The sequence below is a fragment of the Neomonachus schauinslandi genome, chromosome 9, assembly GCF_002201575.2.
Source record: "Neomonachus schauinslandi chromosome 9, ASM220157v2, whole genome shotgun sequence".
NCBI classification, from domain to species: Eukaryota; Metazoa; Chordata; class Mammalia; order Carnivora; family Phocidae; genus Neomonachus; species Neomonachus schauinslandi.
In genome coordinates, this window is record NC_058411.1 from 85665697 (window position 1) to 85737785 (window position 72089).

The window sequence follows — 72089 nt, forward strand, 5'->3', positions numbered from 1 at the left end:
GAAGAGCACTGGGGGAGAGATTTGGTCAAGAGGAGGCAGTAAAATCCGAAGTCTAATAAACCTGGGTGAGTAGGAGGAGAAGCAGAGACAGACGCCCCACGCTTGCTTGCCTGACTTTGGTTGAGAGGCAGGGAGGGAAGTAGGCAGGGCCAGATTCAGGGAGGTTCACTTTGCTGAGAGATTTGAGATATCTACTGAGGGCGAAGGGGTGAGAGGGCAGGAATCCCAGGGAGGGAGGGTTGAAGGCCAGGAGGCTGGGAACCCAGAGCTTGGCGAGCCCTGCCCAGAGGCTAAGCAGGCTGGGGTGTGGTGAGGCCCGGGAACAGGGGAGGCCACAGGGGCCGCCCAGGAATTTTGCAACAGATTCATGCTCGGGTGGAGGCTTGCGCAGATGGCTTCTGAGGCCCTTGTGGATCTGATACTTTCTGCACTGCTGGGAATGTTCTATATCTTTGCTGTCCAGTGTGGTAGCCACAAGCCACATAAAGCTATTGAGTGCTTGAAATGTGGCTCAAGTGACTTCAGAACTGAATTTTTAGTTTTATTGAAGTTTTTTAATGCTCAATTTTAACTGAGATATAGTTGACAAACAATACCCTGCACATATTTAAAAAGTACAGTTTAATAATATTTGGTATGTTGGGCGCCTGGGTGACTCAGTTGTTAAGCGTCTGCCTTTGGCTCAGGTCATGATCCCAGGGTCCTGGGATCGAGCCCCGCATCGGGCTCCCTGCTTGGCGGGAAGCCTGCTTCTCCCTCTTCCGCTCCCCCTGCTTGTGTTCCCTCTCTCACTGTGTCTCTCTCTGTCAAATAAATAAATAAAATCTTTAAAAATAATAATAATAATAATAATATTTGGTATGTGAATGATACCCATACCTGTGAAACAATCATCACACAGTTGAGACAATGAGCATATCTCTCAGCCCAGGTCCCCTCACATGCCTTTGTAATCCTTCCCTCTCGCCCTTTGCTGGTCTTTTGTTTTTGAATATTTTATTTATTTATTTGAGAGAAGAGAGAGAGAGCACAAGCAGGGGGAGGGGCAGAGGGAGAGGGAGAAGCAGACTCCCCACTGAGCAGGGAGCCCAATGCAGGACTCGATCCCAGGACCCTGAGATCGTGAGCTGAGCTGAAGGCAGATGTCTAACTGACTGAGCCACCCAGGCAGTGCCTTATGCTGTTCTGTCCATCCCCAGGCAACCGCTGACCTGCTTTCAGTCAGTATGGATTAGTTTGAATTTTATATAAGTGGAATTATCCAATATTTATTTTTTGTCAACTTTATTTGCTTGGCATAATTATTCAACGATTCTTCCATGTTGTGTGTATCGATAGTTCATTCCTTTTTATCACTCAGTAGTAGTCTGTTGTATGGATATACTACAGTTTTTTTAATCCATTCATCTGTAGATGGACATTTGCTTCTTTTCTCCAGTTTTGAGCAGGTGCAAATAAAGTTACTATGTACATCATTACACAGTCTGTGTGTGGACATAGGCTTTCATTTTTCTTAGGTATGTATCTAGGAATGGAATGGCTGGAGCATATCATAGGTGTAACTTGACAGTGTTATTTAATTTTAATTAATTGTAATTAAAATTTAAATGGCCAAATGTAGCTAGTGGCTACCACATTGGGCAACACAGTTCTAGAAGGTATTTATTACTCCCATGATTCTGTACTGGGGAGAGACTTTCACTGCTTCTCTAACTGAGGATTTATTCATTCATCATTCATGCAGCGAAGATCTATTGAGACCCACTTTGTGTCACTCATTGTGCTAGACACTAAGGATGGGATGGGGCAAGATGGGGTGGACCCTGTCCTTGAGGTGCTTACTGTCTAGTGGACTCTGTTTGGCTGGGTTATGGGCATATGAAGTCCACTGAGGAGGGAGAGGAAGAATCCAGCGTGATTATAAAGTAGAGTAGTTCAAGTCTGCTTAGGCTGTTGGGATGGCCCCAGGTGGGGTGTGGGTTAGGATGAAGGATGAAGCCTCTTCCTCTCCTACTGATGTAGCCTGTGAGAATCAGAAGCAAGTACAGGGATGATGGTGTGTTTGGAGAACAGCAGGGCAGTTGGTGAATTTGGTGTTTCAGGTAGTGGGGGACATTGCCTGCGCGGGGGGTGGAGGGAGGAAGGTGCTGTGCTAGGACTAATTGCGCCTGTCCTAGGGACATGGTGGGGGCCCTACAGGGAGTGATCAGCTCATGGGAACTCCCCACAATCTGAGCCTGCACTCTGTCCCTGCGACACCATATAGACACATCTCTGCTGATGTTGCCCGCTAGAGAAAAACTATTTTTAGGTCCTGATTTAGTGGGTGTGGGTGTATTAAGCCAAGAATCTTCCTAAGAATTTTTAGGTCCTTCTGCTCGTGACTCACACTTTCTCCTTGTGGAGGCTTTGGCCAGAAGCAGCCCCACGCCCAGGATTTTGGTGGAAGGAAGTGCAGTGCCGTGAGAGGCCATGATCTGTGCTGGCGTGGTTACAACTCACTCACTTGGGGAGCAGATCCTGCATCTCAACTGTGTATTGAAGTCGTGACTTTGAATTTGTTTGTAGGGCATCAGGAAAGCTTCTGGTAAGGCCAGGGAAGCTCAGGAAACCAAAACGGGAATAATGGCAGCTTCAGCTGCTGTTCAGTGAGCACCCAGCCTGAGCCAGACGCTCTGTGCTGTCATTACCCCACGGAGTTCTCACAACAGTCCTGAGACCAGCTAATGTTGTGACCCCCACTTTAACAAGGAAAAAAACAGAGCGCAAAGAGGTCAAGTAATTTACCCAAGTTCATACTGACGGAACCGGAATGTAAACTCGGGGTTACTTCCGCCCCGGTGAGAAGAGGCTGATGGGTATGAAATGGCCTGACATAAAATCTCAGATAACAGTTGCTTTTCATCCTTACATGAATCCCTGGTGTGAGAGTCTACCTGAATTATACTAAGTAGCTATGTCTAGGAGGGACACTTGCGATTTCTCACAGAGGGAGTAGGGAGCGGGGAAGGAGAGGACAATTTACTGAACAGCAAGCATCGTGCTAGACATTTTATGGACATCATAATAGTTCACCCCTAAGCAAGCCTGTGACATCTAGGGTGTTACCTTGTACAGCTGGGAGGTCTAGGTGCTTGCTGAGGTCACCCAGTGATTAAGCTCACCGAGCTGAATTTGAACCCCCACAGGCTGCCTCCAAACCTTTTCCCTGCCCTCACACCTCTCCTTAACTTCTCACCAACAAAGTACACAAGCGAGGAGGCAGTAAGAGCAGAGCCCCTTGGGGTCTCTAATTGCAAAAAATATTGGTCAGCCTCGGGCAGTTCTGGCAGAGATGAGGTCAGAGTCCAGGTAACCTGTCCATCCCGTGGCGCACTTACTGATGAAGCAGGCACGTTCCTGCTGTGGGCCTCGTCACAGTCGTCCCACCCCCCCAGCTGTGCACGCAGGCAGGTTCTTGCTGTGGCCGAGAGCAGCCACCGCGGGCCCTCGGAGAGCGTCACGAAACTGCATTAGCTCATTCAGAAGGTCGTCCCCGCTCCCACCCATCTCGCCAGAAAGGCGGAGAGCATGGATGCTGGAGCCAGCCTGCCTGGATTTGAATCCCAGCTCGGCCACTTATTGGCTGACCTTGGGCAAGTTTCTTAACCTCTCCTTGTCTCCGTTTCCTCAATCAGCCAAACCGGGGTGATAATAACTCATAGGGTTGTTCAGTAGGATTCCCGAATACCCGAAAAGCTTTTAGAGCCAGTGCCTGGCATATACAGTGCTAAGCATTCAATCAGGGCTTTATTATTGTTATTGATATTATTATTATTCAGACAGCCAGACTGAAGCCCTGCAAAACAGAGTACTTGTCCAATGAGACATGCCTAGCAAAGCTGAGACCAGGGTCCCTTCTTCTGTCTCTTACTCCAGTGGATTCGTGTATACTTGGTTATCTGCTTTAACAGTGAGAATAAAGATTGATTTAAACTCCCTCAGTACTTTCAAAGTAGTGTGAGCTGTTCCCCGATTTCAAGCCGAAAATAGTTCCTGTTCATCTTCTAAGAATAAAGCGTCTTTGTAAAAGGAACAAGCTGTCACCAGCAAGACTGGAATTGACAGGAGCTAGCTCGGGGCTCCCACGGGGCTCCCGGAGATGATCAGGTTCTGTAAGTGCTAGTAACTGCTAGCTGTTAACAGCAATTTAGTTGCAGTTAATTGTGTAATTGTCTGGGGTGTTTCGGAAGAGTGTCTCGCTTCTATTGTAATCTTAAAGAGACACAGAAAATAACCAGAAATTCTTGAATAGCTGTGCTGTAATTATACATATCCTAAGAATAAAGAAACCAATTCTCTGTTATTGGGAGATGGCCAATCTGGAACATTTTTTTCAGAGGAGCTGGTTTACGCTAGGGTTTCAGTTACATTATGGGAAAGAGATTACAGCATTGACAATGGGGGTTCTTAGGGCTCCTTAAAAAAATTTGCATGCAAAAATAGGTATTTAGTGGATGTGGAATTTCCAACTGTGGGAACATTCACACAGGCCTCCTGCGTCTCCAACACTGGAAATTCAAAGAGAAGACCTATGTCCCTCCCCAAGGGGCTTGTGGGTCATCAGACAGCGGTGGCTCCCACAGGGACCAAATCGGGGAGGTGGGGACAGACCTAATTCACATAGGGAGAGCAAGGAAGGCTTTCTGGAGGAGATGATGCCCGAGGAGAGTCTTTAAGGATGAGCTGCGTTTCGTGAGGTCAAGAACTTGGGGAAATGATCTTCCAGATAAAGAAGGGGCAAAGGAGCAGAAGCTAAGAAAATTTGCCTTGTTCTATGAGCTGCAAGACCGGCGCTGCTCAGTTAGTCAAGTAAAAAAAAAAATAATAGGCAGTGCATTTTTTTTTTTTTGAGATTTTATTTATTTACTTATGAGAAACAGAGAGGTAGAGGCAAGGAGCCCAATGTGGGACTCAATCCCAGGACCCTGGGATTATGACCCAAGTCGAAGGCAGACGTTCAACAGACTGAGCCACCCAGGCACCCAAGGCAGTGCATCTGTGAAGGGATAAACTTGTAGTAATAATGATGTGTTCTCTGCACTTTCACTGTCTAGCTCATTTAATCCTCATAAAAGTCACATGAGATAGGGACAGTTAATATTACTGTTTTGCAGACAGAGACACTGAGGCACAGAGAAGTTCAATAAGTTTTCCCCAAATCTCACTGTTAGGAAGGGAGGGCCAGGATGGAAATCTAAACAGCCTGCTCTGAGTCCATACCTCTGTGTGAGCTCACAGAGAAAGCATCTGTTTGGTTTGGAGCTATCTACTAACTAACCCAAGATATCTACTAGATCTTACCCACTCCCAACCCAGATGAGATCAGCTTTAACCCAAAATTCCATGGCTTGTGGGAAGTTCACTGACTTCCTGGAAATTTCTGTGAATTATTGGAGGCTTGTGTTTTTGTTGTTTCCCATGGTTCACATTCTCAGTGTAGAATTTCTGAGCTGTTTCTTGGTCTTAATCCTGTCTCGGTGATAGTCCAGTGGTGGGCACAACCCCTTCTCCTTGATTTAACCACCTTTCCCTCTCCCCAAGCAATGTAAGCATTGACTTAAGATTTGGGGGCTGGCTGTGACCAGCGGGTCCCAATGTATGTTGACTGTAATGTGAAACAGCCCCTCCCCTCACAAACAAGACCAAGTGCGGACACAGAAGTGCACTGTCCTGGGAGCAAAGCAGTGGCAGGCTATCGAGGGAAGGCCAGAAGGAGCCCAGCCCCTATGGTTTGGGTCGCAACCCTTCCCAGTCACGGCTGTGAAGGCTGAGGAATGAAGAGAGGAGAGGCTAGTGAGAACAACATGCTGAGACCTGATTTAGTACCATTCTGGTGCCTCAAAAAACAAGAACTCAATTAAGAAATAGAGTAAACTTCTGGCTTTTTTTGCCAAGCATGCGTATAAATTATACAAAGTTGAGTGTTCCTGAACTATTATACTTCCATTATTTTTATACATCTATTATCTAAAACTTGGTTGTGATTTTGACTACATTAGTCTACACTGGATCCCTTTTGTATCACTTGTTTACTAGTTATAACTATATTTAAGAGTTGTCTGTGACCTTCTATTCCTGCATTATGACTCTACCTACGTGACTTTCATCAAGGTACTTAACTTCTCCTGGTCTCAGTTTCTTCATTTGTAAAATGATTATAATATTCATCAAAATTCCATCATGAGAATTACCTAATGAAGTGCACAGTACAGTGTCTGAAATGCTGTAAAGCCTCAAAAAAATGTTAGCAAATATTTCCCCCATTAACCAAAAGTTGACTGTAGTTTAGTATGGCTGACGCATGGAGGGTAGGGTAGTGGTTGTAGAAAGGATGGAACTATCGGTGGAGAAGTGAGCTGTCACCAGATCACAAGGATTTTGTAGGTCCTTACCAAGAGGATGGATTTTATCCTACTGGCCACAGTTTCTCAAGCCATCCCTAATGGGAGTTTGATCTTCTATTTGTAGGAGTGAGGGTATGACCCAAGATGCTCTCCAAAAACATAATATTGTTTCATTTCCTGTTTAATTTGAAAAATCCATAGGAATTTCGTGTTCTAGTCTATAACATGTTCAGTAGGAGGGAGGTGAAGACGTCAAAGATCAATTCTTGGTTGAATGATTATAAAATGAATGGCATCTGAAAGTAGTCTCAATATACCTCTCAATATACCTTATAAAAAAAATTCTAACCAATTGAGCCAACTTTTTTTTTTTTTTTTTTTTTTTAAAGATTTTATTTATTTTTATTTGAGAGAGAATGAAAGACAGAGAGCACGAGAGGGAAGAGGGCAGAGGGAGAAGCAGACCCCCCTGCCGAGCAGGGAGCCCGATGTGGGACTCGATCCCGGGACTCCAGGATCATGACCTGAGCCGAAGGCAGTCGCTTAACCAACTGAGCCACCCAGGCGCCCTTGAGCCAACTTTTTAAGATGTCCCAATTTCAATATCATGGTATCTTAGGGAATGCTTCTCAAACCATATAAATATATATATATACTTATATATATATATATATGTAAGTATATATACAGAATCAATGGTTAAAACACTGTGAATTATATAATGCTTTGTCTTAGAGCTTTAAAAAAAATGCTGGACTTTGGAAAACATTCTTACACAAAAAAGCAAAGAGAGGATGGAATGGGCTTGTGTTCAGATAATGCTGAAAACTCCAGCCAAACTGTAAAGTGATTAAGAGCCTGTTGGAACTAGGATTTGTCCATAGCCTTCCCAGGTGACTATGATTTAATGAATGGAAGTCCAGGAAACTCTAATCTTCACCTCACTTTTTCAAGCCCTGACTAGAATCATTGTCTAAGGGAAATACCCCTGTAATAATTCATGCTGTCAGCAGGATTCCTCTGGGAAGGAAGTAGAGGAAAGATAACAGAGGGTGGGGTCAGATCTGCAATCCTAGGAAAGTCAAGGGAACAGAGGTGGTCTGTCTTGACTTGCATTCATGGGGTCTCTGAAAATTTCCATTAGAGAAAAAATCCGGGGCGCCTGGGTGGCTCAGTTGGTTAAGCATCTGCCTTTGGCTCAGGTCATGACCCCAGGGTCCTGGGACTGAGCCCCACATCGGGCTCCCTGCTCAGTGGGGAGTCTGCTTCTCCCTCTGCTTCTGCCTGCAGCTCCCCCTGTGCTCTCTCTGTGTCAAATAAATAAATAAATAAATAAAATCTTCTAAAAAAAAATCCTACTTTCTTACCAAGAAATAGCTTGATATATTTTGTAGAAAAACCAACCCCCACACACTTTTTCCATGGCATTTTTTAACTGTTAAAGAGAACAGAAGTGTTAAAAAACAAACCAACCAACCCCACAAACCAACATGCAGAAACTGGCAAGTAAAACATTGACAATAGGAATCTGAAAGTCAAACCAGAATGAATTTTTGAAAAGTTCAGGAAAGGAGACATGGAAGCTATTTGGTAAATTACAAAGTATCATCTTTATATTTATTGGGTAATACCCATACGCCAGACTATAGTTCATGTTCTGTAAAAGTCACAGGAGAGCCTTAACCCAGAATGCTGCTTGAAAATGATGAGATCTTTAGTAATATCTCACTGAGGCTGGATTTTTAAACCTCCTAATTAATCTTAAACAGATGATTTATGTAGAGATCACATTTAGTCATAAAGCTTCATACTTCCTGCTTATGCTTAGGCTATTTCATAGCTTACAGCAATTATAATAGATCATAGCTGGAATTGAATTATAACCAGGTAACCCTCTCGGGTCCCCTCCCTCCTTGGGAACTTTGTACTATCACTTTGCTATCACTCAATAAACCTTCCTTTGCTGCCCACCAAAACAAAACAAAACAAAAAAGAATTATAACCAAACATTATTCTAATAAATAAAACCGAAAGTTTGGCATAAATAAGAGTTTGTAAGGCTATTACCCCAACTTAGAATTTATTTTAGCATCTGATGTGGACCAAAAAAATGACACAACATTTTAGATAGATCTAGCTAGGTAAGTAATCAAATAATATGTAACATCTCACTAGTATTAACTTATCTAAAACTATGTATCATTATTATTTTCAAAAATAGATGTATCTTTCCCTAAGTGACTGGAAAATTTTAAAGAATGTATTTTAAAAGCCCAATAACCAATTTTCATCTTTTCTTTTTCTAAAGATTTTATTTGAGAAAGAGCGACAGAGATAGCGAGAGCGAGCACAAGCGGGGAGGAGAGGGAAAAGCAGACCCCCTGCTGAGCAGGGAGGCCCAACGGGGGGCTCGATCACAGGGCCCTGAGATCATGACCTGAGCCCAAGGCAGACACTTCACCGACTGAGCCACCCAGGAACCCCCCAATTTTCATCTTATTTAACAGATAAAAGGTTATTTTTCACTTGTGAGCTCCTAGTTGGCACAAACTACCTGAGATACTTGACATATATACATTTTAATTTCCCTTTTGTCATAACTTAAAATTTAAAAATCAAGTAAATAAACCTTTATATTGAAAAGTATTTTGGGGCGCCTGGGTGGCTCAGTTGGTTAAGTGACTGCCTTCGGCTCAGGTCATGATCCTGGAGTCCCGGGATCGAGTCCCGCATCAGGCTCCCTGCTCAGCGGGGAGTCTGCTTCTCCCTCTGACCCTCCCCCCTCTCATGCTCTCTCTCTCATTCTCTCTCTCAAATAAATAAATAAAAAATCTTTAAAAAAAAAAGTATTTTGATTCATTTTTTTAGAGAGAGAGAGCATGCACATATGCAGGGTGGGGGCAGATGGAAAGGAGAGAATCCCAAGCAGACTTCCTGCTGAGCATGGAGCCCGATGCAGGGCTCCATCTCACAACGCTGAGCTCATGACCTGAGCTGATACCAAGAGTTGGACTCTTAACCGACTGAGCCACCCAGGCGCCCCTTGAAAAGTGTTGTTAAATGATCCTGGTGTTCGGGGTAGAAAACTGCTTTGCTAGTGTACGTTAGGTCATATGGCACATTTGAAATCTTGCCACTCTCTTCCTCTTTCTGCCCCAAACTCCGAGGAGGATATAGAAAATAAAAAAGACAAAGGGAGGGAGAGAACCTTTGGTGGCTCAGGTAACCTTCAGATTGGCCCGTCGCAAACTTCCAACAGGATCTGGACAAGTTTGCTGCACCCATATATGCTGTTATAGCCTGAAAGGGTACAACAGTGTACACCAGGGGCAGGCAAACTCTTCCTATAAATGATCGGAGAGCAAATCTCTTTGTATGTGTCCCAACTCCTCTACTCTCTGCGACTGCGGCATGAAAGCAGCCAGACGATCCGCGGTCTAAGGAGTATGGCTGTGCTTGACGAACACTGTACACTGAAATGTAAAGTTCAACTTAATTTTCATAGCATATTCTTAGTCTTCTGATTTTTTTTAACCATTAAAAAAATATAAACACCATTTTGAGCTCCTTGGGCCACACAAATCAGGCTGTAGGCCAGACTTGGCCGGTGAAGCAGTGTGTGCTGACCAACCCCTCATCTACACTCCCGGAGGGTCAGCAGGTCATCACGCCCAGACTTCACGAAGGCCCTCACCAATCTTACTTGAGCGGGAGCCTCGCTCTTCCCTTTCTGCCACTGTTGCTGGGGCTGCAGGGATATTAAAAGTGACAGAAAAAGTTACAGATTCTTTTAATATCTTTTTTTTCCTTATCTGGAAGGTTTTTTTCAGGTTTATTTCTTAAACATCTAAGAGGGCATTACCATCTGAGTTGATAAAACTAATTAGGTTATAATCCACTTTCTCATGCTTTTTAAGATTATCATGTTTTAAGGCCTACTGCTATTATTTAATCAATAAAAAAAAAACCAGAGATTTAAGGGGGGTTGTATATTTTCATTTTTTAATAAACCACACAGCAAAACAATACTTTAATAAATGTATAGGAAATTACAATTTGAAAATTGCAAATATGGTACATATACATATACTATACTTTGATCTTAAATTACATGGGCAAACCCCAGCTTCAAAATCTTCCTAAAATCAATCATATGCAAAATACCTGGTTTCTGAAAGGGCAAATGGAAAAGTATATACAATTTCTTAAAGGGGATATGGCTTACTTAATAACATATTTTTTTAGAGAAGCAAAAGCTTTTCAAATACACAGTATCTTCCAGGTGCAAAGCTGACATACTACTGGCCATTTCAATTTTGCGTTGCAGTTACTTCAGGATATACTTAATTACATTATTTTGACACTGTCATAGATTTAATTGGGAAAGTCTCCATAAATGTTTTTCAGTCTTACCAAAAATCAGAAAATGTTCGTTGGTCCTCACAATATGATTAGAAGAACAGCGTGAACCCTCTGTAAGCGAGAAATCAGTGACAGGATGACCTGCATGCACATACACAATTCCATACTGAGGAACTCCCCCACGACAATTTCTTCTAATTTGCAGGTTCCTACCAACATCACAAAAAATATCCCTGATTGGTGAGCTGTAAGTCGGATGTCCTGTCTGGCAAGATGCACATGACAGATCTGTAGTTAGAAATAAAACTTCAATCCTTTGGAAGTCTGACTTGTCCCCCCTCAACACAGCATATATAGCAAGGTGTCACTACTCATTTGTGACTAATACCCAGCTGGCTCATGAGCTAAGCTTGGTTCCAAGACAAACTGAGCCAAATGAACTAATCTTATATCTATTAACACATTCTATAACTTTAAATTTACTATATGTAAGCTAGAGTCAACAGCAAAATTGCCTAAAACCTTATTCCAAAGGGGTTCAAATTCTGTAAGAACACACTATTCATCATGGTGAACCAATTTATATAAATTCATAAAAGGAAAATGTAGGGGGGCCTGGGGGACTCAGTCGGTTAAGCAACCGACTTGATCTCACTTCAGGTCTTGATCTCAGGGTCGTGGGTTTAAGCTCAGCGTGGAGCCTACTAAAAATAATAAAAAAGAAAAAGAAAAGAAATTTAGCTAATTGTGCTTGTTTCAGAAGTGAATGACTATCTTTTCTAAAGTAATGAGTAGTTGTTTGAGAAACAAAACCCAGAGTCTTACTAGAAATGATCTTCACTCATGGTTGTACAGTGTAGTCTATTGCTATCATACTTATTCTGTAAAGTTCAGTGTGCAGAGAAATTTGGATCAGGACAAGCAGCTGTTAAAAAAAAAAACGTTCTTCCTCACCTAGAAATACATTTATAAGTGGTGCTTTGTTTCTGAAAGATGGTTTTCCTCACATTAAAATGAACGGAAAGCTCATGTATCTAATCTCGCCTGTGTCTATTCTGGGAAAATTCTACTAAAGACAAACACTGTCAGTGAAGACACTTGAGTTCAAGAGACAGAACCAGAACACTGAGACTTTCAAGAGCAGGAAACTTAATTTTAGAAAATGCAAATAAAGTACCAAAATCTGAAAAGAAAACAGTAAAATAAGAGATCCTGTGATTTGGCAAACAATACTGATGGGAGCTGCAAGCTGCGAAAACCTGGGCTCACGTTACACAAGGCACAGCTCTAATATAAAGTGTATGTGGGAATTCCATTTGCTTGTGGTTCTTCATTTCAAAGCCCTCTGAGAGATGCCTTATTCAACTGTATTCCTCACATTAGATTTCTAAGGCAGCATGATCGTTAATGAAAAATAGGTCTTTCTCTAAAATCAAAACCCTGCCCTCTGGTCAGAGTTGTGAAACACGGGTTTTATGTACACAAGTAACTCTGATTATTTGCAAATGTTAATTAAAATACATCACACTGAAGAAACTGCCTAGTTTTTATGCTGTGATCTGTTCTCCCAGTGCAAAATTAACCATGCTAGGTGTTTATCCACAATTCGCCACCGCTTGTCACAGGATGGTGAACTCTTCCTATGAGGGCTGGCTGAGGGGTGTAACTTGGGGTTGCAGCTCGGCAGGTGAGGGACAGACCCAAGGCTCCTTATCAGAGGCAGACCACTCCCTGGTCCCCTGGTCGTATCTGCTAAATTCACACACTCCTTTGTGGGTTTTGTCAAGTTACAAAAAGGGAAATCTATCAATTCTCAGTCTCACAGACCCAGTAAAGTACAAAATCTGTAATCCTTGCTACAAAAGACAAAGACAGGAAACTTCATGTGTACCTCACTTTCAATAGAACACAGTCATTAAGATTCACAGAAGTTTTCAGTGTTTCTGCATTTTACAAAAGGCTCCTTTTCAATCCTCGAATGGATTTTAGACTGTTTTATCAAGTAACTTTTCAAGAAATAGGTTGATATGAAAAGTAAGATATACCTATTTAAGATAAAGGGAAGTTTACAAGAAACAAGCTCCGTGGACATGGGAAACAACTACAAATATGGGAAAATCCCTTAGCATATAATGGATATTCTTTTCCTTTCTCTTGCTAGGCACCCCAAAGTCCATAAATGTCCAGATGTCCACTGAAATGCTTCTCATTTATTCTTATTTGCCTTCCATATTTATGAGAATTTTGGTTTAAACAGTTTATATACCACCCAAATTTTTGAAAAATTCAAATCATTATTTTAAATGGATCCACAGTAAGAATCCCCTAAAGTTAATTTTCAATTCAATTCAGTAAATACTTACTGGATTTTATTCAATACCATTAACCCTCATCAACCCTTTTTTGGGGGATACCATCAACTCATAATCATCTTTCAGGTAAATTCAGATTTTATCTTCAGTTTACTTACAGTGAAGTACTTGGTAGAAAGAGGAAATCTGTTTCCTATCCTTCTTTGATATTTATAAGCCATGTTTATGTAGGCTTTCAATTCATAACCTGTCTGTCCAGTACACTGTACTCTACTCTTGAGTCTCTGCGAACCCAAAGAACCATAGCCATTCTTGGTTAAGAAACTGTCCCTGTGAAAACGGACTCCTGAAGTGCATAAAGATAATCTCAAAACCAACAGTTGCAAAATGGAACATGAATAGTCACAGCTGCCTCTTTAACACAACTGTTACCAATTAGGTTGCATTCAGTTTGGAAAGTTTCATGGTTAGCCTCCCCACACCACAGACTGACTGAATGTCCATCCCTATTCCTGTGCTTTGAAAAACACAAACACTAGGTCAAAAACCCTCGACTTTCTTTCTTTCTTTCTTTTTTTCCAGAGCAATGTCTTCTCCCTATCTCTGGGCATTTCTGCTGTGGTATTATTGGAAAACCTCAAAATTATATCTTAGGGTTTCTGGAGTCCCTGGAGAATCCCTAACCCATATCATCAAACAGAAAATCTCTCTGGAGGAATGTGGTTAATCCACATGTGAAAGATGGGCATTATAAACTGACCCTTAGTCCTCCAGAGTTTTACCCAGAAAGGCCCCAAACTGACTAACTGGTAAGGAGGCCGGAAGCAAGGTACCAAGCAAACTTCTAGTTCTTGAAAGGACAGAGGACCACTGTTTACATTTTGCAGTCTCCTCCTATTCTTAAGTAAAGATAATTCCATGAACAATAAAAATGATTTCAGGAAGACTTAAATCTGACATTCCACACTCCATCCTTACTCCTATATTTTGTTTTACATTATCATATTGTAACTTGAGTTTAAGATGAACTTCTGCCATTCAGAATAGTATTGAAAATACTTCCTAAATAATCCTAATGACAGTGATCACAATATGTAAAGATTTGGTTCTGATTAAGATTACAAATAACCCAAAATGTTAACTCTGAGATGCAAAACCCCATAACATCTGGAAAAAACTGTTTATAAAGTATAACTATAATAATAACTAAGTTATTTGTGAAATAAAACATTTCTGAAATGTGGGAATACATGCTTATTCCACTCTCTGGATAATGGCTAGTACTCTCTGAAATCTGCTGAGAAATAATTTCTGTAAAAAGAGAGCTGGGTGTCAAATTTCAGAAGCCGGATGTCAAGATTACATAATAAAAAAAATTCAGTTTTCCAGCACTGGCTTGATAAAAAATGGTCTTTAAAAAGGATTTTTAAATGCAAATACTGAATTCTTGATGCTTCTTTTAAGACATGTACTTTGTCATAATTAATGCAGTGTGGTCTTGGATTGTCTTCTTTGAGGTATCCGTGGAGTCACATCTTACTCTCTGAATAGCGTTTTGGAAACACCTTCATCTGACAATCAGGGTGAAGTCTCATCTTACCATTAAACAGAAACTAGCGCTGTCCGGCTGGAGTGACTGTTCTGAGGGACCCTGCTTGATGTGGACACAGCTGGTAGGGAGTCCATTTCCTCAGGCAGATGTGCGCATTTACTGCCCTCAGCTCTGTGACTGCAGGATGAATAAGGCAGTAGTCCCCAAAACGTATCAAGTTAAGGACTGGAACTCTGACAATGTGCACAAGTTCTGTCCACTTCTTGCCTGTAACTCTGAAGCTGAACAGTGCATTTATACATGCCAAATGTGTTCAATAATACATGCTTTGCTTTGGACTGTACTTCCTCCCATTTAGATGAACTTCCAGGAACTGCAATGTCAAGAAAATACTATTACTATTCATTGTACACAGTTACAATGACACAGGGGAATAACAATATACAGTGAACCTATTCTTATTCGTTTGATTTCTCCCCCTTGAAGCTACTCTGTTAGAGAAGTACGCCAGTTTCCAAAGCCAGGATGGCTTCTCATTATTCCAATCCCTCCAGTCCACTCGCAGGTAGAGAAAGAATACTAGACATCAATTACAAATCTTTTGCCTGTTTTTTTTTTTTTTAATAAACCCATATACATATTATTTTGATAAATAAAAAGCATCAATCTGTGAAATGACTTTAGGAAATAAAAACAGGTCTAGCTTTTCTTACATAGGAAAAGCATGGTAAATATACTTCATGCCTTAATCTGAAGGCAAAAATCAATTTGCAATGTCTCATCTTAGGGGCGCCTGGGTGGCTCAGTCGGTTAAGCATCTGCCTTCGGCTCAGGTCATGATCCCGGGGTCCTGGGATTGAGTCCTGTGTTGAGCTCCCTGCTCAGCGGGGAGACTGCTTCTCCGTCTGTCCCTCCCTGTTGTGCTCGCTTGCTCTCTCTCTCAGAAAGATCTCAGAGATCGAAAATTATTGCTCTGCTGTTACTGATCTGCAACACACCTTTTGAAAAGCCTGACCCCTCCCTTAAAGCAAATCTTTCCAGCAGAAAAGTCTTCCTGCTTAATTATAAGCACAGATGTTTAATTCTAAAGAGAAAGTCCATCAACCCCAGCATTTGCTATCAGCAACATACTTAGCTGTATGTGTACGATGGCAGTAGGTTTTCCTGAAGTAAGAGACCAGATATTTAAATCTTCCACGGAATATACATCTTCTATTTTCATCAAGGCTTCTTTGATATAGTCTACATTCAAATGGCTTGGTACACCTATTAGTTCAGAATATATCATTTACAAGTAAAGCTTATTTTGGGGAAGAAAGTTATACATAACTGATAGAGCTTTTTTTTTTCCCCAAAGAAACCAAATGGCTTTATCAAATTCAGTTTAAATGGACACTTTAAAATATCTTAATACTTTAAGATAAACCATGCACACATAAAGCAAGATATGTATAAGAGGTTAATAATTTTTAAAATGTTCACTCTCGCTAAAAGAAATATCAAACCTGAATACTTCATTTAACAAATAAGCTAGGATACACAAAAAAAGGAAAAAAAAAAAGGGGGACCATCCAGTGATGACGAACCTGCTGTTGAGAACTTACATACTTAGACATAATATCAGTAAGTAGGCATGTTGAAAATATAACAAAGTATCAAGTTAAATGGGAATTAAGGAATTAATAAGCCACTAAACATAATTATATCAAGAATCAAAAGAGTTGTATTTTTGTCCCAGCTCTACAGTTTATTAGCAGCATTACCTTAAGTAAGCAAGTTATGTTACCCCTCTGAAGCTCAATTTCCTCATTGGTAAATGGGGATAATGTCCACCTTACCTACTTTTCTTAGCTATTATAAGGATCAAATGGGTAACAGAGGGAAGAGTACATCAATTCTTATATGCTACATACACATAAAGTCGTGTAACTATAGCCTAATGCGCATCAGTAAAGAGAAAGACATGACTCTTACTCTAGAGTGCCCCCCACCGTCAATCTGATTGAGGGAGGTAATAAACTCACAGTGGGGATATTATAGTGAGATCTTACCTTCTAGTATTATAACTATTGTGTCCCATATGATGCGAAATGTTGTAAAAGCCACAAGTAATGAAAATACATATGTACAGATGGGATCAGCAATCTTGTATTCTGGCTGAAAGGTGACAGAACAAAACTGTGTGATTAAATACAGACCAACATAAAACAGACTGTAAAGCAAAGCAAGCCATACTCTGCCCCTGTTCTTTAGCCTTCTATACCAGGACTGAAGAATACCTTTATTTTTGGATACTGCAATTGAGAAACATCTTCAGTCTTTCCTAGATTGTTAAAAAAAAAAAAAAAAAAAAAATTTTTTTTTTTTTTTGCCTTTCCTTGTAAGACCTAATTCCAGAAGTTTAATCATTTGTTCTATTGTTTTCCTCTGTGCCTTCCCTAAATCTTCCACCCAGAACCATAGAATATGAGAGCTGGAAGGAATTTTAGCAGCCACATATTTGGTCTAAGCCTCTCATATAAAAGAGGAGGGACTTGCTCAGAATCAAAGCATTAATGGCAGAGCCAAGACTAGAACCCAAATCTCTGGATTTCTAGTCCAGTGTACATTCTGGTACCTAGCAGTTCAGTGACATGGCTTAAAATTGAGTTCCCTAGTGAAGGCAGTCTAGAAGCCAGCTACAGACAAGTTAACTCTGTGAAATGACACTATCATGTTTACTGCTAGCAAAAGAGCTATACTGATGGCTCGATGAAGCCTACCTAAATGCAAAATGAGTAAGGCTGGCTTTGATATCCAGTATATTGATAAAAGACAATTACCTTAATATTTTTAATATTGAAATTAAATATATTTTAAAATAGAAAAACCAGCAATCCTATTACCTTGAATCTTATGATGTATGCAGCTATTAGTACACCAACACTCTGCACCAAGTCCCCCAAGGCATGTACAAATGCAGCTCTCACCGCCAGGCTGTCCTGCCCATGGTTGTGCCGACAGCCAGAACCTGTGGTAGGAGAATTTGAAGGCAGGGAGTGGGAATGGGAGTGGTGACCAGACTGGTTCAACAGAAACCCCATTCTGTCAAAATAAAAGAAAACATTATTATTCTTCCTAGTATTGTTGATAAAAATATTTGTTACAAATCAGACATTAATGAGGCAACATGGAACTCATTCATTTAATATATATATGAGCACCTATTATATATCAGGTACTGTTCTAGGTATTGGGGTCAAAACAGTGAATAAGACAGACATATCCCTATCCCCATGGAGCTTATGTTCTAGTACAGAAGGCAGAGAAGTAAACAAAGAAATACATAATATACTGCCAGGCAATGCAAATGGTTTGAAGAGAAGTAAAACACCACGAGAGGATGGAGAGTGCTGGGGCAGTGCAGTCTGTCAGAGAAGGTCTGAGAGTCCTTCTGGGCAGAAACCTGGATCAAGTCAGGAAGCAGCTTGTGGTGGTGAAAGGGTGTGCTAAGTAGCAGGAATACCAGGGCAAAGGCCCTTAGAAGAAAATGTGCTCTATGTGTTTCAAAAAAGCAGGACAGTTGTTGTGGCGAGACTAAAGTGAGCAAGAAGGGACGCCTGGGTGGCTCAGTTAAGTGTCTGCCTTCGGCTCAGGTCATGATCCCAGGGTCCTGGGATGGAGCCCCACGTAGGGCTCCTTGCTCATCAGGGAGCCTGCTTCTCCCTCTGCCTGCTATTCCCCCTGCTTGTGTTCGCTCTCTCTCTCTGACAAATAAATAAATAAATAAAATCTTTAAATAAATAAATAAATAGATTGAGCAAGAATGCTAAGGTATGAGTTAGAGAGGCACACAGGATCTTATTAAAAAGGCCATGGTAAGGACTTTGATTATATTTTAATTAGGAACAGAAGCCAGTAGGGCAGGGATTGGCAAACCATGGTCTGTAAACCATAGGTGGCCCACTGCCTGTTTTTGTAAATAAAGTTTTATTGGGACACAGCTGTACTCATCTGTTTACATACTAAATGTGGCTGCTTTTGTTGTCTAACCGCAGAGTTGAGCAGTTGTGACAGAAACTGCCAGGCTCTCAAAGCCTAAAATAGTTATTATCTGGACCTTTACAGAAAAGTTTTCTGACTACTGGTCCAAATAAGTATATAACCTAAAAATTTCATAGCTTTCAGGGAAAAAGTTTATAGTTTAAAAAAAATCTTGTTAATATAAAAGTTAAAAAAAAACTTTGTCCCATTTACGTTCCAAATTATTTGTCAAATTTCAGTATAACTGAGCAAATGAGAAATTTATAATTCCATCAGTGTTTTATTAACATAAGAAAAATTAATATGCCATATAATTTAAAAATACATAAAAATACCACTGCACATTACTGAATGCATGGTATAATAGACTCTAAGTTCACAGAACTTAAAAATATTAATGTGAAAATAATATAGAGCATATGATACCATAATGGTATGTACATGCCATTATAAAATTGTCCAAACCCATAGAATATACAACACCAAGAGAATTACATACGGATGTAAACTAGGGATGCTGTGTGGTAATGTGTTAATGCTGGTTCATCAACTGTAACAAACGTACCACTCTGATGGAAGATGTTCTTAATGGGGGAAGCTATGCATGTATGAAGGCAGCGGGTACATGGGAAATCTCTGCACCTTCCGCTCAATTTTGCTGTGAACCTGTAACTATTCTAAAAAATAAAGCTATTAAATTTTTTTTTTAAATAGAGCTTACATTACATTAACAGCAACTCCAACTGCTGCAGTGATGAGCATTATATCTCCATTTATTTCGTATTTCATATGGATAGTTCTTTGGACAGCTTCATATAGGAGGAATCCCATAAGTATATACACCAACAGCACACTAATCATAGCTGATAAAACCTCTGGAGGGAAAAATATAAACAACAAATATATCTGTAGCATGACTATTACACTTCATACAAATTAAATATTGTACAATATTTTATTTATATCTTTCCTCTGAAGAGATGAAAACACTGTATCATTTCTGTCATGTTATTTTCCTTATTTAAAAAGTGTTTAGTAGTTTGCTCTGGATTCTCCACCAATTCATTCTCACCACTCCCCACTTTCCCCTCATCTCTTTAAGGTCAAACTGTGTATATTTAACAGACCACATACATGGTAAAAAATGAAAAACTGAAAAAAATTATTTGTAACGTACATGATCACAGACTAATTTCCCAGTAGAAAAGTACACTTACAAATCAATAACAAAGTGAAGAATGTATAACAAAAATGGATAAAGGACACAAATACTAATACACAGAAAATTAACAGAAACAACCAATTTATCAAAATCAATCATAATACAAGAAATTCAAATAAGAATATAATTGTTTTTTATCCCTTACTAAATTGGTAAATATTAAAAAGTTTGATGATAGCCACAGTTAGCAAGGATATACTAGTGGAAGTATCAAGTGGAACTATCTTTTTGGAGAGCAGTTAGTAAAATGAAGCAAAATTTTAAATGCATGTATTCCTTCATTCTAGGAATCTATTCAATAGAACACATGATATACATGCAAAGATATACCTACAAGGTTTTTCACTGTAACTTCACTAGTATCAAAAAATATCTGGAGAGAGCTTAAATGTCCACCAATGAGGAACTTAATGGATAAAGTATGATATATACATATAGTGGAATATCATAAAGCCATTTATGTTAAAAAAAAGAAAAAAAAATCAGGCAAATTGATAATCACAAGAAAGACAAGAAAGTGTTACATCTGGGAAGTGGGACTAGGAGCTTGGGAAACTTAGTTTTCATTTTATTCTTTTTGGTAATGTTTGAAATGTTTTAAGTTTTACCACAAACACATTATTACTTTTAGGCTAAAGAAAAATAATAAGGCATGCAAGTATTCATGAATGCACTTTGACCCAGAAATTCTTCTTCTTGGAATGATATACACCTTCATGTTAACTGAGCTACACATATGCAAAATGAGGTGTTATGAAGTTATTCATCAAGCACTGTATATAATGGCAAACAACTGAAATCAATAAAAAAGTGATTAGTAAGGGCCCTATAACACGGAATACTATGCAGCTGTTAAAAAAGGATATAGCTTTTTATGTTCTGATAAGGAGTAATCTCCAAGATACAATGTAATGTGAAAAAAGCAAAGTGTGTATGGTATGTTACTATTTGTGAGAAGAAAAAAGAGAATACATAAATAATATCTGTACATGCAATCTCTGAAAGGACATACAAAATACTGATAAAAAAACTGGTTATGAAGAAAATGGGTGGCTGGGAGACAGGGACGACTGCACTATATATGCTTTTATATCATGTGAACTTTTACCATGTGAGTATACAGTAGAGATAATCTTGTATCTTTTCAAGATAACACAATAGGGCAATGAGAAGTACTTACATTTTTAAATAACTAACATTATAATATAAAACAACTACTGACACTCAAAATAATAAAAGCAAGAAAATACTTTTAAAGAAAACTTTTCCTTTAGAGAAACCAGACACTGATCTTGTTAAAGGTAAAACAATCTGGGAAACTGTTATCTGAGTCAAGTCACTGCTCAAAGGTTCCAGGCAGTTCAAATATATTGAACTTTGATACATTTTTATTCTGGTGCATAAATTACAACAGAGGAAAGTTATCTAGCAGTTATAAGCTGTTTCCTGAACACATCTCAGTAATGTAGCTAAACTCCAATAAAATCCTGTGCATTAGCAGAACAAATGTTGGGATAACACAACATACAAAACCATGGTTTTTGTATTCAAAACCATGGTACAAAAACAAAACAAAAAAAAACCATGGTACGCCTATTTCTGATATACTAATCATCACACTTCAAAAGACACATGCGGCTGAAGAAGACCGAGAAAGACACTCTGAAATACACAAAGCTGTGGAGAGACTACCACATCAAGTGCAGATTCTCAGCAGCTTGAGGACAGGACCAGTTCCATTCCACATCACATTTTCTGTGACATTCAGCCGAGTGGTTGTCATGTAGCAAATATTTATGGATGGATTTGCTGAATGAGGTTAGTTAGGTTGAGCAAGGGGAGATGATAAAAGGCTATACAATTAAGGGTAAGCTAAATGTGAATAATAGGTTATTTACTAAATCCCAAAAAACAATAAGTAGATTGGTTAGAAGAGAAGAATTAAGCCAAATACAAGACAGAAAATGCATAGAATTTCTCGTCTTAAATTATAACTGCTGATGGTAAAGTACACACTTATTAAAAAAATAACTAAATTATTTTTAAACTGTAAATTTCATGTACTAGCAGTGCTTCATTTTACTCACAAAGTAAGAGAACTTTCTCTTTAAAATTGGTATTTAACAGGGTTGCCTGGGCGGCTCAGTCATTAAGCGTCTGCCTTCCGCTCGGGTCATGATCCCAGGCTCCTGGGATTGAGCCCCACATCAGGCTCCCTGCTCCACGGGAAGCCTGCTTCTCCCTCTCCCACTCCCCCCTGCTTGTGTTCCCTCTCTCACTGTGTCTCTCTCTGTCAAATAAATAAATAAAATCTTAAAAAAATAAATAAAATTGGTATTTAACATATACCAATTCTGGGGCAACTGGCTGGCTCAGACAGTAGAGCATGCAACTCTTGATCTGGGGGTTGTGAGTTCGAGCCCTACGTTGGGGGTAAAATTTACTTAAAAAATACCAATTCTTCTCAAACTCTTCCCCTCCACACACCCCGCCCGAAAAAGAGAACTTTATCATGTAGTCAAGGTTGAAGCTACCAATTAGGCCATAGTTTTTAAGATGACTTAATCAAATTGTTAATATAAAATTATAAAGCAATACTCTTATAAAAATTCATAACTATACAAGTTAATGACAAAGTTGTGATTGCTTACGAAAATCTAAAACCAATAATTAAAAATTCTTTCAAAACCCCCTATAATTAGGTTGACAATACAGTTTTCCTGGGATAGTCCCAATTTATGTCTGCTGTCCTGGCATAATTATTAAAAATGCCCCACTTCACTCTCAAAAGTGTCCTGGTTTGGATGATAAGTGGTAAGTTACACTAGTAGGTACGCCAGATAAAATACTGGATGTCTAGTTAAATTTGCATTTCAGATAAATAATATTTTAGGATAAGTATATCCCATGCAATATTTCAGACATATTGGGAGTCCTGCAAGAGTGTGTGTGTGCATGCGCAGACCACACACTAAAGCTGGCAACTCCATATCCCAGTGATAATTTTCCCAAACACTTAAAATCACCTTTTTGTGAACTTTTATACAAGGCACAACCAATGAAATAAAATTTATTTTACTTCAAAATAAAGTTAAATGAAAGTCGAACTAAAGCATGAACAGAGATCCTTGGCAGGGAGGATCCCCACACTTAGAAGGCCCACTAGGCTCCTGCAGCCTACAGATGAACACTCACTTTTCCACACCAGTTTTCACCCACGTGAGTAGCATAAAAGGGATCCCAGCGTCTGCCCACAGTTAAGAGTAATGGAATTCAGCTGATTCCTAGAAACTGCTAAACGACATATTAGGATGCTGCTATCAAAGATATGCCTTTTCCAGCAATTAATGAAGAATGTGTCATGTCTCATTCCCTTGGTGAAAAGCAAAGACATTCAACTTTTATTTTTTATTCTAATCACCTGTCAAAATGTCTTGTAGACAGAATACTGATAAATGCAAAAAGAAAAAAAATTTAAGATTTTTAGGGCTGAGATTTATAACCGAGAAGTATAAAACACAGATAATACTATATAGCTAAAAATCCTAGTAGTAGTAATACGATCATTTATTTTGATAAAAGCTCTTTCACTGTGAATAAATTCAACTGGTGAAATGTCATGAATAGGACGAATTAGCATTTGCAATTTTTTTCATAGTTTTTTTTTTTTTTTTTTAAGAGAGGGAGGGATGGGGGGGTTCGGGGAGGGACAGAGGGAGAGAGAGAGGACCCACACCCAGTGCAGAGCCTGATGCGGGGCTCGATCTCACAGCCCTGAGATTGTGACCTGAGCTGAAATCAAGAGTCGGATGCTTAACCACCTGAGCACCCAGGTGCCTCTTTCATAGTATATTTTAACATGATGGAATGTAGATAAACATAGGCAAGATTTTTTCCTCCCAACATTTAAGAGAGAGGAAAGGTTTCCATCAACAACCAAATTATGACTTCTCCAGTCTTCTCATTCTTGCTCTGGGTTAGTCTCCAGTCACAATAAAGTTTTTCAACACAAAGGCGTACATGACATATGGATTTTTCATTTTTGAAAGGAGACCCAGAACTTTCACAATTGAAACCCCAGATTTCCATGAACATTACTACCCCAGGAACTTTAGGTAAACTTGACTATAAATGGAAATTTATCATAAATGAAAAACTCTTGAAAGAGATTTTTATGGAAATTCTAGAAAATCTATTATCATAGTAGTTCCAACATATTTTGCTACTTTACGCACAAATAATTAAATCATTCATTTGACTGAACTGTCACACTGGATGAGAGAACAAGATGAGTGAATATGTGTTTTTTATTATAACATCACTTAGGTCTTTTCATTCAGCTGAAATATAAACAAATGTTTATGGTCAATGATCTATTAAGGCCAAAATATACCCTGAATTTCACATACAGAGAATAAGCAGTTTTGGTTTGAATGGCTAACAAATGGTAAGAAAAAATATCAAATGGGAGAAAATACAGATGACTGTCAAGTTTTGATAGTACTATAAAATGTGAAAAATGTTTATTGCATATTTTAACACATCTATGAATTTCCAAAACTAGACGTTTTCAAGATTTATATGAAAAACACCGAGTCCTTCTCTGTCCTCCTGTTACTCTTCTTATAGTACCTTATTCTTTTGCTTCCTAGCATTTAATATAACTTATAATTATGTTGTATTTGTGTACATATTTACTGCCTATCTCTCCAACCTATACTATTACTCATTCAGTCAACAGGTAACTACTGAGCACCTATTCAGTGAATGAATAACAATTTGCTTCAATTATGTAAACCACACTCAACCCAAGCATATTTTTTATTTCATGAGTGCTGCCTAAATGTACTGGCCTATCATAACTGTTAACTTTGCTAATGCTCTGTTGCCAATAATGAGTGTATTTCCTTTAAATTCCATAACGCTAGTCTATTGCCCCAAAAAACTATAGCAAACATCTAAAGACAGGTTTCAGAGGTTTAAAAAAATGAACAGGGAAGGAGAGTGGAGACGGTATTCTCTCCTGTACTTCCTTTTATGTTATTTCTCTTTTTTACCTTCTTCAATAAAAGATAGGAAGGAAAGAGAAGGAAAATCAGTTAGGATTTCCAAATTTGTATTTGTATTTTTTTTTTTTTAAAGATTTTATTTATTTATTTGAGAGAGAGAGAATGAGAGAGAGAGACCACATGAGAGGGGGGAGGGTCAGAGGGAGAAGCAGACTCCCCGCTGAGCAGGGAGCCCGACGTGGGACTCGATCCCAGGACTCCAGGATCAAGACCCGAGCCGAAGGCAGTCGCTTAACCAACTGAGCCACCCAGGCGCCCTGTATTTGTATGTCAACTCAAACCACAGACAACCCTACTACACTCAGGCTAAAGACATCACAGAGCATTTTTCAGTGGCCTACTGTTGCCACTGGAATACCACGCTAAACTGCAAAGCAGTCTTTGGATCCTTTCAGTTCCTATTCTAAATAATCTGTTTCCTGCCTTCTCACCACTCCCTCTACCCCATACCCAAGGTGCCCAGCACTCTCAAACTGACTTTTGGCCCAACATGGACCACCTCACTCACGTCTTCCTTCTGCCTCAGCAAAAACTCCAATTTCTAGGAGGTACCTATTCTTTTCCACATGTTCAGGTGATATGAATTCTCCCTAAGATATGAATCATTAATCGGCATAGCCGTCGTCAGGGGTGGGAGGACGTTGTTAAAATGAATCACTAACCAGGGAGAAGAGATTTTGTTTTTTTGGCTGCATGTATAGGGAAAGAGATTTTTTAGCTGAATACTTTCTGCTCCTTTAGCATCAGGGAATGAAACAGCAAACGACAGAGAATTAGCACTGCGCAGTGGGTAACAAATCACAAATCTACTGTAGTAGAACCATCATCTAGCCACATCTGCCAAGGTCTTTGCCGAGTGGAACTACACTCTGCTACAAGCCTCCTGCACTGTCGCTTTGCCATTAACCTAGGCCGATGATTTGCATTGCCAAAATGTAAATCCTGCTTTTTTATTTCAAATACAAACAACTCTTACTAAGTCCTTTTACATGGTAAGATACAAGATAGAATCTCCATCTTAATCTTATCCTTGCAGCTTCTTCAGCCCAAGAACTCGAACAAAAGCCTTATAAATAAAAGTCAATTAAGCTCATAATCCACAGAGAAGGATAAAAGTAGAAAGCAAGGGGATAGCACTGTTCTCTTGAGAATAGCAGTTCCCCTTTGGGAAATAATGCTGTTCTTCCTAAGGATCTGTGGGATTTCTGCTACAGTGTGTTTCATTAAGTTCTAAGTTTTATTAACTTCCAGGATAAAAGGACATACCCAGAGTCAAATGAATCCAGGCATTTAAAAATATCTCATATATGGTTCCTAGCCTGCTCCCCCTTTTCCCACAAAAGAACTGCCACTGTAGCTCACTGTAAAGTAGTAAAGAAAAGAAAAGAAAAACCTGAATGACTTTACACAATCTGTGAGTTCACATGAAGGAAAGGAATGTACCACCAGAATGGAACAGATTTCTGGGACAGCTATTTGGTCCTCCCCTCAAATCTAAAAACACCTTTCTCTCACCCTCACTAAATGATTTTTGCTAAAATAAATTTAGTTACATTGCCAAAAATGTTACCAAAGGGGTACCTGGGTGGCTCAGTCGCTTAAGTGTCCGGCTCTGGATTTTGGCTCAGGTGCAGAGATCGAGCCCCATGTGGGGCTCCACACTCAGTGGGGAATCTGCTTGAGATTCCCTCTCCTTCTGCCCCTCCCCCCTTCTTTCTCTGGAATGAATAAATAAATCTTAAAAAAAATATATTACCAAAGACCTGAGTTAAAAAGTGCAGCTCTAAAAACTGCTGCTTAATCATCAGGGTGAATCACCTTACTTTTCTTCTCCTACTACCTAACTAAGTTATGCTCAGAGAATTCTGATTAGCAGGGAGGGAAGACAGGTAATTTGGGGGTGTGGAGCATTTGAGAGATATGAGAAGTGTGGGCAGGATGATATACTGGCAGGCGGAAGAGGGAAGGAAAAGAAGATTGGAACTAGCTTTTATTGGGAATTCACTCTGGGCCAGATCTACCAGGTCAGGTACTTAGACCTTACCACCTTATGTATTCTTTACAATTCTGCAATGCAAGTGTTATCATTCATATTTTACAAAAAAAAACAAAAACAAACCCTTGTACTTAGATTAAATCATCTCTAAAAGGTCATATAGCTAGTAAAATTGCAGATCTCTGATCTGAACCAAAGACAACTTATTCACAAAACTCTAAAAGTGGAAAGTACCAAAACAAATAGGACTGCTCCTGCCTGACATCAGGGGGAAACTCTCTTCTGACTAATTTCTTACTTAGTCAAAGGGACCGAGAAATCAGGCTGTACCAGCCCGTTATGTTATGAATCAGATAACTTTTTATAGTGTAGTTTGTGAATATAATCACAGTTTCAGAATTACAGACAAATATTTTCAAGTCCCAAATATTTTAGTCCCCAAATTTCAAAAATATCCCTATTCCTAGTTTGGAAACTGGTTTAATTTACCCCAAACACAAGTGATTGGAGGTTCATGAGCTATATTAAATGATCTGTTTCCCAGTTTCCATGTCCTTATTTACTCAGCCTGAATAAGCAACAGTTCAGCTAATAATCTTGTGTACTGCACTTATTACTGCCAGACACACAGAGTTTAATATTATCTGTTTCCATCCCTACTTCATTCATGGTCTAGAACAAAATACAATTTCATAAAAATAGCTAATAAAAATGTGACAAATGCTATTAGGCATGTATAAACTGTTAGAAGCAAACAAAAAGGAAATAAATGTAAGGAATGGTACTATTACTATCCATCGTCCACAGACACACACTTCCAGGTCTAGAACTGGGTATACAGTATGCTGCCTTTTGCATAAGACAGGGTGGCAGGGAATGGGATATGAACATGTATGAGAAACACATAAGGTAAGGTGGTAAAGTATTGGTGACCCAATCACTTGCTTCTCTCTGCTGTTTTTATTTGAATGAACTCTCAGGGGAGAGGAGTCAAATGCTGTATCTAGTCCATAATTGTGAACTTTATACTTTTAAGGAAAAAGGAATATTTGACTTTCTACAGAAACGTGCAGAGATAAATAGGAACATTCAGTTCTATTTTCTCTCACCTTTTCACAGTGCTTGCTGTCTATGAAGAAATGAAGTGACTAGATAAAGTATTTCTTTGGTATCTAATAGAATTTCCATGATTATGGGTTCTCATTATATGTAGGACTTTCTATGTTCTGTTATTACATGTTTCTGAGAGGAGAATTCCACTATTTTCATTAGCGTTCCAAGGGGTCTATAATCTAAAAGGTTAAGAGCCGCAGGATAAAATGAAATGCACTCTTTCAAACAGTGGTAGAAGGTAAAAAACCCCATTCCATAATGCTGTGTTTGAATGTTAGATCTTAAATTGAAGGTGTTTAAATCACAAGAAATTAAAGTTTGAAAATAATCTTGAAGTTGTTTAAAAAGCCCAAGGCAATCAGGTAACAAATGACTGTGTAATATGTTGATAACCAGTGGGTGCACTGTGCAGTGGGTAACAAATCACAGACACACCTCAGGGCATTAGCTCTCTGGTACAGCAGGCAGTGGACAGGGCTGAGGGGTGGGGGAATTTCCCAACCCGATGATCTGGATAGCGACTTGGGATATAGCCTTTCAGGTACAAAGGGGTTTTACATAGAAGGCCCAGTGACTAAATTTTAGAAGACCTAGATGCTGAGTTAAGATGAAGCTAAAAAGTAACCAAGAAGGGGAAGAACTGACTGATATATTAGCCAAGCTCAGTGTCTCTACAAAATTAAACTGCAAGTTGTTAATTCTGGTTCTTTAAGACAGGTTGTGCTAAAGCTACCTAAATGTCAGCTTCTGGATTCTAAGCAAATGACATCTGGACATATGGCATTTCACATACTAGTTCAAATAACTGTTTTATACATATTTTTAAAATAAGTAAAAAAATCTAAAAACACAGTAACACAGAGAGAGTTGTATGGATAACCATGTATGATTTTAACCTCTCAAATATTTGTTCAAAATAGGAAAATAAAAATATGTGTATACTGTTAAAGAAAAAAACTTAATGACACTTGTCAACACATGGTAAAGACGACTTTATTCAAGGGGGGAAGCTACCAAGAAAGGTAGAGGACCACTGCAATAGAACTCTGCGTTGGGCGGAGGGGCGGGGAGAGATTGGGTTCAGCTGTGAATACTGTATGGGCAAGTGGGAATTTAGAGCCAAGGAGCAGTGTGGGAGTCAGTGAACGGAAAATTACTAAGAGGAAACATCAGGGGTGAGGGAGATTCTGGCAAAACTGACTTAAGAGAATTTTTGCTAGAGACAGGCCAGTGCGATGAGACATCACCTAGGGGATAACCCATCAGATACTGAGAGTGGTGGGGTTCTGTTAAACTGGCTTAGCAGGGTTCTTGCTAAAACAGAATTTTATAAGGAAGTACACAGATGGGCTTGGGAGAAGGCTCAGGAGACTGACTAAAATTTGGTCAAGCAAAGAATCTTTATCAGCATTTACAGAATTATGATGATACAATGGCAGCAACGAAGGTCAACCACACAGTATATGTGAAACATATTATAGTATTGCTTAAGATCTGGGCTAAGCAGCTTTGGCTGGAATACCTGAAGTGTGAGAAAGAAGCTAAACTCATGCCTAGCCTAAACTCATGTGATTTTGCCTGGTTGAATAAACTGACGGTAAACTTTTTTCTGATAACATCTTCAGGAAATACGGAACAACATTTAAAGATTAATGATTACCATATAATTTTATATGTGTAAACTGTTTATCACTGACTAGGCTGAATGTATCCTGGACTATATGTATCTGAATAAACTTGTTCATCTATTTTCATTTGCTTTATTCAAATAGGTTATCAACAGAAAGACTTCAGTTACTCAGAGGTTAGTTATAGTTCATTGTGGTTTTACTATGAAATTTTATAAACCAAAAGAAATTACCAATTACCTACCTAAGCGATGGAATCCAAAGGTGAATCTTTTGGTTGGTGATTTTGAAGATAGCCACAAAGCAAGCAGGGTCAGTATGATAGCGCTTAGGTCAGTTAACATATGAAGCGCATCTGTCATGATTGCTAGGCTGTTTGCAATATATCCACCTTGGAGTAAGGATGAGAGGGAAGAAGGAATAAGTTAATTAAAATAATAAACATAAGCAAACCAAAAATATGTAACATCCTACAAAACATCAACTTTGAACTAAATCTTTATCCTATTACAATTAAATCAAGATATCCTGAAATTTTATGCAAAACATTAAATATGTGTGTATTTTTGTGGTGAAAATGTCCATTTCTATGAACAGATTCTCTGAGGAGTCAATGACCTTAAAAAAATTAAGAACTGGGGCGCCTGGGTGGCTCAGTTGGTTAAGCGTCTGCCTTCGGCTCAGGTCATGATCTCAGGGTCCTGGGATCCAGCCCTGCTTTCGGGCTCCCTGCTGCTTCCCCTGCTTGAGCTCATGCTCTCTCTCTCTCTCTCTCAAATAAATAAATAAAATCTTAAAAAAAAAAAAATTAAGAACCACTAAACTGGGCTCTAACACATAAGAAATTTTGTGTTTTAGTACTGCAGCTTTTACTCAACCTACTAATCCTACTATTAGTGAAATTAATAACCACAGTATCTAAGTATTACAAGAAAGCTGAAGATAGATACTCACTTGTTTGAAAGGGTTTGACCACAAAATTAAACTGAAGAAATTTTTTAAATGTACATTAGTTCAAAATGAAGGATAAAGATAACTGATTCCCTTGGGTATAGATAGCAGTGTCTCAAGAGAGATTAAAGGTGGTATTTAGAATAAAATTTTTCCAGGCATTATATGTATATATGATATATAAAATTAATTTTGTATACATGTATGTGTGTGTGTATATATATGTATGTTGTTCTATTATGGTTAACCAATTGTCTTAGCACCATTCATTGAATAAGCTTTTTATAATATACAATATTCAAACCTTTATGTGTATCAGAATCACCTGGAAGATTTGTTAAACTACAGATTGCTTGCTCCACTCCCAGAATTTCTAATTCCAGAGGGCTGGATGAGGCCTGAGAATTTCCATTTTTAACATGTTCCCAAGGTGATGCTGATGCTTCTGGTCTTGGTATCTTTGAGAATCACTGTTACAATGAACTTCATGTTCAGGGTATTATGACATGTAAGTGTGCGAAGCCGTTGTTCCCCTCTTTCTGGGATGAGTGTGCAGAGACAAGAGCAGCAGGTCACTGAGCTGGTGATCTTGTAATCACATCCATTTACTCCAGTGTGCTCTATACAAATGCCACTTTTAATATTCCCTTGACATTAAAGAGCTGGAAATCACTGAGAAAAATACAAGTTGGTGGCTAAGAGGGTTTTGGACTCTCTGAGACTCCCTCAGCAAGTTACTTAATACTTTTGAGCCTCAGTTTCCTTATCTATAAAATAAGGGTAATACCTTAAAGCTGTACTGTCCAGTGAGTCTTAGAGATGATGGAAATGTTCTATCTGTGCTGTCCAGTAGAGTAGCTACTAGTCACATGTAGCTTTTGAGCATTTGAAATATGGATAATGCAACTGAGGGATTTATTTTATTTAATTTTAGTTAACCTAAACTTAAAGAGCCATGTGTTGATAATCATCAGCAAAAAAATAGCAGAGTAAGGACCTCTGAAAATCATCTCCTCTATGAAAGTAATGAGAACATGGGCAAAAATGGTCCAAATCAGCTTTTTTTTTTAGAACTCTGGAAATTAACCAAAGGCTGATACAGATAGTATTCATTCAAGGAAAACAACTGAATCTTTATAAGAACATCGAAAATTCTGTAGCCTTGGACCCATCTCCCTCTCTCCCGCTCTATGGTAGCCCTGAAAACCAACAGGCAACAATCGTGGTGAAAACCAGCCTGGCAGCCACTGCAAGGGATAAAAGAGGGTTAGAGATACTTACAAGCCCCATTCCCAAAGAACTATCATTATTTGATCTGCCTGGTAGTTCCCTGGGGAAAAGCACACTAGCAAGGCTGTTTTGACTTGACTTAGGATCTGTCTTAGGCAAACCCTGAGGAATGTTTGTCAAAAAACAATCCAAGGGAATTGTTTAATACTGCAGCTGCCTAAAGCAATAGATAACAATGTGCTCCCTGTATTCTGAAATTTCACAATCATATACCTTGGTATGGGTTTATTTTCACCCAATTTGCTGGGTTTTTGTTTACTCTTTTTATCTGGAAAGGTATACACTTCAGTTCTGGGGAAATTTCTTAAACTATATTGTTGACAATTTCTTTTCTTCTGTTTTCTCTATTCCCCAAATTCCTATTATTTGGAGTTTGGATTGATACACTAATTTTCTTATGTTTTTTCTCCTATTATGTATTTCTATCTTTTTGCTCTACTCTGAGAGATTACCTTAGTTCATCTTATAACTTTTTTATGGAGTTCAAAATTTTTTTGTTTTTTATTGTTCAAAAGCTCTTTACCTTGAATTTCTTTTTTAAAGCAGTCTATTCTTGTAGGTACATATCTCTTATTTCTGTGGATACTATGTAATTATTATATCTGTTTAACTAGTTTCCTTAGTCTTCCTCTTGACCCACACTTCTAGGGGTACCAGGTGCAACCAATTCTGGGCCTACTTAGGATTCTGAAGAGCAGTAGTTCTCAGTATGGTCCCCAGTATCAGGATCCCCTGTGAACTTGTAAGAAATGCAAATTCTCAGGCCCTATCTCAGACCTACTTAATTAGAAGCTCTCACCCAGCAATTTGTGTTTTAATAAATTCTCTAGGTGTTTCTGACGAATTAGTGTAAACTGGGTTGATTCTCGGCTTTCCCCAACTGCTACTTAGGAGGTGGCTTTCTTGGGTCTATTAAGTCAGTTATTTCTTTTATCTATCTCCTTTCTAGTTTCCCAAAGTTATGTTGTTATTATCTTGTCTCCACTTTTCCCCATCTATGTGGACACACACAGACCCACATGTGGATGGATATATGGCTATATACATATATATACATTTAAAAATCCCTTTATTTCAGTTTGAGAGGCTTCAGGAGAAAGTACATTTAGATACATGAGTTCATTTGCCATCTTTGAGTACTTTTGGGAAGTCTGTTTACATTCATTCTTCAAGCTTTTTCACTCCCAATAAAAATGCAGTTGTTAATCAATGACTATTACTAAATCCAAAGGATAGTTCTCATCTCATTAGACCTCTCAGCAGCTTTAACTTATTTATTTCCACTTGGAAATACTCTATTTTCTTAGATTCTGAAATACCTGTTTGTCTTTTGCCTGACGTCTAAAGTTGGAGTTCCTCAAAACAGACTCTGTAGGTGGTTTTTTCCATTCTGATAGCACTACACACTCTATCGACTTGACCTCTCTTCTGAACTATAGACTCATATCTAACAGCTCACTAGACATCTTTACTGGCTATTTTACATACATGTGATAATGAACATTGTCTAAAACAACCCTTGAGCCCAGGCCTAAATCTTGCTCTGTATTTTCTCCCTGCCTAATAAAAGACATACAATTCCATACACTCAGTTGCTTAGGTGAGAAACTTCAGAATCAATCCCCACATCTAAACCATTAGTCAATTTTGTTAATGTTACCTCTAGAATATTTCTCAATCTCCATCCACACCAGTCCAAGCCATAATTGTTTCTTTTCTGGACCTCTGCAATAGTTTACTTGCTTCCATTCTTGCACCCTCCAATCCATCTCCACATAAGGGCCAAAATACTCTTTTAAAAACATAAATCCCATCATATTACTCTCCACTTAAAAGCCTTGACTGGCTTTTCATTGTACTTAGAATTAAAAACTACACTCATAATATGGTCTATCAGAACCGGCCTGATTGGTCCTCTGGCCTCTTTCTCTCTTGCTTATTATATTCCAGTGAAACTTGCCTTCTTTTTAGGTCCTTTTAAAGAATTGAAGGTTTTTAGGACTTTTGTACATGCTATTCTCTTCACTTGGAAAACTCCTCCACTCCTTTTGCTTGAATAACACTTTTTTTTTTGGTTTAACTGTACCTGGCTCATACATAAACTATGTCCCACGGGGTTACTATGTCTTATAGTACCTTGTTCTTTTGCTTCATAACACTTAAGGCCATATGGATTTTAAATTTACTTATTTGTTTAACATCTGTGCCCTCCATTAGACTAAGTGCTTCAGATAGTAGGTTTTATTTACTTATTTTTTTTTTTTAAAGAGTTTATTTATTTGAGAGAGAGAACGAGACAGAGAGAGAGAGCATGAGAGCGGGGAGGGTCAGAGGGAGAAGCAGACTCCTCGCCGAGCAGGGAGCCCAATGCAGGACTCGATCCTGACACCCCAGGATCATGACCTGAGCCGAAGGCAGTCGCTTAACCAACTGAGCCACCCAGGCGCCCCAGATAGTAGGTTTTGTAAAAGTACTCAAAAAATACTTGCTGAATGATCTAAAGTCTCAAAGCAAGTTAGTGGCAAAGCCAAGATTCAAAATCAAGTCTTCTCTTTCAGATCTTTAAATTACCTCATTTTTTAAATTACTCCATACTTTCTACATAAGATGCCTTATTTCTAAGTGCTTTTGATACACTTTAATAAATGCTCTACTATATACAATTTAATTCTATGTAATATTCTGAATATTTTTTAAAAAGATTTTATTTATTTATTCATAAGAGAGAGAGAGAGAGGCAGAGGGAGAAGCAGGCTCCCCGCTGAGCAGGGAGCCCGATGAGGGACTTGATCCCAGGACCCTGGGATCATGACCTGAGCCGAAGGCAGGCGCTTAACCATTTGAGCCACCCAGGCGCCCCTGAATATTTGTTAATGCTTATCCTAAGTATTAGTATTTTTGTATTATTTAAGATTTTTATCTTTGAAAATAAAGTCAGTATTTTAAGTAAAATACTTATTGTGGTTTTCACAAAACAACATTTACCAAATAAGAGATTTCAAAAATGGTATGTCAAGACAATTTTATCTTAATAATTTTTACTTAGGTAAAATAAACTCTAATTTTAAGGGGGAAAATTGTGATTAATATGATTTTAACTTCAAATACAAAATATTAACTTCAAGAATTACTAAGTCTGGGGCGCCTGCGTAGCTCAGCCAGTTAAGCGTCTGCCTTCAGCTTAGGTCATGATCCCAGGGTCCTGGGATGGAGCTGCAAAGCCAAGCGCAGGGCTTCCTGCTCAGTGGGGAGTCTTGCTTTTCTTCCTCTCCCTCTGCTCCCCGCCTCGTGTGTGTGCATGAGCACGCACTCTCTCAAATAAATAAATAAATCTTAAAAAAAAAAAAAAGAATCACTAAGTCTTAGTGACTTGATATTCTAGCTGTGTGAATTTGGGCAAGTCATTGAATCTTAGTGTGTAGAGGCCATGCCTTCTTACCTGGCCACAACTTCACTTTTACTTCCTTTACAGCTTAAGCATTTATAATTCTCTATCACAATAAAAATTAATTCAGGGCGCCTGGGTGGCTCAGTTGGTTAAGCGACTGCCTTCAGCTCAGGTCATGATCCTGGAGTCCCTAGATCGAGTCCCGCATCGGGCTCCCTGCTCAGCAAGGAGCCTGCTTCTCCCTCTCACCCTCCCCCCTCTCATGTACTCTCTCTCTCTCATTCTCGCTCTCTCAAATAAATAAATAAATCTTAAAAAAAAATTTTTTTTAAATAAAAATTAAAAAAATAAATAAAAAAAATAAAAATAAATAAAAATTAATTCAGCAGAAGTTTATTGAATGTCTATTCTGTACCAGTCATTGTTGTAGATGCTGGGAATGCAGCTTATATTTCAGTGGAAGAAGACAGATATTAAACAAGTGAATATACAAACAAGATAATCTCAAGATGCTGAGGGCTTTTAAAGTTGGGGAGAGAACAGGAGAGATGAGATATCTACTTTAGTCAGTCAGAAAAGGTCTCTCAGAGTTATCTTTTGGGGTAAGATACGAATGTCAAGAAACCAGCCAAGAGAAGATTGGGGAAAAGGCACTCCAGGTTAAGCAGTGTTTTTCAACTGCAGGCCCTGATCTGTGGAACACGAAATCAATTAAGTGGACTGGGGCCATAATTGAAAAAACAAAATACTAGAACGCATCACAAGAAATGAGACTTTTGTTTCAGTTATACATATATTCACACACATATGTGTGTATGTGTACTTAACATACATATGTATGCATGCATGCCTACCCAGATCACAATGTTAAGTGTAGTTTTTTCTATAGTGAGGTCAAGAAAGTTTGAAAGCCACTGAGGTAGAGGAACCGGCCAGTTTGAAGGCGTTATGGACAGGAAAGAGCTTCGTGCGTCATAGGGAGAAAGAAGGCCAGCATGGCTGAAGTGTGCACTGGGGAGGAGAGGTATAAAATGAGGTAGGAAATGTATATAATTTTCCTATATATAACCTCTGGCCAGCATCTTAATCTGGACTGCCACCTGTTCTCGTAATGGTTAATCATTAAGAAACAATATGGCAGATTTATCTCCCTGCTTTAATGTCACTTTGTAAACTGTCACTAAGAGAAGTTAGCAGTTACACTAATGTGACTGTGAAATTAATCTCTAAGAATATATTTTTTAGTGAGAATGTATTACTTGAATTATCAAAAAGTGGTAAAACAGGACGCCTGGGTGGCTCAGTCCGTTAAACGTCTGCCTTCCGTTCGGGTCATGATCTCAGGGTCCTGGGATGAGTCCTGCATCGGGCTCCTTGCTCAGTGGGGAGCCTGCTTCTCTCTCTGCCTCTGCCCCTCCCCCTGCTTGTGTGCTCTCTCTGGCAAATAAATAAATAAATCTTAAAAAAAATACTAAAAAATACTATAAAAAACCAAGTTCATAAACCCCCGGGGGAGCCCTCTGGTTCCTTTCAGATCCTGAGTATAATGAAAAACTTTAAAGGTCATATTTAATTTTGCAAATCTCTTGGATATAAATACAAAAGGAAATACTAACAAAGAAGAGACCGCTTAAGTCAAATGTAGAGGAAAAAAGTAAGGAGCCTGGGACTGTAGATGTGCCTCTTCCACTAAAAAGCCAAGTGTCCTCACAACTTGTTTCACTCTCTGGGCCCTCAGATTCCTTATGTGTGAAAAAGAAGGAAGAGCAGGTGTTCAGTAAGTCATTTCATACTGTAAAATTTTATGATTCTACGTTTAGATCACTTACTATTTTAAATGATGCAAAAACCAACCTGGTGTTTTATCAGAATTTTTTAAAGAGGAAGTTACATGATATACGATGAAGCTAATGTACTTAACTTTACAGTAGGTGTCACAGTGTCTGGAGAACGAGAAGAAAAAGTCAAAGTTATCTCTGAAAGTTTATGTCCTACTTGGGTTGATCTGCACTTTGGAACCGTGTGGACTTTTCCTATCACGAGATCAGTATCTTGATAAATAACAAACTTCCTGAAAAGAAAGTTTAAACCTCAAATCATGTGTAACTAAAGCTTGACAACAACCCTCGGGACAAGGTAAATGGAAAGTGAGTTGGCAACACAACTCACCTACAAGTTCTCCAATCATGAAAAGCAAGTAAAGAACGGCCGCAATGGTCAATCTGGTTTTCACCTTTCTCTGCTTCAGTAACTCTCGCTGTCTGCTGCAGTTGTCACAGGGGTCCACCTTCAAACTCAGCTGACTGTTGGTCAAAGCTAAGTCCTGGTCCAGTAAGGAATCGTCGTCGGCCTGCAGGGCCGGGTGCGCCCCGTTAATAGGCCTTTCTGGGATTTCAGAACCATCATCGGCCACCACAACTCGAAGTTTGTTAAACCGAGAAAGCCCCTCGTCCCCCACCTCGTCCGAGAAGTCAAAGGCGCTGGTGTCATTTAAAAACAGCGGCGCATCATCCTTCCTTAGCAGAGATTTGAGGCGCTTCCACGCGCCGGATCCGGCCATGGCAGAGGCTGAGCCGCCGCGGCACGGAAAGGCTCGGTGCAGGCGGCCGGCCGGCGGCTGCGCCGGCTCCTACTTCACCGGAGCGCCAGTTCCCGATGGCACCGCCGCGCGTCCCTCCCCATCCTGTGCAAAACGAAACACGTTAACACGTTATAAATTAAAGGCGCCCCAACACTGCCCACAAGTTCCGAAGCCCCGGCGGCGGGGGCGCCAGGCCGGCCCGGAGGCGCCCGGGCTCCGCGAGGGGGCGGCGAGTCTACCTGGGGCGCTGCCGCGGGGCCGCCGCTCATCTCCCCGCCCCCGGCCGGCTCGGCGGGGCCGACTCGCACAGCTCGGGCCGGGGCCGCGCGGGGAGCGGGGCCGTCCTCGCGCCTGCCGCGCCCGCAGCTCCAGGCCGGCTCCCCCGGTCTGACAGGTTCGGGGCCCGGCGCCGGGGGCTGCCGCCTCTCCCCGCCCTGCGCGAGGCCGCGCGCGTGCGCCGGAGCGGCCGCAGGCCAGGAGCGCGAAGGAGGGGTCGGCACGAGCACACGCAGGCCCGCTGCGCAGGGCTGCGGCGCCCGGGAGGGGCGGGGCAGGGGCGCGCGCCGCATCCCCCGCCCGTCGCCCCAGTCCCGGCTGCGGAGCCCCGCGCGCCTGTCTCTGCCCGAGGGGCACTCACAGGGATGCCCGCGTGTCCGGCGTAGCCCTGCCGCCTCCCCAGGCGGAGAGGCATGAGCGGATGGAGCCGGGGCCTGCGGACTAAGTGGGTAGATTCGAACGGTCCCGCCCGCCCCGGGCGTTGCTGCCCGAGCTCGCTCCACCCAACGAGGGCCTCAGGAATCTTGGGTCAGGATCTTGGTTGCAGATCCGCGGCAGAAAACCATTTTAGCGCCTTCTTGCTAAGTGAGAAACCCAGCAGCTTGCTTTCCTTGAGTTGATGCTTCTCTGGCAAGTTGGCAAAATTTGATGCACCGTCAACGTCAACTTCGAGAGGGCAAGGCTGCTTATGGTCGTCAGCAGTTCTAAGTCCTGCTTTGTATTTACTGTTGTCCTGTGTGTGTTCGCTGCCATGTTCCTGTAGCCTCCATTTATAACATGGACTAAACCCAAGCACAAAATCTAGTAGGGGTTTCCGTTTTGGCCTTTGGTTCTGTTACCCAAATTTAAAACAATTAAGTTCTGAATAGTAGTTTCTGATTTAGATCTAAGTTGTAATGGTAAAATGAAATGGCAATAAGCCTCCCCATTCCCCTTCTCCCTTGAAGTCTTAAGAGATTCCTTGGATGGGTTTTAGGGGCTTCTGGAGGCCTTAAACTCATGTGCAAAATACTGTGGCTTATATGTATTTTCTTGAGTTAAGTCCCTTAGCTTTTATCATATTCTCAAAAGGGTTTAAGACTCAAATTTTAAGATTTAAAACAGCAACACTGTCAGGGGAGCTAACACTTGGGAGTTGAATTGTACTGAAACTCCTAGTTATCCTGTGTTAATGGATGTTGTATTTTGACGATAGTCTACATGGGTTACCAAATTTCAAGTCACAAAATATATAAGAGAAAGTCACATGGAGCGTCATTTTCCTCCGAAGATTCAGATGGCACTTTAGAATTTTGCATGCCTCAGGTGCCAGAGCACCAACTGCTTTTGGATTCCCCAGCAATCCCTCACTTTTGAATGTGCACCATATTCCTACAGAGCTGCCGCCATGGCAGTCAGGTTAGGAAACCTGGATCAGAGATCCCGTGGTTCCCAAGACTGAGGAGGACAGACTTGCCTAGAGTATTCAATAACCAGAGCACTCAGGTCATTATCAGCTGAAGGGAGAGTGCTTACTGAGCCTTGCTCTCCTAACCCCAAATATCTTAATCCATTCAACTCAGGAGTAAATTATTTGTTGTTTTTCATTTCAGTTTGTTATATTGCCTGAAATTCTGCTAATGAGAAATACAAATGAACAAAGCAAATATGTCAGGAATGTGATTGCTCTTTCTTTGGTATAAATTCTTCAAATAAGATTCCATTCAAGGAAAGGGGATAGATGTTTTCAAGAAAAGTTGAGGCAGAACATGGATTATTTTGGGTACTTAACGGTATGCTTTGTTGGGAAGGGCTGCAGTTCTGCATCCCAATTTATTTTTACTATTTTATATTGCTGGGTACCTGGACAGAGTGATAGGAGGATAACAAAAAACTATATAGTGATTTTAATGTATGTCCACAAATTCTGATACTCATCACATGCAGAGGTAGAGCTTAATCTCCCTCCCACTGAATGTGAGCTTCTCTTAGTGAATACCATATGGCCTACAATGAATAGAATATGACAATAGTGACAGTGTATGACTTAAAAGACTAGGTCATAAAAGGCACTGCAGCTGCCTGCTTGTTCTCTCTTGGATCACTTGTGCTGCGGAAACCAGAGTTACCATGTCACGAGGAACTCAAGCAGCCCCGAAGAAAAGCCCAGGTGATGAGAAATGGACACCTCCTGCCAAGAGCCATGTGAATTAGCCATATTGGAAGCAGATGCTCCAGCCCCAGGTAAATCTTCAGATGATTGTAGCCCAGGAGATGTTGACTGAAATCCCAGGAGAGATCCTGAACAGAACCACCCAACTAAGCTGCTCCCAGATGACGCACAGAGACTGTGAGATAATGTTTATTGTTTTAATATGGTAAGTTTGGGGATAATTTGTTACAAAGCAATAGATAACTAATACACTCAATCTCAACTTGCCTCTGTACCAGGAAATACAGTTTTTATTTTATCACATGGGCCCTTGTTCCTAGGCCTGTCCTTGGGCTAGTGGCATGATTTCTATCGTTGAACTTTAAAATGGTCCGAATAGGGGCACCGAGGTGGCTCAATCATTACGTGTCTGCCTTCGGCTCAGGCCCTGATCCCAGGACCCTGGGATTGAGCCCCACATAGGGCTCCTGCCTGGCAGGAAGCCTGCTTCTCCCTCTCCCACTCCCCCTGCTTGTGTTCCCTCTCTCGGCTGTTTCCCTCTCTGTCAAATAAATAAATAAAATCTTTAAAAAATAAATAAATAAAATGGGCCGAATAGACTTCTGTGAATAGTCTTGGCATGTAACCACCATTTGCAACCATATTTCTATGTATTCAGAATTTATAACAATAGACAAATGAACTTTTGAAACATAATCCATTTATAATCTGGTACTGCCTGCAATTCAGCTAGCTATTGCTCAGCATGCCATTCTTTTATGAGACTTCATACTTCTTCAGTATGAAGAACTTTTCTGCATAGGCAAATAGATAAAGTTGCTAACCATTTATCCCATCTCTTAACCAGGTAACTCATAATACACAAATTGTTTAATAGTAGATGTAATTGTAATAGTAGATGTCTGACATTTACAAGACACGTATCTCTGGTGGTCAACTAGAATTGCCCCACAATATCCTATGTCAAAACCTGTCTTCTGGCACAGACATTTCTGGGAACAAATGACAATGCTGAAAATAATACCACAGCTAACCTTTACTTGAGGCTTTTTTATGTGCCTAGCACCTCCGCAGGGGACCTGATTTATATCAGCTCACTTAATCCTTATAGCATCACTATGAGGAAGTTAATTATTCAAAGCATGGGTCTTGAAGTCTGTGTGTGTGTGTGTCCTGGTTTCACCATTTAGTCCTATAATCTCTGGCAAACCATTTGACCAATTTGGGCTTCAATTTTCTTACCTATAAAAGGGGCTTGGGCGCCTGGGTGGCTCAGATGGTTAAGCGTCTGCCTTCGGCTCAGGTCATGATCCCAGGGTCCTGGGATCGAGTCCCACATCGGGCTCCCTGCTCCTTGGGAGCCTGCTTCTCCCTCTGCTTCTCTCTTTCTCTCTCTCTGTCTGTCATGAATAAATAAATAAAATCTTTAAAAAAATAAAAAATCAAAGGGGCTTGATGAGAGTACCCACTTCCCAGGGCTATGGTAAGGATTCAATGAGATCATGTATGTAAAGCATGTAAAACTTAGCATATATAGCTCCTAGCACATAGTAAGTACTCCATCAATGCCAACTATTAATATTTTTTAAGTAGAGGGACACCTGGGTGGCTCAGTTGGGTTATGTCTGCCTTCGGCTCAGGTCATGATCCCAGGGAGCCTGCTTCTCCCTCTCCTCCCCACTCATGCTCTCAGCCATTAGCCTACATTATCCTCTCAGTCTGTTTCCACACACAAATGGAATGATCTACAGAAAAGTAGATTCCTTGAGTGTGCTAGAAGAAATTTCTATTCCATACGCCAAAGATTTGCCAGTACCTCATGAGACTTCAGCATCATGCTGTGAAATCCTTCTTGGAAAGGAAGGGGAAAAAGTGTTAAAGTTTTTAAAAATGGAAATGGGGGGGCACCTGGGTGGCTCAGGTGGTTAAGCATCTGCGTTCGGCTCAGGTCATGATCCCAGGGTCCCGGGATCAAGCTCTGCCTTGGGCTCCCCGTTCCGCGGGGAGCCTGCTTTTCTCTCTGCCCCTCCTTCCTGCTCTGCTCTCTCTCACTATCTCTCTCTCTCTCAAATAAATAAAATCTTTAAAAATTTTTTTTAAAAATAGAAATATGGGAAAAGGTGCCACTTAATTGACAGGCTCAAATGTTGCATATTCTCCATCCTGAGAATTCCGTTCGTCATTGAAATAGGTGATTGTAGGATTCCCAAAGAATGTTTTTGGAATGTGACCCCCTTATCTTTTTCAGGAAGGGATGAAAGCTGTCAGATACATATGGACAAGGGTTGGTGATGTGATACACAACTAAAGAGTGTAATAATTTCTTCTTTTTATGGATTGCTCTGGTAACATAGAGGCTGGAAATTCAGTTTAACCTCTCTTCCAGGGGAGGAGAAGGACACAGGGTAGTTAAGAGAATTGCCCAAGGACAGGCAAGTTTCCTTCTTGGACAGGGAGGAGATGAAGGAGAGGGTCTCTGGGCCAAGTCCATGTATCCTGCCAGGCAAACCAACCTGTGAGCCAAAACCTACACTAAACAAGTTCATTGTTTTCACACCTTTGTTTTTATCTTCCCTTAGTTTTTAAAGTAAATGCACCGATGAATTTCTCTAACCATGTCTGGCTAAAATTAGAGGGAATAGGAGCTGGGAAGGGTTTAAAGTATAAGCACACCAGCCCTGCAGTCTGGAGGTGGCAGCTGGGCTCGGGGAGCTTGAAGGTGAGGGTGGAAGGGCGACTTTGGACATGCTTTGGGAATCCTTCATCACAGACAAGAGAAGCTCGTTCGGCTTCTAATTTTGCCATCCTTTCGCTATGACCCCTAGCAGCATACTGTTGCTGAACTCATTTTCTGTCTGTAAAGTGGAAAATAGTGTTTGTCCTACCTATTTCGTAGGAACACTGTAAGAATCCAATGAGATTTTGCATGTGAATACCTACTTTACAGCTTTATTAAAGACCACGCCGTCTGAACCAAAATGCAAAACATGGGTACAGACAAATGCTGATTGTTAAAAATCCTCCACTTGTATCTGTCCCTTCCCAGGAGAGTTGAACTCCAGTCCTTGGTTTGTTAAGGGCATATTCTGACTTCATTAGATCTCTAGATCACAACCACACACATTACTGTTACTATTACTTCATTTGTATCCTAAGTTGTTTTTGTGTCCAGGGCACCTAACATTGTACTCAGAGCAGAAGCGCTGTAAATTAAATTCACACGGATTTATATGCAAAAATATTTTAATCATAGAGAGTTCATTCATAACATTAAATTCCCCTCAAACAAATGTTTGTATTTCTTGAAGCTGGTGTGTAGTTTCCAAGAAATCCTTAGTGGTGAGATTAATCTGTCTCATACTGATTGGAGATGATTAATACACTAATACTCAGTTGATATTTATACAAGACTTATTTCCAAGAACACTCTAATGTTTATGATTAAAGCAAGACAGAGAAGCAACTGCAGAAAAAGTGACTCTTCTGTGGCCTCTAACAAGTGGTGGCTTCAAACAATGAAGGCCATTGTATAAGAACTCCCTCCTGGGGTTATTGTGAGGATTAATTAGATTAAAATCTGCAAAGTGTTTTGAGTTTTTCCCAGAATTCCTTTATAAATAAAGATGGCATTAATTCTTTTTTTAAGTATCATTATATGGGTCCTCCCAGAATCAAATGTAGCAAATTCACCTGCTATTTAACTCCCTGTATTCCCTGAAGCAAAAAAACCCACGACTAAGGCAACCTAAATGATTCTCTCTAATGGTTTTAAACTATGGCAGCACACGAGAGCGAGCAGAATTTAGTACCCTAATCACAAAGATCTTGGTGTATGGTTTACATGACACAATAATGCCTCCTAATCACTATGCCACATGGTAATGAGATATAAATTACTGTAATTATTACAGCTGTTTTATACTGACCCACAAAGTTGACCCTCCTTTTTGTGATTTACATTTTACTAACTCACATTCTGCTCACTTACAAATAGGGTTTAAGGCAGCCTTCGAGGTGTTCCTCACCTCCAAACACTGGAAATGATGAGGATTTTTCCTGATAGTAGGTACTGTCTAATCTTCCTTGTATGTACAGAAACACATAGACACAGATGAAAGACAGGAGTCTTACCAACCAACTCTCCAGCAGCCGATGATGTAGTGTTGGAATGTAAGTTAAGGTCTGGAGCCGACGGCGAAGAAAGAATTCTTTGTTTTTCCAAGAAAAAATTCTTGAGACGTCTTTGGTGCAAAAGAAGTGATTTTATTAAAGCACAGGGACAGGACCCGCGGCAGAAAGAGCCGCGGCTGCTGCCTGGCGCCCTGGGATTGTGATTATATACTTTGGGATTGGGGGAAGTAAAAGTAAGGGAGGTGTCCAAAAGGACTTTCATATGCTAAAGAAGACTCGCAGGATACCTGAGGCCTGGCTATTGTCAAACTAAGGTTGTTTTCCCCTCTAGCAAGGCATTAACAGGAAGACAATTGGGAGCTTCCTGGAGGAACTTTGTACTCCGCCTGCCTCAACTATTTGTCAATGGGCTGCAGGTTATAAGGACATTTGATTTTATCTACATTTCCTTCTGCCTTTGTTTCCCACATCACTGAGGTTCCTTGGGAACCCCTTCTGCTCTGTCACCTGGTCTCTGATCTTAATCCTGTTCCCAGTGACCCACCCAGCCCATGCTGTCCCCTCCCCTGACCCAGAAGGAGCCCCTCTGAATGTTGAGTGGTGGGTGTGGGGCGACCCAATTGGGTGAGTGTGGGGTGACCCAATTGGGTGGAGGCGGCCAATTGGGTGAGGGCAGTGAAAGAATTCACCCGTGGCAGAACAAAGGAGATAGAAATTTATTGAATACAAATGGGCAGGACAGCAAAGGAGAGACTGTCTGCCCCAGGGGGGCTGTGGTGGGGAACTGTAGTTAAGGGGGGAAGGTGAGGAGGTATGGGAACATAGAATTCTCCTTTTTCAGTACCTGTGCCCTGTTGTAAGCAGCCCCTTGGTCAGCTAGGGCTTATGGCTATGTGGAGGTGGGTCGCCTGATGGGCCTGTTTGCATTCAGCCTGGTGGTCCCTGTGGGCCCTTTTACCTGACTCAGGTTTCCATTGCTCAAGCCTGTTACGTAAAAGTGGACTTTACAGTGGGTTTATGGTAGCAGAAACTCTGGAGCCGGCCCAGGTGGAGTCTGGGAAACAGCAGGATAAGAAGGCCATTGTAAATGGGGAACCCATCTGGCAGATGACCAACTGTCCTGGTTTACTTGGGATGGAGGGTAGTCCCAAGACCTGGGACTTTTCAGTGTCCTGGGATGAGTTTACCTTGTAGCAAGAATAGATGTCTGTAACCATGATATTGCTGGGCAGGGCGAGTATCTTCCCTGGGAAAGATACCTTGTTCCTTTCGGGCTCTGCAGCACACTGGGCTGGGTGTTCTCGGGAATTCTCTGGATGTGATTCCTGTCACAGTGAAATGGAAGAGGTCATACGTGTCCCAGAGGGAGGCCAGCCACACCGAGGTAGGGGCCCCAAGACACCATGCCCTATTCGAGCCATCGAGGTCCCAAATCAGTTCTGTAGCTTTGCAGGTACGGACACTGTGCCTGAGGATGAGGCTGGGGAAATCAGGGTATACCAGATGCCCCCAGAGACTGATGAAATTACTGTGAGGTTGATTACTTAATTCTCCTGGGGCTACAACTCTCTTAGTGCCCTGGTAATGCCCTCTTCACAAGACAAATGAATCTGAGAATCCAAGTAACCTTACAGCTAGAACAAATGTGACTGGGGGGCTTTAATGACATTATTTACAAGCCTCATGACCTCTCCTGGCTTTTTGTGTTCCTGGTTCCCTACTGGGGTGTTCTTCCTCATTCTTGGTGTCTGGCTAACCGCTGTTCAGCTTTCAAACCCTGTAGACTCTGTCCAATTTTCCTCCTTCTTTCCCTCCTCCCTCCTCCCCTTCCCTTCTTTCTTCCTTTCCTGCCTTCCTGCCTTCCACAAATATCATTTGAGTGTTTATCATATGCCAGTCACTACAGTAGGCACTGGAACTATAGAATTGAATAAAATAAAGTCTAGATGATAGCCCATCCCGGATTAGTCCTGTATACACAGCATAAATTTTAATATTTCATTACTAATTTCCCCTAGATTACATATAGACTGTTGATATCTGATGTGGTTTTGGAATATAAGCAAGGTTTGTTGGGGCAAGTCTGGAGCTGATGGCCAAGGAAGAATTCTTGAGACATCTTTGGTGTAAAAAGGTGGTTTTATTAAAGCACAGGGACAGGACCCATGGGCAGAAAGAGCTACTGCACTGGGGTTGTGAGCCGTGGCTGATTATATACTATGGGATTGGGGGAGCTGAGGAAAAGGAAGATATTCAAAAGAACTTTCATATGCTAAAGAGGACCTACAAGATACTGGGAGGCCTTGCCATTGTCAAGGCAAGGTTGTTTTTCCCTTCTAGCAAGGCATTAACATTAAGGTAGTTGGGAGCTTCTTTTAGGAACATTACACTCTGCCCACTTCAAATATCTGTTCAATGGGCTGCAGGTTATAAGGACATTTAATTGTATCTACATTTCCTTCCGGAACCTAGGTTATTGATACAAATGCTTTGTTCTTGTAAATTGCTAAGACATTTGTAAACTGAGGAAGACTCTTGTCTTGCAGGATTGTGATCTCTATAAGTTAACTATTTGTTTTTCCTTTAGGAAAGCCAGGAGTGCCTGAGGAATGACACATATATCCCATTTGGGGGGGGGGGGCGTGGTTGTGGGGTGTCAGCTTCTGCTTTGTCCTCAGCTGGCTTTCTGTTCCCTTGTCAATATCTATATGTAATTTTTAAATGAAAGTGAAAAATAACATAAGCTCTCTTCTCAGTTGAATTTTAGTTTAGTCTTTCTGAAATCATTCCCCAGGCCCCCATCTGTTAAAGTCTTCGATAACCAACTCTACCCATTGTGTTGATTTTTATCATCGAGGGCAGGAAATTCACTTAGTATTACTGTTGCTGCCCTTAGTCCTCTCACTTGTGCTTCGGTTCTGAGTTGTGGCCTCATAGCTCAGAGCCCTGTCTTCATTTTATCAATAGTTTGGATATTTTTATCCCAAAGTGCATTACTTTGCACTTGTTCCCACTGAAGCTCATTTGTCAGTTGTCTGACCACATGGTCAGATTTATAGGCTCTTCTGACTAACCCAGGGATTGGCAAACTTCTTCTGTAAAGGGCCAGATAATAAATAATTTCAGCTTTGCTGCAGCACCTTGTTGCTGGCCGCCTTTGCTCAACTCTGCTCTTGTGAAAGCAGCCATAGATAATAATAAATGAATGAGTATGACTATATTCCCATAAGACTTTATTTAGGGACACTGAAATGTGAATTTCACATACTTTTCACATGTCACAAAATATTAGTTGTCTTTTCCTTTTTTTAAACCATTTAAAAATGTAGAAACCATTCTTAGCTAAAGGGCTGCACAGAAATAGGCTCAGGCTGGTTTTGGCTTGTGGGCTGTAGTTTGCTGACCCTGATCTAGACCCATCACTAGTTAGAAGTGTTGTTAGATATTTTACTGCTCGCTCCCTGCTCCTGATCACTTACACATATCTTAGAGAGCCCCTTGCTAGCAAAGGTGCTTGAGGGTTCAGTCCCTCTACTTGGGTCCATCAATCTCTGCTTCCCAATGTACTATGAAGACAGCAACGTTTGGACAGCCCGAGTGTCTTCATACAGGTAGAGTGTAGCTGGGGTCCTAGAACCCACTAGAGTGCTCTGCTTGGGGCTGACCAAGCGTGCCAGTGGCTCTTGTTTAAATACCTTGGACTCTTCAGAATGGAAATCTGATTGCGTGCCCACCCTTCCCCACACCCTCGGTTCAGCCACTTTGAGCTGTAGGCACCCTGAACTTGCATTGTTTGGGGCTCGGACCACAGCTATTATAAGTGCAATAGCGTTAAATGGAATGCTTTTCTTCACCACTCCATTACCTCATTAGTTCTAGATAAAGTTTAGAACTACTCTTCCCCATGGCACCCATCCCACCCCAGGCCTAGACATGTCTACTAATTACGTGTCTTCCTGTCTCACTTTGTAATTCTGTCTTCATTAGAGGCACTATTTGACGAACTCTCTTATTAGACTCTGCTCCATGAGATTGGGGTGGGGGGGGGGGAGTTTCTTATCTCCTGCACCTGACCCTGTGCCTGGCACATAGTAGGTGCTCAACAAGCATTTGTTGAGGAACCAGACCCACAGCAGACCTCAGCTTATTGGCTGGGCACTGTTCTCGATAACAGCCCTCCCCCCGCCACTTCCTCTCATGGATGTCAACCCTATGGGTGTGTGATGCCCATACGTCAGACTCCCCCAGTGCACAGGACTCCAGCTTCCTGAGGAGGACTGCACTGTCTCCTTTGAGAAATCCAGAATTAGAAATGTGACTACTCCGCCCTTCAGACATCTGCTGCCTTCCCAGCATCTGTCACTTGGGCCCTCTAGTTCCCTCCCCTGGCTGGAATCACCAGGCTCCACCCATTGTCTGTTTCTGAGCTAGTTCCTCATTGCCTCACAAAATGTTCCAGTCTTCTGGGACTTCTATTTCAGCCTCTCCTTTGGAAATCTGTCAAAGGTTTTCTTAAGGTGTTCAGGTAGATAATATTAAGCAGTTCTCTTTTACCTACATGTGATTTACTTCCTCAAAAATTAAGTAAATTAATTTGTTAAGTTTTCTCTTTAAAGATACTATTTTGTCGGGTGCGCCTGGGTGGCTCAGTCGGTTGTCTGCCTTCGGCTCAGGTCATGATCCCAGAGTCCCTAGATCAAGTCCCCATCGCATAGGGCTCCCTGCTCAGCGGGGAGTCTGCTTCTCCCACTGCCCCTCCTCCCACTCGTTCTCTCAATCTCTCTCTCAAATTAAAAAAAAAGATACCATTTTGTCATCTTTCTCTGAAGTTAATTTTAAGTGTTTAGTCTGCCTATTTCACAAGTAAACCATAACTTCTTAAGTTCTCTCCAGAGATTTCTTAATGATAATAAATATTATCATACAATAAAAATTATAATATTTTGAGCCCAGTATGTATCAAGCACTGTGGTAGGACCCTTAATTAAATGTTATTTAATTTAATCCTTATAACAACCTTGTGTAGTAGATACTATTATCCCCATTTTATACATGGGATAAATGAAAATTTTTAAATACTTTGTTCAAAGTCACACAATTGGAAGATGGTGGAGTCAAGGTTTGCATTCAGGTTTGTCGCAGCCCAGTGCCCATCATCTTTCCATTCTGACATTTTCTTCCCTTTCTATGCTTGGTGGTTGGTGGTGGTGCTGGGAGGGCATGTGTATCACATTCCCACTTTTCTAACCTTCTGGGTGAGCAGCTGGCTGTTATGACTGGCACCCATTTTGGCTAATGGTTCTTCAATGTCATAGTAGAGTTCTATCAGAACTCATGTAGGTTTTAAAGTAGTACCGTCTCACTTAAAACCACTCATCCATCCATCCATCCAACCAGTATTTCTTAACAGGCTATCTTAGTCTATCTGGGCTGCTATACCAAAATACCACAGGCTGGGTGGCATATCAACAGCAGAAATCTACTTCTCACAGTTCTGGAGGTTTAGATGTCCAAGATCAAGGCACTAGCAGGGTCATGTTCTGGTGAGGACCCTCTTCCTGGTTCATAGCCAGTGTCTTTTCACTGCATCCTCACAGAGTGGAAACGGGTAGGGAGCTCTGTGGGATCTCCTTTGGAAGAACAAGAATCCCATTCATGAGGGCTCCACCCTCATGACCTAATAACCCCCCAAAGGCTCCATCTTCTAAGATCATCACACGGGGCATTAGGACTCCCAACATGTGGATTTTGGGGGGACACAAACATTCAGATCATAGCAGAGGTTGTAAACCAGACACAGTGCTATGTGCTGAACATGTCTTAGGCCAGAGAGATGGGTCCCTAGTGTTTAAAATTAAGACATTGGGGAGTTAATGGAAGAGGCACTTAGGGAGGAGGGTGTGGAGGTAGGAAAGATGGAGAGAAAGAGAAGTCACGGCCTTGGGGGCCCATGGGTCAGGAGGAGGCCATTGGGTATGATGAGGAAGGCAAGGGAAGATGAATGAGAGAGATTCTTATACACCAAGATAGACGCAATGAGGTGCAACGAGCAGAATTTTGCCCTGGCACGACATACTGCCTCTGTTGGTATGCCTTATGGTTTTCAGTTCCCTTTCCAATAGCCAGTACTTTCCTAGCATTCTGATGTTCTTGTTTACTCTTTCCCAAGCCAGCAGAGATGATACCTTTGCATTTGTGTTCTCTGTATAGGTAGCATCCCCATTTATCTTGAGAGCCTACCAGAATTGCTGCAGTGACCGATTGTTTTACTGTGTAGAAGGGGTTTACTTCATTTTCCCCTTAGTTGTGTGTGTGTGTGTGTGTGTGCACAATGTGTGCATGTGTAACAAAAATGAGATCCATACTGAAGTGAGTGGGGATGCAATGATGTGGGTCTATCATTTGCTTTAAACTATTTTAGTTTTTTGGGGCGCCTGGATAGCTCAGTCGTTAAGCGTCTGCCTTCAGCTCAGGTCATGATCCCAGGGTCCTGGGATCGAGCCCCACATCAGGCTCCCTCCTCTGTAGGAAGTCTGCTTCTCCCTCTCCCACTCCCCCTGCTTGTGTTCCCTCTCTCACTGTGTCTCTCTCTGTCAAATAAATAAATAAAATCTTTAAAAGAAAATAAATAAACTATTATAGTTTTTCAAAGTGCAAGAAAGTGAAGCAAGTGTGGGAAAACCTTGATAATGATTGAATCTGGGTAATGGGTATTTTATACTATTTGTACATTATGTATGTTATATACTCATTATACTATATCCCTTCTGTGTGTTTGAGATTTTTCTTAATATAAAAATTAAACATATAAAGAAAATGACAATAATTTACAGAAAGAAGTTAAAAAGTCAGGTTCCCTTGATGTTCAAGTGACCTTAACCAGGAATACAATGTGGAAAGCTCATTCAATTTAAGACTGCTGGGTCACCCAGGATGGTGACATATTCCTGTCTGTAGCCAGGAGCTCACTCTCCCCTTCTGCTCTTCTACCGCAGGATCTAGTTCCGGGGTCTGTCTCAGAGACTTACACATCTGATTCCTACATCCATGGGCTTCTCCCATCGTACTCCCTGTCCTGGGTCAGACACTTAAATCCTGCTCCAGGCTGAGTGGGTTGGTGCCTCTTTCGCTACCACCACTGGCAACAGGCATCTGTTTCTCCTGCTTCCAGCTTCTAGGTCTGCTTTAGGACTTCTCATTCTTGGGATACATGAGAGACCTGCTACCTCAAGTGCTGGCTCAGCCTCTGCTCCTGCTGACACCCCCATTCTATCAGATCTCTTAGGGGCTTGAAACCCAAAAAGCAGCAAAAGGCATGGCGCAGTGAGGATGCCTGACCTTGCAGCTTGACCTATCTGCCCACTCTCTGCCTTGTTTGCCCCGCACCCGCTCCAGCAATGACACCAATGGCTAAAGGGAAAGGCACTAAGGATACTCTGTGTTTTACAAATCGTGGTCAGAGGCATGATTTTTTTAATTCAGTCCTCATTCAGATCTGTGAGATAGTTATCATTCCTATTTGAAGAGATAGGGAACTAGGACACTGTGAGGTGACAAAATGTGTTTAGAGCCAAGAGTTAATTAGCAGCAGGACCCTGATGGGAACTTAGGTATTCCTGTCCCCTGGAGGAGTTTATCTATATCTGAATCCAAGTTATTACTAAACTACTGTAATTCCCTAATTAAGCTATTATTTGTAGTAACCAAGTTGTGTTACCACAAACTATGAGTCGTTATTGGAGCAGGCTGAAGTTGTTCAATAGCGAAACGCCGTAATTCCTTTTCATCCGTGCATTGAATTTACTAATTTATTTATTTATTTTTATATTTTGAAAGATTTTATTTATTTATTTGACAGAGAGGGAAAGCACATACAAGCAGGGGGAGCGGCAGAGGGAGAGGGAGAAGCAGGCTCCCCGCTGAGCAGGGATCCCGATGCGGGGCTCAGTCCCAGAATCCTGGGATCATGACCTGAGCCGAAGGCAGACGCTTAACCATCTGAGCCACCCAGGCGACCCTGAATTTACTATTTTTTTTTTTTTTTGAAGATTCCATCCATTCATTTGAGACACAGAGATACAGAGAGAGAGAGAGAGAGCACGAGCAGGGAGAGAGGCAGAGGGAGAAGCAGGCTCCCCGTCGAGCCAGGAGCCCGACGTGGGGCTCAATCCCAGGACCCCGGGATCATGACCTGAGCCGAAGGCAGACGCTTAACCATCTGAGCCACCCAGGCGCCCCCTGAATTTATAATTTAAACAAGACATTCCTAATTTTTCATTATGAGGAGTTGATAAATAATATCTATAGTTGATAAGTCAAGAAAAAGGGGTGTAAATATATTACATACAGTTTCAGTGGTAATCAACAGTAGAACTTAAAACAAACTTGATAGAACCTGAGTAATGGGTGTGGTAGTGATGTGGTTGGTGGGGATGGGAGGAGGGAGATTTTTTGTTTCTCATTTTAGACACATCTATACAGTCTGAATTTTTTTTTTTTTTTTGAGAGGGGGTGTGAGTGGGTTGGGGGGAGGGCAGAGGGAGAAGGAGAGACTCTTAAGCAGACTCCCTACTGAGTGTGGAGCCCAATGTGGGGCTCGATGTCACGACCCCGAGATCATGACTTGAGTCAAAATTAGGAGCTGGATGCTTAACCAACAGCCACCCAGGTGCCCCAATACAGTCTGAATTTTTAAAAATATGGGCAGGTTTTACTTCTATAAATTAAAGAAATCATTTAAAAATAGAAAAAAAGAAATGAAATAGAATAAAAAGTATCCCCTCAATTAGTGATTTTTTAAGTAGTCATATGTAATAGTAGGCAGCCAATAGAAAAAAAATGAGTTCACCTATACAGACTTTAAGTAGAAAAGGCAGATCGCAGCCTGATATGGTTAAGATAATACCTAACCATAAATATATTGTGTGTAGGTACATGTACGCACCAAACTGGGAGAACACATATCAAAGTGATATCGAAGTGTAGGCATGAGGGGTGGGGAGAAAAGAGAGATTTTGATGATTAACTTTCTTCACTTCTGTGTACAGTTTGATTTTTTTCGAGGGGCAGCTATTGAACGTGAACATGCATGGAATATTTTGCACCTTCAAAGCTACAGTGGTTCTGAGTCTTCCCCATTTTCCCTTTTGCCACAGGAGAGCCCAGTGTGATCACACTGTGTTACATGTAAGGGTCAGAATCTTACACTGACTTGTGTGAAGAAATTCACTCTTCCTTAATATTGTTCCTTAATATTGTTAGAAAAGGGAAGTTTGTGAATGGAATCATTCCACTCTCATGCCTTAATGTCACCGCAGAGCTGACCAAGTCTGATTCATGTTTTTTTTGTATTGTTAGATTTCCTTCCTTTGCTTTTTTTTGACCAAGGGGGTGTGGGATTTATTTATTTATTTATTTATTTATTTATTTATTTATTTATTTTAAGATTTTATTTATTTATTTGACAGAGAAAGACACAGCGAGAGAGGGAACACAAACGGGGAGTGGGAGAGGGAGAAGCAGACTCCCCGCCGAGCAGGGAGCCCGATGCGGGACTCGATCCCGGGACTCCAGGATCATGACCTGAGCCGAAGGCAGTCGCTTCACCAACTGAGCCACCCAGGCGCCCGGGGTGTGGGATTTAAATCCCCAAATCCAGTATCTCGTGAACAAGGTATCCACCCCGCACTTTAGAGTCCTGGACTTGGAGTCTTGACTAACCTTGATACTTGATTGAATCCTTTTGGTAAGGGGAAGCACGGTAAGAGGAAGCAGTATGTCTGTGGAAATTTCGTGAGGCAGCCTCCTCGGAGGAGCAGAAGGAAATAGTAGATAGAATAACTAGTGTAGAGAAAGCTGAAGAAGCAAAATTAAAAACAAGGTGTCCTCATCTGGGACAAAAGCCTGGAGGTTCAGATTTCTTAAGGAAACAATTGCAGAAAGGGAAAAAATATTTTGATTCTGGGGATTATAACATGGCTAAAGCAGAAATGAATCAAGTTGTGAGTTCAAGCCCCACACTGGGCATGGAGCCTACCTAAACACATGCGTACACACACACACACAAAACAACAATAAACACGAAGAACAAGCAGCTTCCTACTGCAGTTCTAGATAAGACAGAAGTCACTGGTGACCACATTCCACTGCACAGGACCTTCCTCGACAGAAACCTTCTCTTGTTGCTAGCAAGCTGGCTGGCTGATTAAAAGAGCTGAACTGCATGAATCTTCTAATTCTCCTTATTTCTCCTTAATATGTTACTTCTCTGCTTTTTACTTCCTTTCATTCCCTAAGTAATTTGAGAATGACAGCTTTGCAGGTAGTGGTAGTGTGTGCTGCTATTGCAAGGGAATATACGTGTGTAGAGCTTTTGATTAAACAGTGCACTGATAAAGAGAACATGTTAGAGCAACATAATCTACTTGAAAATAATTGTATATATTACCTAACTCCTAGTGTAGGACTGATTCAACAAGTAACAAGCGAGTTTTACAATTATAATGTGTTCGCTTTCTTTAATTCATCTTAATTATAGCTTTGTATGTTACTCTTATTTAATATAACCTCACTTGTATTGATTTCTTCTGTATTTTCCTTTTGGATTTCATAAAACAGAAGTTTAAGACCACAAGTTGGAAGACAGTTCACATTCTTCAAACAAAAATAGTTGGAGCTCTGAAAGATCTGTTTCTCTGTGCTTGAACTTGAATGGCCTTAAACCTGTTTTAGCTCTAAGAACAGAATTTTACTTGGGCAATATTTGCCCATTCTGGTGTAACTTACGTGACTAGTGCTTAACAGCTGCCGTTGAAGCTAGTATTCTTACTCAGTTCTGTAGTGTTAGAGTATCTTTTGTTGAAGATGTGAATGAAGTGTGCATGTGCATTGACTGTTGAATTCACTTTTGTACCATTTTTGTAAATACGATAGTTTTGCACACACACACAAAATGATCCTTTTGGCGATTCATTTTCTTGTATTTTATTTTACTGTGGAAAGAACAGTTAACATAAGATTTACCCTCTTAACAAATTTTTAAGTGTTAATATATTATTGTTCACTACAGGTACAATGTTGTACGTCTTTCTCTAGAACTTACTCAACTTTTTTCCTTAATAAAAGTTAAATTTATAAATACCCTAAGATAACTTGGGAATTATATAGTAAAAAATAATGAATCCCACAAATTACAGAGGTTTTGCTAAAATGCAAACTGCCAGCTAACTGCTAACCTTGGCATATCCAACGCTATTTAACTAATTTGAGTGCTGATTTTTCTAACGAAACTCGGTTGGAGGGCAACCGATATATCTATGCTCTTGACAGAGATGACAAGTGTGGTATTGTTGTGGCTAAGAGTGGAGAATATGAGTTGATGCATGTTTTCATCATTCAAATCTGGTTGTTCCTCTTTATCTCCATCAGGAAAATATATAGGGAACGGTAGATTTTTACAGAAATTCTTAGATGCAGGGACGCCTGGGTGGCTCAGTCGGTTAAGCGTCTGCCTTCAGCTCAGGTCATGATCCCAGGGTCCTGGGATCGAGTCCCGCATCGGGCTCCTTGTTCCGCGGGGAGCCTGCTTCTCCCTCTGCCTCTCTCTCTCTATCTCTCATGAATAAATAAATAAAATCTTTAAAAAAAAAAAAGAAATTCTTAGATGCAGATAGTTTATAGTTTGGCTTTTTTTTTAATTCTAAAATACTTTATAATTAATATTGATAGGAGGACTGATATACAACGCAATTATTTACTTTACAAGGAGATTCTGTACATCAGGGAAGCATCTTGAAGTACAATACATCAGACTAGACGCAGAGAGTTTAGAATCTCTGATAGTTACTGAACAATTTTTATGTCCCGGTACAGAATCATTTACTTAGATTATACTGTACTTTGTGTCCACACTTATAGTCCATATGCTGTCCATCTAATGCTTCCCATTTGTCTAGGCATTTTCATTCTAGGCCAGACTGGCAGCATCCCTTGGTTGAAATAACTCCGGGTTTCCTGTGGGTTTTCGTTTAATGATGAGTAGCAGGCTGGCCTTCAAATCCCCATCTTTTCATGACGCCTTGAAACTTTTACCGATAGTTTTTTTTTTTTTTTAAGATTTTATTTATTTATTTGACAGAGAGAGACAGCGAGAGAGGGAACACAAGAAGGGGGAGCGGGAGAGGGAGAAGCAGGCTTCCCACCAAGCAGGGAGCCCGATGCGGGGCTCGATCCCAGGACCCTGGGATCATGACCTGAGCCGAAGGCAGACGCTTAACGACTGAGCCACCTAGGCGCCCCTACCGATAGTTTTTATTGTGACATTCACATGCTGTCCTGGGCAGAAGTGAGCAGCATGAAAACAGATGCCTGGCTTAATTACAGCTGATTGTGGTGGTTAGGACTTCCAGGACTACGTTGAATGAAAGTGGTGAGAGTGGACATCCTTGTATCTAAGCTCATCAGGGATATTGGCCTATAGTTCTCTTTTTTGGTAGTGTCTTTGTCTGGTTTTGGTATCAGGGTAATGTTGGCCTCATAGAATGAATTAGGAAGATTTCCTTTGTCTTCTGTTTTTTGAGAAGAATAGGTATTAACTCTTTTTTTAAAAAAGATTTTATTTATTTGAAATAGGAGGGGCATAGAGAGAGGGAGAAAGTCTTTTTTTTTTTTAAGATATATTTATTTATTTGGGGGGGTGGGGGAGAAGCAGAGGGAGAGGGAGAGAGAAACATAAGCAGACTTCATGCTGAGCACAAAGCCCGACTGGGGCTCAACTCGGGGCTCGACCTCATGACCCCAAGATCACAACCTGAGCTGAAACGAAGAGTTGGATGCTCAACTGACTGCACCATCCAGTCACCCCTGGAGAGAAAGAGTCTTAAGGAAACTCCGTGCTGAGTGTGGAGCCTGATGTGGGACTCAATCTCACCACCCTGAGATCATGACCTGAGCTGAAACCAAGAGTTGGAAGCTTAACGGACTGTGCCACCTAGGCACCCCAATAAATTCTTCTTTAAATGTTTGGCAGAATCCACCTGTGAAGCCATCTGATCCTGGACTTTTGTTTGTTGAGAGTTTTTTTTATTACTTATTCAATTTCATTGCTAGTAATTGGATCTGTTCAAATTTTCTATTTCTTTCTGATTCAGTTTTGGGAGGTTATATGTTTCTAGGAATTTATCCATTTCTTCTAAGTTGTCCAATTTGTTGGCATATAGTTTTTCATAATAGTTTCTTAAAATCTTTTGTATTTCTGTGGTGTGAGCTGTTATTTCTCCTCTTTCATTTCTGATTTTTGAGTCTTCTCTTTTTACCTTATTTATTCTAAGGGTTTGTTAATTTTGTTTATCTTTTCAAAAAATCTACTCTTAATTTTGTTGATTTTTTTCTATTTCTTTCTATTTTTTATTTATTTCTGCTCTAATTTTTTTTTTTAAAGATTTTATTTATTTATTTGACAGAGAGAGACACAGCGAGAGAAGGAACACAAGCAGGGGGAGTGGGAGAGGGAGAAGCAGGCTTCCTGCCGAGCAGGGAGCCCTATGCGGGGCTCGATCCCCGGACCCTGGGATCATGGTGACCTGAGCCGAAGGCAGACGTTTAACGACTGAGCCACCCAGGTGCCCCTCTGCTCTAGTTTTTGTTGTTTCTAGCCTTTTGCTAACTTTGGACTCAGTTTGTTTCTCTTTTTCTAGCTCTTTGAGGTGTAAAATTAGATTATTTATTTGAGATCTTCTTTTTTAATGTAGACATTTATTGTTATGAACTTCCCTCTTACTACTGTTTTGCTGCATCCCGTAGGTTTTGGTATGTTGGGTTTTTATTTTTGTTTGTCTTGATTTCTAATTTCTTTTTTGACTTATTCTTTGACCCAGTGGTTGTTCAAGAGTGTGTTTAATTTCTACCCATTTATGAATTTTCCAGTTTTCCTTTTGCTGATGATTTTCAGTGTGGAAATATTCCATTGTGGTTAGAAAAGATACTTGGTAAGATCTCAGTCTTCCTAATTTGTTAAGATTTGTTCTGTGACCCAACATGTGATCTAACCTGGAGAACGGTCCATGTGCCCTTGAGAAGAATATGTATTTTTTTTTTATATTTTATTTATTTGAGAGAGAGAGAACATGAACAGGGAAAGAGGGAAAGGAAGAAGCAGGCTCCCCACTGAGCAGGAATTCCGAAGCAGGGCTTGATCCCAGGACCCTGAGTTCATGACCCAAGCTGAAAGCAACTGCTTAACCAACTGAGCCACCCAGGCACCCCAAGAAGAATGTGTATTTTTCTGCTGTTGGGTGGAATGTTCTGTATGTATCTATTAGGTCCACTTGGTGTATGTAGTGTTATTCACTCATAGTGGTCCTCTCTCCAGATGTTCTGTTCATTATTGAAAATGGGGTCTTGAAGTCTCCTACTTCTATTATATTGCTGTCTGTTTTTCTCTTCAGTTTTGTCAGTTTGCTTGATATTTTTGGGTCCTTTGATGTTGGGTGCATATATACTTATAATACTATCTTCCTGGTGTATTGACCCTTTCCTCATTATATATTGTCTTTCTTTGTCTGTTGTGGTAATTTTTTTCCCAAGATTTTATCTATTTATTAGAGAGAGAGAGCACGAGCTAGGGGGAGGAACAGAGGGAGAGGGAGAAGCAGGCTCCCCACCAAACAAGGAGCCAGACATGGAGCTCGATCCCAGGACCCTGAGATCATGACCTGAGCCGAAGGCAGACACCTAACTGACTGAGCTACCTAGGGCCCTTGTTGTGGCAATTTTTAATTTAAAGTCTATTTTGTTGGGGTGCCTGGGTGGCTCAGTCAGTTGAGCATCCAACTCTTGGTTTTGGCTCAGGTTGTGATCTCAGGGTCGTGAGATCGAGCTCTACATTGGGCTCCGCACTCAGGACAGAGTCTGCTTGAGATTCTCTCTCTCCTTCTCCCTCTGTCCCTCCTCACACTCACATTCTCACTCTCTCTAAATAAATAAATAAAATCTTAAAAAAAAAGTCTAGGGGCGCCTGGGTGGCTCAGTCATTGGGCATCTGCCTCCAGCTCAGGTCATGATCCCAGGGTCCTGGGATCGAGCCCCACATCGGGCTCCCTGCTCAGCGGGAAGCCTGCTTCTCCCTCTGCCACTCCTGCTTGTGTTCCTGCTCTCGCTGTCTCTCTCTCTATCAAATGGGTGAATAAAAACCTTAAAAAAAAAAAAAAGAATATCTTTTTTTAAAAAAAAGTCTACTTTGTCTGGGGTGCCTGGCTGGCTCAGTTCATGGAGCATGCAACTCTTGACCTTGGAATTGTAGGTTCAAGCCCCACGTTGGGTGTAGAAATTACTTGGAAGTAAAATCTTAAAAAAAAAAAGTCTATTTTGTCTGATGTAAGTATAGTCACTCCAATTCCCCAGGAATCCTGCTGTTATGTAAGAAATCCAATTACTCTGAGTCCACTGTGCTAGAGAAGCCAGGTATAAATGCTCTAGTCAACAGTCCCCACTTAGCCTGGTTTTCTAACCAAAATATTAGACATGTGTGTGAAGCCATCTTGGACTCCCCAGACCACTCCATCTGCCAGATGAATGCCAAATTGTTCTCTGCGATACTTCATGGAACAGATTTCTCCAGCTGAGTCATGCTTAAATTCATGACCCTTAAATTTGTTTTGCAGTAGTTTGTTACAAAGCAATCCCTAGCCAGAATAGAAACCATTGATCTCTGTTGTCCCCATTTTAGCACAGCTTTTGGACAGATTAAGCACAATTATGGAGTAATTTATCTTCCTTTACTTCTTTTTTTTTATTCCTTTGGACTGAACTTTAGAGATAAAAAAATTCTGATCCTTTTGATTAACAATAAATATACATATATTTTTACCTAGTTGTGAACCCTTTATACTTATTATTTTCTTCTGCTTTATAATTTAATTTTAGCTGATATTTTCATTAAGTCAATAGTTACTGGTCTGTTTTACACAAGTCAGTAGTTACTGGTCTGTTTCTAGGTATCATAGTAGGCTTAACACCCATTTTTTTTGGTTGGGTTTTGAGCGGTCCTTACCCTCCCCGTCCTGGGTTGGTGTGTTTCCACACAGACTGCTCATTCTTGTTAGTATCGATGTCGGTATCTGTGTCCTCTTCTGCCTTGGAGCATACAGCTTGCAGTGAGGTGACGCCTTCTCACTGAGTTCTGGCCAATAAAATGTAAACAAAGTAAAATACTATGTGCCCTTCCAGGCCTGCCCCATAAGAAGTATAAGTAAGAGAGAAAGGCACAGCCATTCAATGGAAGGAGCGCAGGTCCCTGACTGGCCATGTAGGGCAGAGCCCCCACAACCAGCTGACTTCCACAGGACTGTATGATGAAGGAGACATACACTTTTATTTGGTTAATACTGGGAGATTCTAGGGTGCATCTATTATAGCAGCTAGTATTATTAACTTTTTTTTTTAAGGGTTTATTTATTTTTGGGATGGAGGGAGGAAGGGAGAGAGAGAGAGAGGGAGACAGGAAGCATGAGTGGGGCAGAGGGAGTAGCAGACTCCCCGCCAAGCAGGGAGCCTGATGCGGGACTCGATCCCAGGACCCTGGGATCATGACCCAAGCCGAAGGCAAAGGCTTAACTGAATGAGCCACCCAGGCGCCCTAGTATTACCTACTTTAACTAATATGGGTGTTTTAAATGCCTCTTATCATCATGTACATTAACCCAGCTGATAGAGTGAGATAGTAATTACTATTAACTCCTTCAAGTAATAACTACATTTTGTTTATTTTCAGTAAGTTAACTTTAAGGGTCCTGCTAGCATTTAGAATTTTGAAAGAAAAATTTCACTGGTTTGTCAAAGCTAAAGCTCTGTAGTATTTATATGTAAAACAAAAGGAAACCTTGAATTATAAATTTGTTTCTTAAAAATAGGGCTGTTAGTGTAGAATAGAGACAGTGGTGTGTATCCTCTGAGGTCAAGCAATCAAGTATTTCTACCATTCATTAGTTCATTCATTCAATCATTTACATAATCAATTTGTGCTAGATATTAGTAACCCAAAGATAAATGAGACGGATTCACTTCTTTTAGCCATGATATGTATAATTATGAATTTACCTGGGTGACCATGGGCAAACTCTCTTTGGATACTCCGTTTATAAAATGAAGGCAATATCAATCACTGTTACATTCACTACCTGGGTTCTGGTGGAACCTAAATGAGATTAACCATGTAACACAGTGCCTGTCATATACTAAGTGCTCAATAAATATCAGTTCGTCTTTTTTTTTTTTTTAAAGCTTACTAACTTATCTTGGTAGTTTGAATAGTTAAAGACAATGATTTCCAAGGAGGGACCCTTAGTTTAACTCTGCCCCCAAATAGTATGAGAACTTCCCTTGCTGTCATCTTTCTGAGGGCTTTCTGTGCATTGGGGCTGATCAACAACATTCTCCACAAAAAGAATTCCATAACATTCATAGATATCCATCATTTCTTTTAGGTAAATACCTAACAGTAGAATTTCTGGGTTATGGGATAGATATATGTATATCTTGAAAAGAAACTGCCAGTTTTCCAAAGAGCTTATGCCATTTTTTTTCTTAATTTTATTTATTTATTTATTAGACAGAGAGAGCGCACAAGAGAGAGCACAAGCATGGGGAGGGGCGGAGGGAGAGAGAGAGGCAGACTCCCCGCAGAGCAGGGAGCCCGATGCGGGGCTCGATCCCAGGACCCCAGGATCATGACCTGAGCCGAAGGCAGACGCTGAACAGACTGAGCCACCAGGCACCCCCGAGCTTATACCATTTTATACCTCCATTAGGAAAATATGAGAAATTACTACTGATCCTCACTAACATGTGTATTGTCAGGTTTTTTCACTTAATTTTGATGAATTCTAATTTATCTATTTCGCTTTTTTTCTTGTGTTTTTGGTATGATAGCTAAGAAGTTATTGCCTAATCTGAAGTTACAAATATTTAGACTTATATTTCCTCCTAGGAGTTTTGTAGCTTTAGCTTTTACATATAAATCTGTAATCCACTTTGAGTAAATTTTTGTGTATCGCGTGAAGAAAGGGTCCAAACTGATTCTTTTGCATGTGGATGTCCAGATGGCCCAGCATCGTTTGTTGAAAAGGCTGTTCTCTTTTCATTGAATTGTCTTGGTCATTTTGTAGAAAAACAATTGACCACAAATGTATGGGTTTATTTCTGGACTCACAGTTCTAGTCCATTGATTTATATGCCTACCCTTGTGCATCATTTTCATTGGAGTAATTCATTGTAGTTCTAACTTGCATTTAATATGTTTTTTCCTGATGACTAATAATTGCCCTGGAAAGTTTCTGCTTGCTCATTCCAGTTGATCCCTTTCTTTATCCCCTAGAATTAACCATTGCTTTGATTAGTTTATATCATAGATCAGTACTTCCAGTTCTAGAACGTTATGTAAAAGGAATCACATAGTATATATTGTTTAGTGTAGGCTTCTTTCATTAAACATGATGTTTTTGAGGGACACCTGGGTGCTTCAGTCAGTTGAACGGCTGCCTTGGTCTCCGGTCATGATCTCAGGGTCCTGGGATCGAGCCCCATATGATTGAGCCCAATATCCGGCTCCCTGCTCAGTGGGGAGTCTGTCTCCCTCTCCCTCTGCTGCTCCCCCTGCTTGTGCTCTCTTGCTTGCGTGCTCTCTCAAATAAATGAATAAAATCTTAAAAAAAAAAAACCCATAATGTTTTTGAGATTCATCCATGTTATTGTGTTTACCAATAGTTTGTTCCTATTTTAGAATAAATTTTTTTTACTCTTTTTTTTTTAAGATTTTATTTATTTGACAGAGAGAGACACAGAGAGAGAGGGAACACAAGGAGGGGGAGTGGGAGAGGGAGAAGTACGCTTCCCGTGGAGCAGGGAGCCCGATGCGGGGCTTGATCCCAGGACTCTGGGATCATGACCTGAGCCGAAGGCAGACGCTTAATGACTGAGCCACCCAGGCGCCCCTACTCTTCTTTTAATACAAAGATTTTCTGATTTATTTTAACTTACTTCTTTTTCATGTGATTTCTATGTGAAAAACTCTAGCCTACTAGTTGATTTTTTACATTCCTCATCCAATTGCTAATTCCTTTAATATTGGTACAGTTTTAAGTCTGTCCAGTTTTGGATCTCTGACTTTTCGCTTATTCCTCTTTTTTGTCATGCTCATGTAGTTGCCTTTTTAAAGTCCCTTGAAGATTGTAGTATAGTCAAAGGTTATTTTCTTCTTCCTTTCAAAGCTCATATACATTATTATCTTTTTACTAACTTGCTTATTTAAGTATATTTATCCAAACATCCTATCTGAGGTTATATTCTTGCTATTGAGTTATTCAAAGATGCACCTAGTTTCTGGAAACTTTGCCAGAATTATTCATGGTATTTAGGGAAACACTCTAGATGTAGAAGGAACTCAATTCCCTCTCTACTCTCTCTCTCTCTTTTTTTTCTTTCTTTCTTTTTTTTTCCAGGTGCATTTGACTTTGCAGATGAGTCTGGAAGCATTAGCTGCAAAGGTGTGCACTAACCTCTCTGGTTACAGGAAAGATTAGAAATGCACAGAGTAGCAAAAGTGAGGAGTAACTGAGGAATAACTTTTATGCAATCTGCAGATACTAGGTTCCATTAGAAAGTCAATACTCCCTCTCCACCCCCACTGCTACCAATAATTAAAGCTGCCAAAGAAGAGTGAGTTTGTGGTGCAGTGTCCCTACCTTTCTTATCTTTCTTTACTATGAATTCACAGTGTCCTCTGGCTCCTGTCTTTTTTGGCCTTTTATTTTCCCTGAATTCTACCATCTTGGGTAGAATTGTCAAATCAACTACCGTGTGAGCACTCCCCTTGCTGCTCCTCTTTATTCCTTGTGCAAGCCTCTCCCTGCCTTGCCCCCAGCCCCCAGTCAGGGTACAACCAGAAAAATAACTAACAGGCGATACGTATTAAGACCTTTATTGTGTAAGACTGTTGAATTACAGACCTGTACCTCTGAAACAAATAATACATTATGTGCTAAAAAAAAAAGAAGAAGAAGATAGCAGGAAGGGAAGAATGAAGGGGGGGAATCGGAGGGGGAGACGAACCATGAGAGATGATGGACTCTGAGAAACAAACTGTGGGTTCTAGAGGGGAGGGGGTGGGGGGATGGGTTAGCCTGGTGATGGGTATTGAGGAGGGCACGTTCTGCATGGAGCACTGGGTGTTATGCACAAACAATGAATCATGGAACACTACATCTAAAACGAATGATGTATGGTGATTAAAATAATATATTAAAAAAAAGACCTTTATTGCCTGTAATTAGCTTACAGGACTGTGGTGGCTGGCCAGACACACTGGTAGGGCAAGACCGAGACTCCTGGTCACTGGCTGAAGCTGTTCTGTACAGAGAAATTTCTTCCTCTTCAGAGAAACCTCAGTTCTGCTTAAAACCCTTCAACTGATTGAATCAAGCCCATTCAGATTATCTAGAATAATCTCTTACTCACTTAAAATCTACTAATTATGAATTTAATTCGTATCTATAAAATGCCTTCACTGTAACACCTATATTAGTGTTTGAGTGAGTAACTGGGGAACAATTATCGAACCAAGTCGACTTATAAAACTGACCACCACACGCTATTGCTTTTACCTACTGGTTTAATTGGTAACTAAAATGTTAACTGATGGAAGCTGAATGCTGCCCAGGGCTATTTTCAAGAACCAAAGGAGTAAAACAATAATAAAACAAAAATAGCTAAGTATGTGTGAGGTGAAGTTGGGGAATCAAAAGGCCAAGACTGCCCACAGGTACTGTCACCGCTTCTCATCATCCCACATCTGCCCTTCCATCTCCTGGTGTGTCAACCATTTCAAACCTTTTATTTTACCTCCACATTTTCCCCTACCACCTCACCAACATACCTACCCCAAACCTCCCCCCCCCAGCACCTCAGAGTTTCCTTCGTGAACATATCTTGATGTCTACACCTAACATACCTACACTTGGGCTTCCCCTACCCCCACAGCTCTGTGTACATATTTATAGACCACACTTATTTCCCATGTTTAATCTGTCCCCTATAAAGTTATAGGAGCTTTATAAAGGTATAAGAGTCCTATAAATTATAAGAGTCTTCTGTAATTTGAAGACCCAATTATTCATTCATTCATCCATCATATTTATCTAGGGCGTTGGCAGGTGGCACATCTAAAATAAGCAGATTCAATTCCCAGGTCAAAGGACCTTGGCTTCTACTGCAGAGGACAGAATGAAACAATCCCAGAACAGAGGAAAGAGCAGCTATCCTGATTGGGAGATCTGGGAAAGCCTAACGGGGCCCTTCAGCTGGGACTTGAAGGTCAAGAAGGGTTTGATGAATGAAGAAGTGTATTTCAGGTTGAGTGAGCTTTATGAGCAAATGCAAGGAGGCCTGAAGGTGCAGGAATAATTTAGAGCTTGCTTGTGGGTTGGATAGTCACATTCCCAAATGTAACTATCCAGCCGAAATCAAGAGTTGGATGCTTAATCGACTGAGCCACCCAGGCACCCCTATTGAGGTATAACTGACATGCAATATAGTATACTTATTTTAAGCATACAGTTCTATGGGGCGCCTGGGTGGCTCAGTTGGTTAAGCATCTGCCTTCGGCTCAGGTCATGATCTCAGGGTCCTGAGATCCAGCCCTGCATCGGGCTCCCTGCTCAGCAGGGAGTCTGCTTCTCCCTCTCCCTCTGCAGCCCCCCCTGCTTGTGCTCTCTTGCTCTCTCTCTCTCAAATAAATAAAATATTTTTAAAAAGTATACAGTTTGGGGCGCCTGGGTGGCTCAGCCATTAAGGTCTACCTTCTGCTCAGGTCATGATCCCAGGGTCCTGGAATTGAGCCCCGTGTCAGGCTCCCTGCTCCACGGGAAGCCTGTTCTCCCTCTCCCACTCCCTTGCTTGTGTTCCCTCTCTTACTGTGTCTCTCTGTCAAATAAATAAATAAAATCTTTAAAAAAAGTGTACAGTTCTATGAATTTTGAAAAATGATGTACTCATGTATCATCACAATCAAGGCATAGAACTTTTTCATCATCAAAATTTTCCTTGTTTAATATATTATGACCCAAAGTAGTGTACAGATTCAATGTGATCCCTATCAAAATTTCAACATTTTTTAAAAAGAGTTATTTATTTGAGAGAGAGAGAAAGTATACTCGTGCTCCAGCAGGGGGAGGAGCAGAGGAAGAGGGCGAGTCTCCAGCAGACTCACTGCCAAGCACAGAGACTGACTTGGGGGCTTGATCTCACAACCCTGAGGTCATGGCCTCAGCTAAAATCAAGAGTCAGATGCTCAACTGATTGAGCCACCCAGGTGCCCCAAAATTTCAACATTTTTTTGCAGATACAGAAAAATCCATCCTAAAATTCATATGGAACCTCAAGGACATTGATTAGGCAGAACAGTCTTAAAAAAGAACAAAATTGGAGGTCTCACAATTCCCAATTTCAAAACTTACTACAAAGCTATAGTAATCTGGGGCGCCTGGGTGGCTCAGTCATTAAGCATCTGCCTTCGGCTCAGGTCATGGTCCCAGGGTCCTGGGATCGAGCCCCGCATCGGGCTCCCTGCTCGGCGGGAAGCCTGCTTCTCCCTCCCCCACTCCCCCTGCTTGTGTTCCCTCTCTCATTGTGTCTCTCTCTGTCAAATAAATAAATAAAATCTTTAAGAAAAAAAAAGCTATAGTAATCTAAACTGTGATTCTGGCATAAAGACAGACATATGTACTAATGGAATAGAATAGAGAGCCCATAAATGAGCCCCCGTATATATGGCCAAATGATTTTCAAGGGCATGAAGACCATTCAATGGAGAAAAGGCAGTCTTTTTAACAAGTGGTAGTGGGAAAACTGGATATCCAAATGCAAAAAAATAAAATTGTCCTTTATTTTACAACATATACAGAAATCAAGTCAATATGGATCAAAGACCTAAATGTAAGAGCTGAAACTATAAAACTCATAAATAAAAACATAGGGGGAAAACTTCATGATATTGGATTTGTCAATGATTTCTTGGATATGACACCAAAAGCTTAGACAACAAGAGAAAAAAATACATAAGTTCTTGCTCAAAATTTAAAACTTTCGTGCATCAAAGCACACTATCAACAGAGTGAAAAAGCAACTCATGGAATGGAAGAAAATATTTACAAATTATATCTGATGAGGGACTGATATCCAGAATATATAAACATCTCCTACAGCTCAAGAACAACAAAAAACAAACAAACTGATTAAAAATTGGACAAAGGACTTGAATAAACATTTCTCTGAAGAAGATCTACAAATAGCTAATAGACAAATGAAAACATGTTCAACATTGTTAATCATTAGGGAAATTCAAATAAAAAATGTAATGAAATACCACTTCACATACATTAGGATGGCTATTATCAAAAAACCAGACAACAAGCGTTGGCAAGGATGTGGAGAAATTGGAACCCTTTTGCATTAGGGGTGGGAATGTAAAATGGCACAGCTGTTGTGGAAAATTCTATGGCAGTTCCTCAAAATGTTAAACTTAAAATTACCATATGATCCAGCTATTCCACTTCTGAGTATATACCCAAAAGAAGTGAAAGCAGGGAACTCAACAAATATTTGTACACCCATGTTCATAGCAACATTATTCACGTAGCCAAAAGGTGGAAGCAACCCAAGTGCCCATCAGCAGATGATGAGTGGATAAACAAAATGTGGAATACACATGCAATGGAATATTATTTAGCCTTAAAAGTGAAGGAAATTCTGACATGTGCTACAACACCAATGGCCTTTAAAGACATTATGCTAAGTGAAATAGGCCAATCGCAAGTGTACAAATATTGTATGATTCTACTTGTATTAGGTACCTGGGATAGTCAAATTCATAGAGAATAGAAAATAGAATGGTAGTTATCAGGGGCTGGGAGGGAGATGGGGAGTTAGTATTTTTTTTTTTTAAAGATTTTATTTATTTATTTGACAGAGAGAGTGTACAAACAGGGGAGTGGCAGGGAGAGGGAGAAGCAGGCTCCTGCTGAGCAGAGAGCCCGATGTGGGGCTCAATCCCAGGACCCTGGGATCATGACCTGAGCCAAAGGCAGATGCTTAGCCAACTGAGCCACCCAGGTGCCCCTCTTTTTTTAAAGATTTTATTTATTTGAGAGAGAGAGCAAGTGAGAGAGAGAGAGAGAGAGAGGGGCAGAGGCAGAGGGAGAAGTAGGTTCCCTGGTGAGGACCCTGGGATCATGACCTGAGCTGAAGGCAGATGCTTAACCAACTAACCCACCCAGGTGCCCCAGGAGTTAGTATTTAATGGGTATGGAATTTCCGTTGGGGAAGATGAAGATGGTGATGGTTGCACAACAATGTGGATGTACTTAATGCCACAGAACTGTACACTTACAAATGGTTTAAATGGGGGCACCTGGGCGTCTCAGTTGGTTAAGTGTCCAACTCTTGATTTTGGCTCAGCTGGTGATCTCGGGGTTGTGAGATCAAACCTGCATTGGGCTCCATGCTCAGCGTAGAGTCTGCTTGAGATTCTCTCTCTCCCTCGTCCTCTGCCCTTCCTCCCTGCTCTCTCTCTCAAATAAATAAATAAATAAATAAATAAATAAAATCTTTAAAATAAAAAAAATGATTTAAATGGTAAATTTTATGTTATATGTATTTTGCCATAATAAAAAAAAATAAAAGCCAAAAGTTTCCTCATGCCTCTGATTAGTCAACCCCCTTCCCTTCAGGCCCATGCAACCACTTTTCTGCTTTCTATCACTATGGGTTAGTTCTGCCAGTTCTACAGCTTATTACAAATGGGATCATACAAGATGTACTCTTTTGTGTCTATTTGCTTTTGTGCAGCATAATGAATTTGAGATTTTTCCTTGTTGTGTGTACCAGTAATTTGATCCTTTCTCTGTTGCCTAGGATTCCACTGTGTGAATAGACCAGTTTGTTTATTTGTTCTTTTTTGGTGGATATTTGGGTTGGTTCCAATTTTGGGGTATGCTTAATTTTAAGAAATATGCAAAACTTTTATAATAATTAGGGCTACCAGGTTTTTTGTTTTTTTTTTTTAATTAATGAGCACAAGAGAGGGAGAAGGAGGGAGAGAGACAGGGAAGGGGACATGAAGGAATTATGGAGGGGACATTGGACATCATCTAGTCCCACTAATAAATCTAGTCTTTAAATTTGGTTAATACAGAGAATATAGTATAAGCAAGGACGACAACAGTTTTCCCTTAAGTCTTTTCTGTGAGTCCTTCTTCCAATTCTCTGTCTTCTTTTTCCCTTAAATAGAAGGGAAAACACAGCTACTCTAGAAGTTTTGGGCAAATAATTTGAAAGAGAGAAAACCCTTAATAGATGGGGTGCCTAGTTACTTGGCTGTGATAGTCCTGAGTTGTTTCTTATTTCGGACACAAATAGGACATGTGAATCCCACTGTATGGCCAAAGTGACTTTGAAGAAGTCCTTGCTGAGGGAGGAAAGGCCATCTTATTGAGAGAGAAATGGACCCCAGTCAGCTGGGGACATCTAGCGATAATGCCAACTTAAAAGGAGTCTCTGATTCTCTACCTTCTCTCTCATTCTCTCCCTTCTCTTTCTCACTCAGCAGCTATCTTGTGGGGCTCTTTAGTACATACAGATGAGGCCAACACTCAAGTGGTGACAGTTATAAGCTACAAGGAACCCTATGTCCCTGTGTGAGAGAGATAGAAATAGACTTTTTTTCTATCTTGTTTGAGCCAATATCACCTTGGTCTTTGTTACAGCAACTGAATATCTACCCTAGCTAATAAAAATCCTACCACAGGCAAGAGACTGAGCTAGACAGTGAATGTCTAAAGATGAGTGAAACTACTTGACAGAGCAAATCCTGAGAGAGTTCACAACTTAGGGAGAAAGAAAGATACAAATTCAATAACCATAATACAGGGCAGACTATGGTAACTGCTTTGTTGGAGGTATAAACAAAGCCTGGTGGAAGAGATTAACACTATTCTGACGGTAGTGTTAAGAAAGATTTCTTTTTTTAAGATTTTTTTAATTTATTCATTTGACAGAGAGACACAGCGAGAGAGGGAACACAAGCAGGGGGAGTGGGAGAGGGAGAAGCAGGCTTCTCACCGAGCAGGGAGCCCAATGCGGGGCCCGATCCCAGGACCCTGGGACCATGACCTGAGCCAAAGGCAGACGCTTAACGACTGAGTCACCCAGGCACCCCGGAAAGATTTCTTAAATAAAGAGATACGCAAGTTGTGATTTGGACAATGACTTGATGCTGGTAAACGGAGAAGGCTAAACAGAGCATCCCAGTCAGAAAGAAGAGTATGTGTATCTCGAAAATAACCAGTGGAAAAGGCAGAATGTCAGTGAATGTAGAGGGGCAATAGCCCAATTAGATAGGGACCAGATTGTGATGGTGCTTGAATGTTATATTAAGGAATTTTGTTTTGGGTTGCCTGGCTGGCTCAGTCAGAAAAACATGTGACGCTTGATCTTGGGCCTGTGAGTTCAAGCCCCCATGTTGGGTAAAAGATTACTTAAATAAATGAATAAGTAAAAACTTAAAAAAAAAAAAAGGAATTTTGTTTTGGACATGTTGGATTTGAGGCGAGATGGACGGAATGGCCAGCAGTGAGTTCTTTCACTTCCTGACAGGCATTGTTTCTGAAGGTATGCTCCAATAAACCTCCTGCATACAAATCTCTGCCCCAGAATCTATTTCCTATGCAGTCCCATCTAGGAAAGTTGGTGCCCAGGTTGTCCTAGCAACGATGCCCACTGGCCGGCCAGCAACAAGGATCCCATCACTGGCAGTAGGTGGAGTTTGGATAGAGCCTGGCACGCTGCACTGGTAACGAACTGGGATAGGGCTCTAGTGGAAGGAACACAAGGCATAATAACTCAGTTCTTTGAGATGTTTGGGCGAAGTAGTACTTATAAGGACCATGGAATCAAATGGCGCTTGCTGTCTGCTACTGAAGCATTGGAGAAAAAAAACCTAATGAAATACTGAGGGCAATTAACCTCCAGTTCGAGATGAAATGTGAAAGCCAGAGGACCTTCTTGGCAGCATGTAAGCAGACGCTCACATCCTGCAGCCAGATGGAAGGAAAAGTTGAAGATTGGGTCCAGGACTTTATAAATAGTAGCAAAACTCCAAAGAAGAGTGAATGCTCAGCCATGCCAAATCTGTTATACCAAGGTTAGGGTCATGAATGGGGACGAGTGGGACCCTGAAATTTGAGATGGGGATATCTCATCTGGGTTGATGAACTTGAAAATCCGGAATCCTCAGATTCCCCTGGACCCTCTGGGCCTGAGGAAGGAAACCTTTCCTTCCTGTGAAAGGCCACTTACCCTCCTCTTCTTCAAGACGATGCATAGACCTTTACCTTATTAGACAACATGAACTTGCTCCCCATAATCAACCCCATCTTGCCTTCTGGTCATCAGACTAATTACTGGGGTCAAGTAACAATAGAGCCTAGCACTTTCCATAGCTGCTCAGGGAGGAAATGGGCCATATGCCAAGGAGCTGCAGGATCTAGCCAACATGTATTGGCAGGAGCTGGGAGAATATATATGGGACTGGATCCTAAGGACGTGAAATTA

The 72089-nt window shown here is 40.8% G+C and overlaps 1 protein-coding gene and 1 pseudogene across 3 annotated transcripts; one reads left to right on the plus strand and one right to left on the minus strand.

The window, feature by feature from the left end:
- Window positions 1-11415: 11415 nt before the first annotated feature.
- SLC30A4 (solute carrier family 30 member 4) lies at window positions 11416-37869 on the minus strand. 3 transcript variants are annotated; one of them, XM_021695534.2, is made up of 7 exons: window positions 37462-37869; window positions 29908-30054; window positions 19357-19510; window positions 17582-17696; window positions 16664-16769; window positions 15744-15878; window positions 11416-14985 (listed from the first exon to the last, which is right to left on the minus strand). In XM_021695534.2, the coding sequence occupies exons 1-7, from the start codon at window positions 37850-37852 to the stop codon at window positions 14831-14833; spliced, it is 1203 nt and encodes a 400-aa protein (XP_021551209.1). In that variant the 5' UTR covers window positions 37853-37869; the 3' UTR covers window positions 11416-14830. The 3 variants fall into 3 exon arrangements, with proteins under 3 accessions (XP_021551209.1, XP_021551208.1, XP_044774083.1); XM_021695533.2 differs by having other exon boundaries at window positions 17498-17696; XM_044918148.1 differs by lacking the exons at window positions 11416-14985; window positions 15744-15878 and having other exon boundaries at window positions 16675-16769; window positions 17498-17622.
- Window positions 37870-53516: 15647 nt separating this feature from the next.
- LOC110585580 lies at window positions 53517-54636 on the plus strand (annotated as a pseudogene).
- The last annotated feature ends 17453 nt before the right edge of the window (window positions 54637-72089 follow it).

Excerpts from the sequence above, each read along its gene's own strand:
- SLC30A4 (XM_021695533.2), bottom strand. The coding sequence starts at position 37,852 with ATGGCCGGATCCGGCGCGTGGAAGCGCCTCAAATCTCTGCTAAGGAAG. Across the intron at positions 17,697-19,356 it reads GGAGTTGCTGTTAATGTAAT|AATGGGGTTTCTGTTGAACC; the intron begins GTAAGCTCTATT and ends TTATTTTGACAG. Across the intron at positions 15,879-16,663 it reads AATAGTTATAATACTAGAAG|GTGTACCAAGCCATTTGAAT; the intron begins GTAAGATCTCAC and ends CTGAACTAATAG.